Below are 72,089 nucleotides of genomic sequence, written 5' to 3'. Positions count from 1 at the left end.
TACATAGAGATAAAAATCATTCATATGGTGAACACCTGGTAACCGACATTAACAAGATGCATATATAAGAATATCCCTACCATTCCGGGACACCCTTCGAATATGATATAAATTTCGAAGTACTAAAGCATCCGGTACTTTAGATGGGGTTTGTTAGGCCCAATAGATCTATCTTTAGAATTCGCGTCAATTAGGGTGTCTGTTCCCTAATTCTTAGATTACCAGACTTAATAAAAAGGAGCATATTCGATTTCGATAATTCAACCATAGAATGTAGTTTCACGTACTTGTGTCTATTTTGTAAATCATTTATAAAACCTGCATGTATTCTCATCCCAAAAATATTAGATTTTAAAAGTGGGACTATAACTCACTTTCACAGATTTTTACTTCGTCGGGAAGTAAGACTTGGCCACTGGTTGATTCACGAACCTACAACAATATATACATATATATCAAAGTATGTTCAAAATATATTTACAACACTTTTAATATATTTTGATGTTTTAAGTTTATTAAGTCAGCTGTCCTCGTTAGTAACCTACAACTAGTTGTCCACAGTTAGATATACAGAAATAAATCGATAAATATTATCTTGAATCAATCCACGACCCAGTGTATACGTATCTCAGTATTGATCACAACTCAAACTATACATATTTTGGAATCAACCTCAACCCTGTATAGCTAACTCCAACATTCACATATAGAGTGTCTATGGTTGTTCCGAAATATATATAGATGTGTCGACATGATAGGTTGAAACATTGTATACGTGTCTATGGTATCTCAAGATTACATAATATACAATACAAGTTGATTAAGTTATGGTTGGAATAGATTTGTTACCAATTTTCACGTAGCTAAAATGAGAAAAATTATCCAATCTTGTTTTACCCATAACTTCTTCATTTTAAATCCGTTTTGAGTGAATAAAATTGCTATGGTTTCATATTGAACTCTATTTTATGAATCTAAACAGAAAAAGTATAGGTTTATAGTCAGAAAAATAAGCTACAAGTCGTTTTTGTAAAGGTAGTCATTTCAGTCGAAAGAACGACGTCTAGATGACCATTTTAGAAAACATACTTCCACTTTGAGTTTAACCATAATTTTTGGATATAGTTTCATGTTCATAATAAAAATCATTTTCTCAGAATAACAACTTTTAAATCAAAGTTTATCATAGTTTTAAATTAACTAACCCAAAACAGCCCGCGGTGTTACTACGACGGCGTAAATCCGGTTTTACGGTGTTTTTCGTGTTTCCAGGTTTTAAATCATTAAGTTAGCATATCATATAGATATAGAACATGTGTTTAGTTAATTTTAAAAAGTCAAGTTAGAAGGATTAACTTTTGTTTGCGAACAAGTTTAGAATTAACTAAACTATGTTCTAGTGATTACGAGTTTAAACCTTCGAATAAGATAGTTTTATATATATGAATCGAATGATGTTATGAACCTCATTACTACCTCAAGTTTAGTAGGTAAACCTACTGGAAGTGACAATAAATGATCTAGCTTCAAAGGATCTTGGATGGCTTGAAAGTTCTTGAAGTAGGATCATGACACAAAAACAAGTTCAAGTAAGATTTTTACTCGAATTAAGATAGTTTATAGTTATAGAAATTGAATCAAAGTTTGAATATGAATATTACCTTGAATAAGAAAGATAACCTACTGTATATAACAAAGGTTTCTTGATCTTAGATGATTACTTGGAATGGATTAGAAAGCTTGGAAGTAAATTAGTAAACTTGAAGGGATTTTTGAAGTGTTCTTGAAGTGTTCTTCCTATGATGATTATAGCTTGATTCTTGAAGTGATTTTTGATGAATATGATGATTAACTACTGGAAAAATATGTTCATAATAGTGTGTGTGTGTGTGTTGAGAGAGAATTAGAAAGAGAATTGGAAGTGAAATGGAGTGAATGATGAGTGGTAATTGGTGAGTGGTGAGTGGGGTTAAAAGGAGTTCTAGTTAGTTGACTAGCTCATGGTAGAAGTTAAAATTGATTAGTCATACATGACATAATCAAAAGTGAAATCTCATGCTAGTTCCTATTGGTATATACCCATAGTAAGTACGTTTTGAAGCTGTGTATAATACGGGTAAGAATACGACTAGAATTCTTGATGAAAGAAAAGAATGGGAAAGTAACTGTAACCATTTTCGTTAAGTATGAGTGTTTTGATATATGTCTTGAAGTCTTCCAAAAGTATTTTAATACATCTAAATACACTACATGTATATACATTTTAACTGAGTCGTTAAGTCATCGTTAGTCGTTACATGTAAGTGTTGTTTTGAAACCTTTAAGTTAACGATCTCAATTAATGTTGTTAACCCATTGTTTATTATATCTAATGAGATGTTAAATTATTATATTATCATGATATTATGATATATTAATATATCTTAATATGATATATATATATACATTTAAATGTCGTTACAACGATAATCGTTACATATATGTCTCGTTTCGAAATCCTTAAGTTAGTAGTCTTGTTTATATGTATATAACTCATTGTTAATATACTTATGGAGATACTTACTTATCATAATCTCATGTTAACCATATGTATATCCATATATATATCGTCATGTCGTTTTTACAAGTTTTAACGTTCGTGAATCGCCGGTCAACTTGGGTGGTCAATTGTCTATATGAAACATATTTCAATTAATCAAGTCTTAACAAGTTTGATTGCTTAACATGTTGGAAACATTTAATCATGTAAATATCAATCTCAATTAATATATAAAAACGTGGAAAAGTTCGGGTCACTACAGAAAGTGTTATGTACAGCCGCGAGTTGTTGAGGTAGCTCCAGTTGGTAAGCTACTGGTCCGACACGATCTATAATCTTGAATGGTCCAATGTACCTTGGATTTAGTTTCCCCCGTTTACCAAATTGAGCAATGCCTTTCTAAGGTGAAACCTTAAGCATGACCATTTCTCCAATTTCAAACTCTATATCTTTTCTTTTACTGTCCGCGTAGCTCTTTTGTCGACTCTGGGCGGTTTTCAATCTTTGTTGAATTTGGATGATTTTCTCGGTAGTTTCTTGTATTATCTCCGGACCTGTAATCTGTCTATCCCCCACTTCACTAAAACAAATCGGAGACCTGCACTTTCTACCATAAAGTGCTTCAAACGGCGCCATCTCAATGCTTGAATGGTAGCTGTTGTTGTAGGAAAATTCTGCTAACGGTAGATGTCGATCCCAACTGTTTCCGAAATCAATAACACAAGCTCGTAGCATGTCTTCAAGCATTTGTATCGTCCTTTCGCTCTGCCCATCAGTTTGTGGATGATAGGCAGTACTCATGTCTAGACGAGTTCCCAATGCTTGCTGTAATGTCTGCCAGAATCTTGAAATAAATCTGCCATCCCTATCAGAGATAATAGAGATTGGTATTCCATGTCTGGAGACGACTTCCTTCAAATACAGTCATGCTAACTTCTCCATCTTGTCATCTTCTCTTATTGGCAGGAAGTGTGCTGACTTGGTGAGACGATCAACTATTACCCAAATAGTATCATAACCACTTGCAGTCCTTGGCAATTTAGTAATGAAATCCATGGTAATGTTTTCCCATTTCTATTCCGGGATTTCAGGTTGTTGTAGTAGACCTGATGGTTTCTGATGTTCAGCTTTGACCTTAGAACACGTCAAACATTCTCCTACATATTTAGCAATATCGGCTTTCATACCTGTCCACCAAAAATGTTTCTTAAGATCCTTGTACATCTTCCCCGTTCCAGGATGTATTGAGTATCTGGTTTTATGAGCTTCTCTAAGTACCATTTCTCTCATATCTCCAAATTTTGGTACCCAAATTCTTTCACCCCTATACCGGGTTCGGTATTCCCGAATATTAAGATGCTTCTCCGATCCTTTGGGTATTTCATCCTTTAAATTTCCCTCTTTTAAAACTCCTTGTTGCGCTTCCTTTATTTGAGTAGTAAGGTTAGTGTGAATCATTATATTCATAGATTTTACTCGAATGGGTTCTCTGTCCTTTCTGCTCAAGGCGTCGGCTACCACATTTGCCTTCCCCGGGTGGTAACGAATCTCAAAGTCGTAATCATTCAACAATTCAATCCACCTATGCTGCCTCATATTCAGTTGTTTCTGATTAAATATGTGTTGAAGACTTTTGTGGTCTGTATATATAATACTTTTGACCCCATATAAGTAGTGCCTCCAAGTCTTTAATGCAAAAACAACCGCGCCTAATTCCAAATCATGCGTCGTATAATTTTGCTCGTGAATCTTCAATTGTCTAGACGCATAAGCAATCACCTTCGTCCGTTGCATTAATACACAACTGAGACCTTGCTTTGATGCGTCACAATAAATCACAAAATCATCATTCCCTTCAGGCAATGACAATATAGGTGCCGTAGTTAGCTTTTTCTTCAATAATTGAAACGCCTTCTCTTGTTCATCCTTCCATTCAAATTTGTTCCCTTTATGCGTTAATGCAGTCAAGTGTTTTGCTATTTTGGAGAAATCTTGGATGAATCTTCTGTAGTAACCAGCCAATCCTAAAAATTGACGTATATACTTCGGAGTTTTTGGGGTTTCCCACTTTTCAACGGTTTCGATCTTTGCCGGGTCCACCTGGATACCTTCTTTGTTCACTATGTGACCGAGGAATTGAACTTCTTCCAACCAAAATGCACACTTTGAAAACTTAGCGTACAATTCTTCCTTCCTCAATACTTCTAACACCTTTCTCAAATGTTCACCGTGTTCTTGGTCATTCTTTGAGTAAATAAGTATGTCATCAATGAAAACAATGACAAACTTGTCAAGGTATGGTCCACACACTCGGTTCATAAGGTCCATGAACATAGCTGGTGCATTAGTTAAACCAAACGGCATGACCATAAACTCGTAATGACCGTAACGTATTCTGAAAGCAGTCTTTGGAATATCATCTTCTTTCACCCGCATTTGATGATACCCGGAACGTAAGTCAATCTTTGAATAAACAGACGAGCCTTGTAGTTGATCAAATAAGTCTTCGATTCTCAGTAGTGGGTAGCGGTTCTTGATGGTAAGTTTGTTCAACTCTCGGTAGTCGATACACAACCTGAATGTACCATCTTTCTTCTTGACAAACAAAACAGGAGCTCCCCACGGTGATGTGCTTGGTCGAATGAAACCACGCTCTAAAATTTCTTGTAATTGGCTTTGCAGTTCTTTCATCTCGCTGGGTGCGAGTCTATAAGGAGCACGAGCTATTGGTGCAGCTCCTGGTACAAGATCTATTTGAAATTCAACAGATCGATGTGGAGGTAGTCCCGGTAATTCTTTTGAAAATACATCGGGAAATTCTTTTGCGACGGGAACATCATTGATGCTCTTTTCTTCGGTTTGTACTTTCTCGAAGTGTGCTAGAACAGCATAGCAACCTTTTCTTATTAGTTTTTGTGCCTTCAAATTACTAATAAGATGTAGCTTCATGTTGCCCTTTTCTCTGTACACCATTAAGGGTTCTCCTTCTTCTCGTACAATGCGAATTGCATTTTTATAACATACGATCTCTGCTTTCACCTTCTTCAGCCAGTCCATGCCAACTATTACATCAAAACTCCCTAACTCTACTGGTATCAAATCAATCTTAAATATTTCGCTACCCAGTTTAATTTCTCGATTCCGGCATATATTATCTGCTGAAATTAATTTACCGTTTGCTAATTCGAGTAAAAATTTACTATCCAACGGCGTCAATGGACAACTTAATTTAGCACAAAAATATCTACTCATATAGCTTCTATCCGCACCCGAATCAAATAAAACGTAAGCAGATTTATTGTCAATAAGAAACGTACCCGTAACAAGCTCCGGGTCTTCCTGTGCCTCTGCCGCATTAATATTGAAAACTCTTCCGCGGCCTTGTCCATTCGTGTTCTCCTGGTTCGGGCAATTTCTAATAATGTGGCCCAGTTTTCCACATTTATAACACACTACATTGGCATAACTTGCTCCGACACTACTTGCTCCGCCATTACTCGTTCGAACACCATTTGTTCCTTTCGTTCTGTTAACCCCTGGTCCGTAGACCTCACACTTCGCCGCGCTATGACCATTTCTTTTACACTTGTTGCAAAATTTGGTGCAGAACCCCGAGTGATACTTTTCACACCTTTGGCATAGCTGCTTCTGATTGTTGTTGTTGTTGCGATTGTTATTGTTATTGGGATGATTGTTGTAGTTGTTGTTGTTGTTGTTGTTGTTGTTGTTGTTGTTGTTGTTGTTGTTGTTGTTGGGCCGTTAGTTGTAGTTGCGATTGATGTTGCGATTGTTGGGATAATTGTTGCGATTATTATTGTAATTGCTGTTGTTGTTGTATTGGTGATTCTTATCACCGTTTTCCTCCCACTTTCTTTTGACTTGCTTCACATTGGCCTCTTCAGCCGTCTGTTCTTTAATTCTTTCCTCAATCTGGTTCACTAGTTTGTGAGCCATTCTACATGCATGTTGTATGGAGGCGGGCTCATGTGAACTTATATCTTCTTGGATTCTTTCCGGTAATCCTTTCACAAATGCGTCGATCTTCTCTTCCTCATCTTCGAACGCTCCCGAACACAATAGGCACAATTCTGTGAATCGTCTTTCGTACGTGGTAATATCAAATCCTTGGGTTTGTAACCCTCTAAGTTCTGTCTTGAGCTTATTGACCTCGGTTCTGGGACGGTACTTCTCGTTCATCAAGTGCTTGAATGCTGACCACGGTAGTGCGTACGCATCATCTTGTCCCACTTGCTCTAGATAGGTATTCCACCATGTTAACGCAGAACCTGTGAAGGTATGCGTAGCGTACTTCACTTTGTCCTCTTCAGTACACTTACTTATGGAAAACACCGATTCGACCTTCTCGGTCTACCGTTACAATCCGATCGGTCCTTCGGTTCCATCAAATTCCAAAGGTTTGCCGGCAGTGAATTCTTTGTAGGTGCATCCTACACAATTTTCTGTACTGCTAGATCCAAGGTTATTGTTGGTATGTAGCGCAGCCTGTACTGCGGCTATGTTTGAAGCTAGAAAAGTACGGAATTCCTCTTCATTCATATTCACGGTGTGTCGAGTAGTCGGTGCCATTTCCTTCAAAATAGTCAAATGGAACAAGTTAATCATACAGAATATTAAGAGTAGTTAATAGTATTTCGTAGCATAATATGAACTCATTTATAAAATCTTTTTCTTCATATTAGCGTTTTATAAGTTTAAATTTGGGTAGTACCTACCCGTTAAGTTCATACTTAGTAGCTAATATACAATTCAACTACTACAATTCTATATGAAAAACTGATTATAATAATATTTCGCGTTCAAACTTTTACACAATATTTTACAAACTTACAATACCGCTTCTTTTACATATAGCATGAAATATAGCACACAATAAATTTGATACAAGATGGTTGTGAAGATAATTCTAGCTAGTACACAAGTCGTTCAGCAAAGGCAATAAAGACACGTAATTCATACGTCCAGAAACAAGTCATGCATTCTGGTTTTACTAGGATTACTTCCCATCCTTGGTCTTGTGGAACATAACCGTTATGGCCATTGATAAGACAGCGTGTTGTAACGTCGTCAAAGGGACGAGGGTTACGTAATGTCCAACAGTCCCGTAACAATCTAAAAACCTCATTTCTTGCCCCAATTACCGACACCGTCACTTGTGGGAACATTTTGTTTAATAGTTGTAGCCCGATGTTCTTGTTCTCACTTTGGTGAGAAGCGAACATTACTAATCCGTAAGCATAACATGCTTCTTTATGTTGCATGTTAGCCGCTTTTTCTAAATCACGAAGTCCAATATTCGGATATATTGAGTCAAAATAATTTCTTAACCCATTGCGTAAAATAGCATTTGGGTTCCCCGCAATATATGCGTCAAAGTAAACACATCGTAACTTATGGATTTCCCAATGTGATATCCCCCATCTTTCGAACGAAAGCCTTTTATAAACCAAGGCATTCTTGGAACGTTCTTCGAATGTCTTACAAACTGATCTCGCCTTAAATAGTTGTGCCGAAGAATTCTGACCGACTCTAGACAAGATTTCATCAATCATGTCTCCGGGTAGGTCTCTTAAAATATTGGGTTGTCGATCCATTTTGTGTTTTTATACTGTAAAATAGACAAGAGTTAGATTCATAAAAAAAATACTTATTAATACAAGCAATTTTTACATATATCATAAAGCATAAGCACACTGTATTGCATATATTACACCACACGAATACAACTATCTTATTCTGACTCGCTTGTTTCTTCTTCTTCGGTTTTGGTTCGTTTTACCAAGTTTCTAGGGATATATGATGTTCCCCTAATACGAGCCGTCGTTTTCCACATTGGTTTAGAAAAACCTGGTGGTTTAGAGGTTCCCGGGTCATTGTTACAACTTAAGGACTTCGGGGGTTGACGATACATATAAAGTTCATCGGGGTTGGAATTAGATTTCTCTATTTTTATGCCCTTTCCCTTATTATTTTCTTTTGCCTTTTTAAATTCAGTTGGGGTAATTTCTATAACATCATCGGAATTCTCGTCGGAATCCGATTCATCGGAGAATTGATAATCCTCCCAATATTTTGCTTCCTTGGCGGAAACACCATTGACCATAATTAACCTTGGTCGGTTGGTTGAGGATTTTCTTTTACTTAACCGTTTTATTATTTCCCCCACCGGTTCTATTTCTTCATCCGGTTCCGATTCTTCTTCCGGTTTCGATTCTTCTTCCGGTTCCGACTCTTCTTCCGGTTCCTCTTCGGGAACTTGTGAATCAGTCCACGAATCATTCCAATTTACATTTGACTCTTCATTATTATTAGGTGAGTCAATGGGACTTGTTCTAGAGGTAGACATCTATCACATAATATCAAACGCGTTAAGAGATTAATATATCACATAATATTCACATGTTAAAAATATATAGTTTCCAACAAAATTTGTTAAGCAATCATTTTTCAAGTAAACACGGTCGAAGTCCAGACTCTCTAATGCATCCTAACAAACTCGATAAGGTACACTAATGCAAAATTCTGGTTCTCTAAGACTAACGATCGGATACCAACTGAAATGTCCCGTTCTTATTGATTAAAAACGTTCCATATTAATTGATTTCGTTGCGAGGTTTTGACCTCTATATGAGACGTTTTTCAAAGACTGCATTCATTTTAAAACAAACCATAACCTTTATTTCATCAATAAAGGTTTAAAAAGCTTTACGTAGATTATCAAATAATGATAATCTAAAATATCCTGTTTACACACGACCATTACATAATGGTTTACAATACAAATATGTTACAACAAAATAAATTTCTTGAATGCAGTTTTTACACAATATCATATAAGCATGGACTCCAAATCTTGTCCTTATTTAAGTATACGACAGCGGAAGCTCTTAGTAATCACCTGAGAATAAACATGCTTAAAACGTCAACAAAAATGTTGGTGAGTTATAGGTTTAACCTATATATATCAAATCGTAACAATAGACCACAAGATTTCATATTTCAATACACATCCCATACATAGAGATAAAAATCATTCATATGGTGAACACCTGGTAACCGACATTAACAAGATGCATATATAAGAATATCCCCATCATTTCGGGACACCCTTCGGATATGATATAAATTTCGAAGTACTAAAGCATCCGGTACTTTAGATGGGGTTTGTTAGGCCCAATAGATCTATCTTTAGGATTCGCGTCAATTAGGGTGTCTGTTCCCTAATTCTTAGATTACCAGACTTAATAAAAAGGGGCATATTCGATTTCGATAATTCAACCATAGAATGTAGTTTCACGTACTTGTGTCTATTTTGTAAATCATTTATAAACCTGCATGTATTCTCATCCCAAAAATATTAGATTTTAAAAGTGGGACTATAACTCACTTTCACAGATTTTTACTTCGTCGGGAAGTAAGACTTGGCCACTGGTTGATTCACGAACCTATAACAATATATACATATATATCAAAGTATGTTCAAAGTATATTTACAACACTTTTAATATATTTTGATGTTTTAAGTTTATTAAGTCAGCTGTCCTCGTTAGTAACCTACAACTAGTTGTCCACAGTTAGATATACAGAAATAACTCGATAAATATTATCTTGAATCAATCCACGACCCAGTGTATACGTATCTCAGTATTGATCACAACTCAAACTATACATATTTTGGAATCAACCTCAACCCTGTATAGCTAACTCCAACATTCACATATAGAGTGTCTATGGTTGTTCCGAAATATATATAGATGTGTCAACATGATAGGTTGAAACATTGTATACGTGTCTATGGTATCTCAAGATTACATAATATACAATACAAGTTGATTAAGTTATGGTTGGAATAGATTTGTTACCAATTTTCACGTAGCTAAAATGAGAAAAATTATCCAATCTTGTTTTACCCATAACTTCTTCGTTTTAAATCCGTTTTGAGTGAATCAAATTGCTATGGTTTCATATTGAAATATATTTTAGAATCTAAACAGAAAAAGTATAGTTTTATAGTCGGAAAAATAAGTTACAAGTCATTTTTGTAAAGGTAGTCATTTCAGTCGAAAGAACGACGTCTAGATGACCATTTTAGAAAACATACTTCCACTTTGAGTTTAACCATAATTTTTGGATATAGTTTCATGTTCATAATAAAAATCATTTTCTCAGAATAACAACTTTTAAATCAAAGTTTATCATAGTTTTTAATTAACTAACCCAAAACAGCCCGCGGTGTTACTACGACGGCGTAAATCTGGTTTTACGGTGTTTTTCGTGTTTTCAGGTTTTAAATCATTAAGTTTGCATATCATATAGATATAGAACATGTGTTTAGTTGATTTTAAAAGTCAAGTTAGAAGGATTAACTTTTGTTTGCGAACAAGTTTAGAATTAACTAAACTATGTTCTAGTGATTACAAGTTTAAACCTTCGAATAAGATAGCTTTATATGTATGAATCGAATGATGTTATGAACATCATTACTACCTTAAGTTCCTTGGATAAACCTACTGGAAAATAGAAAAATAGATCTAGCTTCAATGGATCCTTGGATGGCTCGAAGTTCTTGAAGCAGAATCATGACACGAAAACAAGTTCAAGTAAGATCATCACTTGAAATAAGATTGTTATAGTTATAGAAATTGAACCAAAATTTGAATATGATTATTACCTTATATTAGAATGATTACCTACTATAAGAAACAAAGATTTCTTGAGGTTGGATGATCACCTTACAAGATTGGAAGTGAGCTAGCAAACTTGAAAGTATTCTTGATTTTATGTAACTAGAACTTGTAGAATATATGAAGAACACTTAGAACATGAAGATAAAACTTGAGAGAGATCAATTAGATGAAGAAAATTGAAGAATGAAGTTGTTTGTAGGTGTTTTTGGTCGTTGGTGTATGGATTAGATATAAAGGATATGTAATTTTGTTTTCATGTAAATAAGTCATGAATGATTACTCATATTTTTGTAATTTTATGAGATATTTCATGCTAGTTGCCAAATGATGGTTCCTACATGTGTTAGGTGACTCACATGGGCTGCTAAGAGCTGATCATTGGAGTGTATATACCAATAGTACATACATCTAAAAGCTGTGTATTGTACGAGTACGAATACGGGTGCATACGAGTAGAATTGTTGATGAAACTGAACGAGGATGTAATTGTAAGCATTTTTGTTAAGTAGAAGTATTTTGATAAGTGTATTGAAGTCTTTCAAAAGTGTATAAATACATATTAAAACACTAAATGTATATACATTTTAACTGAGTCGTTAAGTCATCTTTAGTCGTTACATGTAAGTGTTGTTTTGAAACCTTTAGGTTAACGATCTTGTTAAATGTTATTAACCCAATGTTTATAATATCAAATGAGATTTTAAATTATTATATTATCATGATATTATCATGTATGAATATCTCTTAATGTGATATATATACATTAAATGTCTTTACAACAATAATCGTTACATATATGTCTCGTTTAAAAATCATTAAGTTAGTAGTCTTGTTTTTACATATGTAGTTCATTGTTAATATACTTAATGATATGTTTACTTATCATAGTATCATGTTAACTATATATATATCCATATATATGTCATCATATAGTTTTTATAAATTTTAACGTTCGTGAATCACCGGTCAGTTTGGGTGGTCAATTGTCTATATGAAACATATTTCAATTAATCAAGTCTTAACAAGTTTGATTGCTTAACATGTTGGAAACACTTAATCATGTAAATAACAATTTCATTTAATATATATATAAACATGGAAAAGTTCGGGTCACTACAGTTATAATACTAATCTTAGTGATTTACATAATAACAATACTCGTGATAATACAAATAATAATACTTATGTTAATATTAACAGTTCTATTATTTATAAAAAAAATACTACTACTATTATTTACGAAAATGATAATAATTTGTATTATGAATATATCCATGATAATAATATTATAGTTTTGAATTTAATAATAATATCATAATTAATACTTATATACTTATAATAATAATAATAATAATAAAAATGGATATAATACTTATAATTATAATGTTAACAACAATTATGATACTTATAATAATAATTATAGTACTAATTATAATACTAATTCTAAACAATAATGATAATCTTAATAATTACTAATAATAATAATAATAATAATAATAATAATAATAATAATAATAATAATGATAATAATAATATAATAATAATAATAATAATGATAATAATAATAATAATAATAATAATAATAATAATAATAATAATAATAATAATAATAATAATAATAATAATAATAATAATAATAATAATAATAATAATAATAATAGAAATAATAATAATAATTATAGTACTAATTATAATACTAATTCTAAACAATAATGATAATCTTAATAATTACTAATAATAATAATAATAATAATAATAATAATAATAATAATAATAATAATAATAATAATAATAATAATAATAATAATAATAATAATAATGATAATAATAATAATAATAATAATAATAATAATAATAATAATAATAATAATAATAATAATAATAATAATAATAATAATAATAATAATAATAATAATAGAAATAATAATAATATTAGATTATACCTTTATAGCCTTAAAAAGAGTTAAACTGTCCGAGACGAGACTTGAACCCGCGACCACTCGCTACCCATCAAACACTCAGCACCACTCCTCTAACATTATTTTTCTGAAATTATATTCCTACGTTATTTCTTTATACTGTATTATTTTGTGTTCTTCTACTTCTTCTTCTTCACTTAATTACACGACCAAACTCCATCAACAATTAATCAATCGATTTACCAGCTAACTTTTAAAACTTCGTACCAACACAGAGACGTTTATCTGAGATTAATTGGATTAACAACCATAACAAAAAAAATAAAAAATAAAAACAGCACATCTGCTCGTCGCTGTTTATAATAAAAAAAAATCAAACTTTGAATTTAAGGGCGTTTTAGTTAAAGGTTGTAACACGAAAAAAGTTGTAAATCATTCCAGGAAGTGTTTTGAACCTTTAATTGAATCAGAAACATAACGATAAACTCGAATCTGATTTATGAACACTAGGTTGACTTTTAATTATAAAACTTTGACTATCAAATTAATCTTCAATTTGATAAATTACCAGTTGAATATATGTAGGAAGCTTCATTAGATGATTCATAACAACTCTCCATTATTAGATTTTTGAATAAGATTCGAAATTCTAGCTCAAAAAAATTGAATGACGAACAGAGGAAGAAGAAAGAAAAAAAATGGTTCCAGCCTTTTTAATTTCTTCTGCTTGAATTGCATCAGAGGTTGTATAGAGTGTAAATAATTGAATTGATTTTGTATCAAAAAAAAATATCGATTAAAGTATGTCCTAAAGTGTGATTATAGTCGACAATAGGAATCACGCAGAGGGAAAAAAAATAAACAGAAAAAAATAAAAGACTTTAAACAGATAAGGACTGGATCTGATTCTATATAGCGCGTATTTTACATCCCTTTATTTTATTTATATTTTAATTACTTAATTAATATTGTATTTATATTTATACATCGATATATAGGTATTTATTCATATTTATAACTGAAATTTATATATATAGGTATACGTATTTATATATAAATATGTATCAGTATTTGCATAACTATATATATATATTCAATTTATTATATATATATATATATATATATATATATATATATATATATATATATATATATATATGTATATATATATATAAGGAACATAATAATATTTATATACAAACATTAATGTTAACATTAATAATAATAATGAAACTAATACTAATAAAAATGTGATAATTCTATTATTAATGTTAATAATAATAAAATGTATTATATTCCACTAAATATTAACAATAACACTAATAATAATAATAAGAATAATAGTTATAATAATAACTATAAACTGAAAAATGGTCCTATCATTAAGGGTAATAAAATAATGATTTTTAATGTTCAAGGTAATAATAATATATAATGATAATACAAGTAACATAAAGGATATAGCAAGTTATTTTTATTCAATATCTCATTATATATATATATATATATATATATATATATATATATATATATATATATATATATATATATATATATATATATATATATATATATATGTATATGTATTTTATATTTAGAAAAAATAATGTTAGTAATACAAATATCAATACTATTATTAATATTAGTAATAATAATGAAAGTAATGATGTTAATATTAATATAACAGTTATATTAAGTTTAATGTATTACAATTTTATAAATTTGATCATATTTACTAATTATATATATTATATGATAACTTGTATGAAATATTTAATATTTATAGTTTACAATGTATAATATCACTTATGTTTAGATTTCATATATATATATATATATATATATATATATATATATATATATATATATATATATATATATATATATATTCATTTTAATAGCAACTTAATTATTCTGTATTTTATTTTATATTTAATTCAAATTGATTAAAGTGTATTTCATTATTTCAAAATATTATATATACACTTATATTTATATTTATATCTATATATTTCTATATTTATTTATTTACATATTTATTTACACACAATAGTTCGTGAATCGTTGGAAATGGTCGAAGTCACATGAATCTATGTAAACAGTTCAAAAATTCTTAAGACTCAACTTTTCAAACCTTGATTATCGTGTCAGAATCATAGTAAGATTAAGTTTAAATTTGGTCGAAAATTCCCGGGTCATCACAGTACCTACCCGTTAAAGAAATTTTGTCCCGAAATTTGAGTGAGGTCGTCATGGCTAACAATAAATATGTTTTCCTGACGAATGTGAGATGATAAATAGAGTTTTTATCATTATTGAATAATACAGATAAAATAATTCGATTATTTAAAGAGTACAAATGAAGCTATCACAAAAGAGTGAAATGAATAAATGAAGTTTCGTTTTAACTTTGACGTTGCCTTGGATGAATTCCGGAATTCAAGGAATTTTAAGAAAATTTTCGAAATCTAAAAGATTTGATTCTTCGGCGAATAAGGGAATTAAGATCTCTATAATTAAATACGGTGATCTGCCTCGATTACTCTGTCTGATATTTCCATTATAAATTTACCTTTTCCGTTCCATTAGTTTCCACCACTTCTATATCTTCTTTCTCAGTTCATATATCCAAAAGATTATAATAATGCTTAATTCGGTTCTAATCCTTGTTCTTATTCTGACTATCGCAATGATCGTTCTTCTTTTCCAACTCTCACCGGAAGAATCTGTTTATTTCTACTATGCTCTAGGGATTATTGTATTTATAATCCTCCCGTGTCTTTATATTGCTATACGCACTGATATCCACAGTTTGTAATTTCGGTGTTGTTGTTGGGGTTTATATTTTCCCTTATATATCGGAGCTTCATGCTCTTGTTTTCTCTTCCCGACTTTAAATCAAGCGAATAATGGTCCATAATTCGTAAGTATGAAGTTTCAAATGAACATGACTAATGTTCTAAGAGAGAATTTGTAATAGCACGATCTTAATTGGTTAAATTACCAGAGTTCAAGAGAAAAGATAGAACTATCAAGATAATATGCTCTTGATATGTTCAGAAGTTAAGCAGAATGAAAGAGTTATGTAACATGGCACATGATGACGTTATGGTCTGTGAATCATCACGTTCCATTAGAAACTCAGCATGACTTACTGTAATATAATCACGTTGATCAAGTGTCATTATATTATACTAACTCATGCATCAGTTCCCAACATTACTTCAATAACATTCATATTTTAGACTCGAAAGTTTACAGAATATAGAAACTAATAGTTTCTATATGATGTAACACTGATAACACGAAGAGATTAATGATTTCAGATAAGAATAGTTATGAAAATATTTTCAGATATATGGAGGATATTTATAATGAAAGATACGATGATATCTTGGAATTTCTAATATCGAAGGATGGTGAAGAAAATTTTTCCGCAAGAGTTTGGAGTCAGAAGCAAGGTATTCGTTAAAGGTTTCATCAGAAACAGAATCATTAGGATTCTTAATGTACAAGTTTAGTCCTTGTGATTTGTTCAGAGACTCCTTCATAGTTTGCTCAATCAGTTTTTCAGTTTCAAACTTTTTCTGAACTTTGCCAACATACAATTCTTTATCATCAACTTTTGACTGTTGAGGTCATTTACAGTTTTTGTTGCTTCATTCAACTTTTCAAAATTCAGAGCATTAATTCGCAAACTGGGTGGTTTTCAGAACTTTAGAATGAAAGATCATAATTCTAAGAGATAAAGGTTATATGTATATATATATATAGCTGTTGATATAGAAACGTTATGAGATTCGAAATACTGATTGCTAATTCTCGGTAATTGGTATGGCAATTATCATTACAGAACGCGAATGAGTATATGATAGGGTATTAATGAATAAATATAGTGATTTATCGAAGTGACTTTCTCCAAAGAGTAGTGAAGTTGCTGGTACGTTTACTGTTAATGTGGTGGGATTTAAACAGTTCCCAGGTAACGAAGGTGAAAAGACAACGTATATATCAAGGTTATAATAAGGTTGTTTCGAACAAAAAGTTAAAGTTGACTTGCTGGAGCTGTGACAACACTGACTATTGTGAAAAAGAGTTGCAAAGTTATTTTCGGTAATAACAACGCTAAAGAAGTTAGCACAGATACGTGTTAAACGTTTACTCAAGTTTCAAATGTTTTCAGGTGCATAACTATATGCATCGATCTTTCCTTCCGTAGATGAAGTACGGTTGGTTCATCCTCTCGATTGAGGTGTTTTCAAGAATCATGAAAGGTTTGAACGCAGATTGTAATCGTCAAGATATAAATGAGGTTTAAGATGAGCTCAAGTGGCAAACTTGAAGAAATGTTTAGTTTCATATGCTATAATCAATATTTTAATTTATTTTAATTGTTCAATGTTGGTAGTCCACAGTTAGCAATTCAATAATTCATATATAGTTTAATATATAATATTCGAATTAATTAATAAATATCGTGACCCGTGTACATGTCTCAGACTCAATCACAACTCAAAGTATATATATTATTTAAGAATCAACCTCAACCCTGTATAGAGAACTCGATCATTACTGTATATAGAGTGTCTATGGTGATTCCAAATAATATATATAGATGCGTCGATATGATATGTCAAAACCTTGTATACGTGTCCCGATATTTAAAGTGCGTAAAATAAATACAGAATTTAAATGACGGTAAATAAAATTACGAGAATGTAAATTGCGATAATTAAATAAAAATGCGATAAATAAATTACGATAAATAAATTGTGATAAATAAAATGTAATAAGGAATTAACAGTTAGCTAGGAACAGTTAGCTAGGATCTTGTTAGCGTGATTTCTTAACGAAATTTCATATTGTTAATTAGTCTGTTTCTAATTCAATTTTTATTGTGTCCATTATTTCTTTATTATGCCACTTGTTGGATTCTGATAGGTCAAAATCTAAATATGAAATTGAATTTGAATGAAAATAATTATTCTTTGGTAAACGGATACGTATATCGGTGGTTGTAAATAGGATAGTAAATGACTGTTGAATCAGATTCGAAGGATGTATAGTATAACTTGTTAAAGTGAAATCTAAATATTCCTCGGGTATTACCTACCCGTTAAAATATTTTCACCATTAACAGTTTGTACAAAAGAATTTTTAATTACAATCTTTATGAAAAAAATATATATACATATATATTTTCTTTAGATGTAATCATGGATTTAATGAGTTAACATAATATTAAACTCATTTGAGTTACCGTTAAAACAAGAATATATAATCTCTAAAACATTAGAGATTACATAATTGTCATGTCGAACGAAGATAAATAATGTAGAACGTCATGTAGAACGATGATTATGTTCGAGGTACAAAATGAGATGTTGAGGCGTGTGATGTGGAAACTTGGGTTGTCGGTGGTACTGGTGTTGCCGGTGCTGTTGTTGAAGCTGGTAAGTTTTGCACCACGTTTTCCAATTTGATTACTCGAGAGCGAAGTTCGTTAACTTCTTCCATTATTCCGGGATGATTGTCGGTTCGGACGAGCGGATAAATAAGATCTAGAATTTGAGATAATATATGATCGTGACGAGATACTCTGGAAATGAAAGAGAAAATGGTGTCTCAAACAGGTTCGCCGGTAAACGCTTCAGGTTCATTGTCAAGAGGTGAATTCGGTTGGTGGAAGGGATCGCCTTCTTCGCGTCTCCATTGATTAAGTCAACTACGAACCCATCAAATGAATTGGTTGATTCATTCTGGTGACACTACTTTCGGAGCTTAGGTGAAACTCCATATCGAAATAGCTGTCGGAATTCGAGGAATTCGAACTGGTTGAGGGATTCATCTCGTACGATCAGATGAAGGACTTTTCGATAAGAAATAGATTATAGGATGTAGATTACTACCCTGTAATACATAATTTACATATGCATATATAATACTAAAATCCCATAAGTTACGGAGGAATCTACGGAAGCTGTCAGACAAAGTCTACAGTAACAGATATGCTAAGATATGAATTAGCAGATATGCTAAGATATAAATTTTGTCTATACACTAATCATGCAATTAATGCAATAAGATGTGTCTAGACTAAGGATGAGAAGCAAGTGATTCTCTAAGAATGATAAGCAGGAAATTTTCGACACGAAATGATAAGCAAAACTTTTGACATGCAGACACGGTCAAAGTCCAGACTCACTAATACATCTAAATAACTATCAGTTAGATACACTAATGCAAGACCTGGTTCGCTAAGACCACCGCTCTGATACCAACTGTAATAACAGTGGGGACGCATCCCACTCAGTGCCTTCCCAGCTAACCGCCTGGTGACCACTGAGCGTACCTCAGACACTGATTTTACGGCCCACCTCTCGGCAACGTACAGCCAACCCTAATAGGGACCGCGAGGAGTAAGAGCCAATGCTTCGTCACAGGTAACACTGTGAGAACCCCCTCTACGATTAACCCGCTCAAAAACGGCATTAAACCAGCTCTGATACCAACTGTAAAGACCCATCCTAATCCATCCGGACGAAGTCCACATCGATTATAAACGATTCACAACAGTTGATTACATCGCGAGGTTCTTGACCTCTATATGATACATTTTACAAACATTGCATTCGTTTTTAAAAGACAAACTTTCATTTACATTGAAAGTTGACGACATGCATACCATTTCATAATATATCTAAACTATAAATGACATAATAATAATCTTGATGAACTCGAAGACTCGAATGCAACGTCTTTTGAAATATGTCATGAATGACTCCAAGTAATGTCTCTAAAATGAGCAAATGCAGCGGAATATTTCTTTCATACCTGAGAATAAACATGCTTTCAAGTGTCAACCAAAAGGTTGGTGAGTTCATTAGTTTATCATAAATAATTATTTCATAATTTTAATAGACCACAAGATTTCATATTTCCATTTCTCATAAACATACGTCCCATACATAGAGACAAAAATATCATTCATATGGATTGAACACCTGGTAACCGACATTCACAATATGCATATAAGAATATCCCCATCATTCCGGGATCCTCCTTCGGACATGATATAAATTTCGAAGTACTAAAGCATCCGGTACTTTGGATGGGGCTTGTTGGGCCTGATAGATCTATCTTTAGGGTTCGCGTCAATTAGGGTGTCTGTTCCCTAATTCTTAGATTACCAGACTTAATAAAAAGGGGCATATTCGATTTCGATAATTCAACCATATAATGTAGTTTTGATTACTTGTGTCTATTCCGTAAAACATTTATAAAAGCACATGAATTCTCAGTCCCAAAAATATATACTGCAAAAGTATTTAAAAAGGGAGTAATGAAACTCACAATATTGTATTCTGTAGTAAGAATACATATGATGATACTGAACAATGCAGGGTTGGCCTCGGATTCACGAACCTAAATCATTTGCGTACATATATATTAATACAAATAATCGTAATCGAATAAGTTTATATATATATATATATATATATATATATATATATATATATATATATATATATATATATATATATAACCTATTAATGATATTATTTTTATATTGATAATATATTTATTTTTCATTTATTCTTTTTATATAATAAAATATTTTGTTATGTTATATGTGTTAAATATATATATTTATGTATTTCATTTGTTTATCAAAACGGGAATTCTAAGTATTATAAGTTAATATTAGTAAAAATAATGATAATAACTTTAATGATATACTTATGTTAATAATAATTTTATTAGTGTTAGTAACAATGATATTAATAATAATACTTGTAAAAATATTAATTTTAATATTAACGATAGTTATAATACTAATCTTAGTGATTTACATAATAACAATACTCGTGATAATACAAATAATAATACTTATGTTAATATTAACAGTTCTATTATTTATAAAAAAATACTACTACTATTATTTACGAAAATGATAATAATTTGTATTATGAATATATCCATGATAATAATATTATAGTTTTGAATTTAATAATAATATCATAATTAATACTTATATACTTATAATAATAATAATAATAATAAAAATGGATATAATACTTATAATTATAATGTTAACAACAATTATGATACTTATAATAATAATTATAGTACTAATTATAATACTAATTCTAAACAATAATGATAATTTAATAATTACTAATAATAATAATAATAATAATGATAATAATAATAATAATAATAATAATAATAATAATAATAATAATAATAATAATAATAATAATAATAATAATAATAATAATAATAATAATAATAATAATAATAATAATAATATTAGATTATACCTTTATAGCCTTAAAAAGAGTTAAAATGTCCGAGACGTGACTTGAACCCGCGACCACTCGCTACCCATCAAACACTCAGCACCACTCCTCTAACATTATTTTTCTGAAATTATATTCCTACGTTATTTCTTTATACTGTATTATTTTGTGTTCTTCTACTTCTTCTTCTTCACTTAATTACACGACCAAACTCCATCAACAATTAATCAATCGATTTACCAGCTAACTTTTATAACTTCATACCAACACAGAGACGTTTATCTGAGATTAATTGGATTAACAACCACAACAAATAAAAATAAAAATAAAAACAGCACATCTGCTCGTCGCTGTTTATAATTAAAAAAAATCAAACTTTGAATTTAAGGGCGTTTTAGTTAAAGGTTGTAACACGAAAAAAGTTGTAAATCATTCCAGGAAGTGTTTTGAACCTTTAATTGAATCAGAAACATAACGATAAACTCGAATCTGATTTATGAACACTAGGTTGACTTTTAATTATAAAACTTTGACTATCAAATTAATCTTCAATTTAATAAATTACCAGTTGAATATATGTAGGAAGCTTCATTAGATGATTCATAACAACTCTCCATTATTAGATTTTTGAATAAGATTCGAAATTGTAGCTCAAAAACATTGAATGACGAACAGAGGAAGAAGAAAGAAAAAAAAATGGTTCCAGCCTTTTTAATTTCTTCTTCTTGAATTGCATCAGAGGTTGTATAGAGTGTAAATAATTGAATTGATTTTGTATCAAAAAAAAATATCGATTAAAGTATGTCCTAAAGTGTGATTATAGTCGACAATAGGAATCACGCAGAGGGAAAAAAAACAAACAGAAAAAAATAAAAGACTTTAAACAGATAAGGACTGGATCTGATTCTATATAGAGCGTATTTTACATCCCTTTATTTTATTTATATTTTAATTACTTAATTAATATTGTATTTATATTTATACATCGATATATAGGTATTTATTCATATTTATAACTGAAATTTATATATATAGGCATACGTATTTATATATAAATATGTATCAGTATTTGCATAACTATATATATATATATATATTCAATTTATTATATATATAATATATATATATATATATATATATATATATATATATATATATATATATATATATATATATATATATATATATATATATATATATATATATATATGTATGTATGTATGTATGTATGTATGTTAAATATATAAGGAACATAATAATATTTATATACAAACATTAATGTTAACATTAATAATAATAATGAAACTAATACTAATAAAAATGTGATAATTCTATTATTATTGTTAATAATAATAAAATGTATTATATTCCACTAAATATTAACAATAACACTAATAATAATAATAAGAATAATAGTTATAATAATAACTATAAACTGAAAAATGGTCCTATCATTAAGGGTAATAAAATAATGATTTTTAATGTTCAAGGTAATAATAATATATAATGATAATACAAGTAACATAAAGGATATAGCAAGTTATTTTTATTCAATTTCTCATTATATATATATATACCGCAGTGGCCCTGTGGTTGGGTATTGGTGCAACATTACCTATTGAGTATAAGTTCCTGAGACAAATCTGCTGCTCGAGCTCTTCTACCTGCTCACGAGGGAAGTTGAAACAGAAAGTATCATAGTACGTCGTCCTTCCCTGAAATGGAACTTTCATGCTGGAGCAAGAACTAGCATGAAAGTCGATCTATTACAACCAGCGCGGTTGTTCGTATTTCATTATATATATATATATATATATATATATATATATATATGTATTTAGTAAGACATTGTTATAACGATAATCGTTATATATATCGTTTCGAGTTTCTTAATTCAATAAACTCAATTTTATGTGTATAACTCATTGTTAAAATACCTAATGAGATACTTACTTATCATAATATCATGTTAACTATATATATAATCATATATATGTCATCATATAGTTTTTACAAGTTTTAACGTTCGTGAATCACCGGTCAACTTCGGTGGTCAATTGTCTATATGAAACCTATTTCAATTAATCAAGTCTTAACAAGTTTGATTGCTTAACATGTTGGAAACACTTAAACATGTAAATAACAATTTCATTTAATATATATAAACATGGAAAAGTTTGGGTCACTACAAAATTGAGACTTGGAACGGATTCCTAATGCTCCGAATTTCATTTTTTGTGAAGCAACTAGATCAAAAACATCACGAAAAGCAATGAATCGAGATTAACAAGTCGTTTGAACAAGTCGAGATGAAAAAGTCGATTCAACCTTTTTCGTGATGTTTTGGATCTAATTGCTTCACAAAAAATGAAATTCGGAGCATTAGGAATCTGTTCCAAGTCTCAATTTGAAGTAATTGGCGATTTTTAAAAAATAATTTCGTCTGATATTACCTCAATTTTAAAAATTTTGAACACGCAGTCCTTTTTGCGAGCAAAAATTAAAATTGAGTCCTTTTTGGGCTTACTGAAATTGGGGGTTACCTTGATTGTCAAATTTGACAACATAGGTTACCCTTTCGGGCCATTTGCCCTAAAAAAAATACAGATTACCATACGGTGGCCCGGCATAGGGTGGACAGTTCAACCAGGATCATACAGCTGTGATACCATGTTGACATTCATGCTTTCCATTTGATCCCCCAAGAAATAATACAAGATATATATATATATATATATATATATATATATATATATATATATATATATATATATATATATATATATATATATATATATATATATATATATATATATATATAGTACATGAGAAGGTAAATCAAGAGACAAGCAATAAGTGACAATAAAAGAAAGAACCCTCAAGGGTTGAAACCATCCGTTAACACTAGTATCTACTAAACCATGTTCCCAACGAGTCTGAACCACCAAACAGAGTATTCATAAAATCAGTAGCATACATATGATATGGACATTAACTACATAAAATAAACATTAATGCAGTTTGATCTATGCAAAAACATAAAAACATTACATAAATGCAATTCAACGTATGCAAGCAAATTATCATTTAAAAGATACATTACAATATATGCAAACAAATAAGGTTGACCCATCCAAAAGGCCCATACGCCAACCAAAGATCCAATTTTCCACACACTAGCCACAAACTACTTACTAGATGATCAACTCAATCTAGATAGAATCCAAACATTTATAACACCTTCATCTCATCCATCAAACACACCTTCTTCCCCTTCAGCATCTATTTTCCTCATTGCCATAACCATAACTGAATCAAATTGATGAATATACACACTCTTATAATTCGAACGTTTCAGAAACTCATTAGTCCGATCACAATAGTTCCCTAATGGCATAACCACAATGCCATCAACCTTCACAACTCTATTGATAAACTTCACATTCTCTAAACTCGAAGCAAATACGAAATCAAACACCTCATTTGGTATCACCAATTGTCGATCCAAATCCATATCCATAACAACATCAATTCCCTTATATTGTAAAAACCACAAATTATTAAACAAGTCTCCTACTCCTGAGCTCAAAACAAGACCCTTTTGTCCATCTTTTAAAACACCTTCAACCACTAAATCTTCAAACACCATTGGCAGAAAATTGTCAGTGCTAACTGATTGTTCTACAGAAACATCTCTAACAAATGACCCAATTGAAGGCAATGCTAGAATGATTAGGCCCAAAAACAATGACTTTGAGATGAGGCCCAAGATTCTAGAATCTGGTAGCTTGATCACCAAGACAGAATCTTGGTGACACCCCTTAATCTGTTTCATCTTCTTATAACAATTTGCACGATACCCACGAGCCAAATTCATAATCTAGAATAAAAATTAAAACTTGACGATACCCAGATGAAAAACAAGTGATAAAATCAAGAAAGATCAAATTTTGTTTACCGAGTGCAGAATCTAGAAGCGGTGTGGTTTCCACCCATTAGAAAGAAACGTGCAATTTGTGTATTGCAACAAAGACCCATTACCCACCATGTGATTTCCATGTGTCTCTTATATCTTTTCAAGATTTGGGTGAGTATAAAAGTTTTATATGTATGTATGCATAATGAGGCTTAAAAAGTTGTTTTCTTTCATGGCTGTGAACAAAATGTGAAGGGGGAGTGAAAGAGTCATATGATTAAAATGATAGTTTATGGAGGGGTGTATTATTTGTGTCAAAAATGGTGTGAAAGCATAAGTGAAATGAGATTTATTTAGGGAGGGTGTCACGTGAAGGAGGAGATATGGAAATGGGTTTGTATTATTTTGGTGAAATATGGGTGTGGGGGAGGTCCCTTGCCTTTTTTTTTTCTTTTTTTTTTTTTTTGTAGATAATATCAAATCAATGTGTCTTTGAGTATTTTTTTTTTTTTTTTTTTTTTTTTTTTTTTTTGTATACAAGACAATTTGGGGGGTTGTTGAACAACTTTTTTCGTTGGTCCAATCCAAGGATCAAGCGCATCTAACGCCTTAAACTTGCATTTTTTGATTATTAAAGTAGATGGTTAAAGTGATGTACAAGGATTCACATGTTCAAATTACCTAGAAAATTAGTTTCTTTGACTTGAATTACGAAGTAAAACGGGTACAAACGGTCCTATGACGGTCCCCAACCGACTGGTCATACGATCAACATGCGTAAGAAATAAGTAATTTGTAGTAAAAGGGACATGGGATCGGCTTGAACATGACCTCCTTTGTTAGTTAAATACCATTGCATATGTACACAGATAACTGAATAAACTTGATATTAAAGTTTGAATAAACTAGTTCCCGATAATTTCTGACAAGGTGAGTTTAACAGACAAGGTAAAATGGATTTGACAAAAAAACCCTCACATGTGAATCATGTGGTACCACTTAACGGACTGACATTAGCAGCTGTTAGGCCTAGGGATCAACCACGAAACAAATGCATAGTTGAATGACCAACCGAGTTTAAAAAAAAACATAAATGAGGTGTACAATCTTTTGCAAACATGAGGGACCAAGCAAGTAACTATTTCTTTTGTTCCTTTTTTGTAAATAGATTTTAAATAAGCATTAAAATTTATGCAAGCCCCTTCCTTGATGTTTTTGGAGAGTGGAGACATTGATTTGAACAATAGTACATGCATACAAATACAATACACATTTTGAGGTAATATTTGGAGTACACTTTCCAAGTGATTATAAAGAATTAAAACTCCTAATCAAAATCAAATACTTCGTACTATATTAGAGAATCAGATGAGTGAAGTTAGGATACATACATACATACACCATACAATTGAGTCATAAGCTTTTACAAAATGGGTGATAATATATCCAACAAGGATTTTGATAAATCCACTGAACTTATGCATTGTTTGTTTGTACAGTACAATCTGTCAATGCACAGTACGAGTGGATTTATTAAAATCCTTGTTGGATATATCATTGCCCAAATACAGAACACAAGGTATAAGGAAATTAGAATAAATACCATCAAAAAGCTGTACATAGACTCTTTATTGTAATGTTAGATGAATGCGCCTGTTGCACAGGATTGTTTGTAGGACTGCATATCCTGCTTCGTTTTGGCCCCGAGATTCTTACATGTGAAATCGCAAAAGCAAGTATATCAACCATATAACATTCTTCGTCTTTAGATATATCGTGTGGGAACATTGGAGTAGAGTTCTCACTGAAAGAGATGGAAACGTTATTCTCGGACTCTACTTCTATCATGTCTGTCAGCTGACGAGAAGTTAAGGTAGTAGGATTTTGCATTCTGTAACCAAAAGTTAGAGAATCTAGCGTTGGGTTCGTGTAAAATAAGATCCAAGGATGCCCTAATAAACAAGAAAGAACATCAAGTTGATAGAAAAAAGAAAAAGTATCTATGAACAAAACATTAATCGGGTGTTTGGAAGTCACTTTTTACAGGGCTGATGACCCGTACACCAATAAACATGCATTATAATGTTGTACAACCTTCTAAAGCAGTTACAGTGGTGTATATATAAAATTTAGTGATGTAAAGATCATTGCTCTTTTTAGAGTAACTATGTGACTTTGTAGTTGAAATAATCATATAATCAGTTTTGTAACATGACAAACACCCTTTAAATGGAACCAAATTATTATGAATATTAAAAGAGAGTATCCACAGCTTACGTACGTAGTACTTCCTCAGCCGAATACCTTTGAGATACGTTTTTTGATAGCATATGGGCTATAAGATCTCGAGCAGGTTGCGAAATTGAGTTCCACAATTCACCTTCGAAATTAATGGACAAATTCTTGACAGCCTCAAATACAGTATTTACAGAATCGCCACCGAACGGGAGGAAACCGACCAAAAGCGCATGGAGGACCACACCGGCACTCCATATATCGACTTTTTCCGAATAACCTCCGTTCAGAACTTCAGGGGCAACATATGCAGGACTTCCAACCACACCATATAGACTTTGACCTATCGTGAAAAGTCAAAATGAATACTTATACATGTTCATGATTTGGTACATTCACAGTGGTGGCAATTTTGACCCATACATTAATTCATAACCATATATTAAACCAAATAGGTTAGGAAACAGGTCATATTGATCACACGGGTCGGAAGTAGCACTTGTGCAACATGCAAAACCTTAACTTTTTTATCAAATTAATTTTTTTGAAAAAATATTAAAAACCAAATCGTCATGCAAAAAAGGTTAAGAATGAAAAATAATCTGAATAGAGTTTTCGATCAGCAAAACCCTACACATTTGACCCGAATATGAAAGTACATGTTACCGGAACCCATTTGGGAGCATTGTTCAACCTGCATGCCCCACCCAATTGAGCACCTACGTGCACTTGCATAGAAACAGACACATAAAAAAGGGCCAATTACAGAAATCATTACCATTCGTGATTCTAGCAGCCAAACCAAAATCTGCGAGCTTGATCAAACCAGACGCTGAAAGAAGGATATTTTCAGGCTTTACATCACGATGAATCACGCCCATTTCATGACAATATTTAAGAACCAACATCAACTCCTTAATCAAAATAGCAGCTTTTTGTTCCGAAAACAAACCATCGTTCCTCATTTGATCAAGCAGCCGCCCACCAGAACAAAGCTCCATAACCAAATGAAAACATTCAACATCTTCATAAACCGCCTTTAACGTCACAACACCAGGATGACCTGAAAGATGTTGCATAATCTCAACTTCCTTATGCACGATCTCGTCCCCTTTTGGTAAAATCTTGCAAGCGAATTCTTCTCCACTAACCTTACTCCTACACTTAACCACGGACCCAAATTTCCCTTGACCAATGGTTTGACCCGATTCAAAATCTTGCTCGATTTTCTTCTTCCTACCCATTTTAGTAGCTGAATCAAGACACCCAATTTTCCTCTTAAGACCCCTACCACGAGCGTCGTCAAAACACACATTTACAAAAGGCGGAGCAGTCACAATTCCATTTATGAAATCTTTACGATTTCTATCGCTTTTTACTACTTCTTTCGATTTCTTTGTTCTCCTAGACCGGTCTACTAACGAAACATGAGACCACACCACATTCGACGCTACATTTTGGACCCCCTTTCTCTTTCTCCCAAAACAATCCATTAGTCCCAAACTAATAACTCAACAAAAGTTAAATCTTTCATACAATCTCCCTTTAGTAACTATATTAGTACTACAAATATGCTAGTTAGCTATTTTTTTCAACACTGCATTCTCTAAAAAGTCCCTAATTCTTAATAAATACCAACAATCAAAAGCTAAAACAATATCAACGCAAAGGGATTCCGTACATATGGCTACATTCTGCAATAACAGTAAACACACAAAGAAACAAATATAAGTGAATAAAAAAACTACTTTTTTAGCAAAAGGGTATCAAAGAAAAAAAAATATTCATTTATAAAATGTACAGTAATAGAATTATATAAAGTTGGGAAGAAAAACCTTCGAAAAGGAAAAGCCTTTTGGTCTTCTTCTTCTTCAAACCCATTTCAACAGACGTATGTTCAGTTTCACAAAAAGTTTTGATCTGCATATAATCAGAAGAAAATCAAGGGTTACCCATGAACAAGATCGGTAAAAAATCAAGAAAAAAAGTAACTTTATTATTATATAAAGATTAAAGATAAATATGAATGTAAAGATAGATATTGATGGTATGGATTACCTTCATGGGAGGGTAGAGGTGAATTAAAGATGGGGAAAGTGAAAGAAAAGGGAATATGGAGATGAGGATGGTGATGCACGTGATATTTCTCAGTCTTTACAACAAACAATATAAACAATAGTCGCACTGCCTGCTACCCACCACCCAAACATCGACTTATTTTCTTAGTACGGAGTATGAATTATGAATTTATATATACATATTAATCGTGGGGAATGATGTCAACATTTGATTCGCTAAGGCCAATCGTTAATAGTAACCCCCATTTACACCCGAAACCCCGCCTTGCCCGACCCCATTTTAACCCGACCCGCCAGATTTTTACCCATTCAACAAGGGAGATGATAAATACAACACGATTTTTACTTCTTCCACTTAAATGGTCTAAAATACCCTTAATGATAAATTAATACTCCCTCCGTCCCAGATTAATTGTCCCTAGATAAAAAACACACAGTTTAAGAAATGTCATTATCACATTATATTTTTTCTGTACTTTTTTCTTACTTTACTGTTTTACCCTCAACTAATTAATTAAAAATCCCTCTCAGCTTTGTAATTTAATTAATTCATTAGGGACAATATTGTAAACTTTATCAAATTTACTTTCTATATTTAGAAGTGGACAATTAATCTAGGACGTTCAAAAAAAGAATATTGGACAATTAATCCGAGACGGAGGGAGTATAAAAATTTTAAAACTTTTTGTTGTACTTTATTGAAGGATTTTTTAGGAAAAAGGAATAAAATGATGTTGAAAGAAGTAAAAATCACGTTGGATTTATCATCTCCATTCAGGAACCTTCTAACACCTTCTAAAACCCTACAGATCACATACGAACATCTAGACACCCCTTCTTCAAAAAAGAAACACCCCCAACACTTTGCAACGACAATCGTGTCCTACTCCGGCCGTCTGACACCTTGCTAACGCGAAAACTAAATCCGTCACGAGTTGCTGGACATGGCGGTACAAATTTCGCCCGCTGTTGTCACGGTTTCATTCGCTTACTTCGTAATTCGTCCTAACGATTTGGGATTTGGAAGAGAAATTTGCGCTTCACCTTAAATCGTTGTTGTCACCATCGTACCTGTTATATCTACGGTATTAATTTCGTAAAATTTCTTTCATTGCCTGTTTGTTCATCTGTTTTCACTTAAAAGAAATTACAAACATATACGAAATATATGTGAATAATGTTAATTAGGGTTTAAACATGCATATATTCGATCAATGAATCAGTAAATTGATATAAGAGTTCACTGTCATAAGTGATTTTAAGATGTTTTTTGTTATGTGATTAGGGTTTAAATTAAAAAGAAAAACGACTGTTAGTTCGGGTTAAAATTAATGTAGGCTTTAAATTAATTTTTGTTATGTGATTTCGGTTTTAATTAACATTTGTTACGTTGTAATTGTTAACTGTTATAAGTGTTCTTATTTTTTCCTTTATTTTTAAAGTGTTCACTGTTAAAACTGTTTAGGTTTTAAATTAATCATTTATGTTATAAGTGTTCGTCAACATGGGATACGATTTACGCTATAACTTGACTTGATTTCATATCACTTGATTTGTGTTGGCTAATTTGTGATGATATTTTATTAATGTAGGAATGGTTGATGAAAGTGGGAACCCAATATGGATGAACAGGTTGTGTTTGGAAATATCACTACCCAACTTCTTTAGCAGCCTTATTACCCCCTTCTTTTTCTTATTCCTTCTTGGGTAGTGATATTTCCAAACACAAATTTGATAAATCCACTTCAATGTACTAACATGTCCTTAAATGATAACCTACACAAATTTTATGTTTAAAATTATTTGAGGTTATTTTGGGAAGTTAACATCAAATTGGTGTGGATCTATCAAATATCAATTTGGAAGTATCATCTCCCAAAGAAGTTCAAGTTCCTGTCGACCAACAACAGTACTATTTAGTTTCTTATGAATATACATTGATATTGTTTTTAGCAAAATTAATAATAAATTTGCTAATTAGTAGTACTACATTGTTCAAAATATGTTACCTGAATCTTAGCTGGTATCTGAAACTCTGCATGTCCTACAAACTTGTATTTGATTTTTAGTGAATTTTGTAGTCTTTGACAATATTGTTTTGGTGTCCAGTCATTTTCATTTAATATAGTAATGCTTAACTTATTAAAAAAAAATCTGTCTAAAATAGTATGACTAAAGGAAAAGTATATCATATAATTAAGCTAGCATAATATGGTTTAAAACAATAAAGCATAAGTTGCATGGGTATTTACACAATACTATGTTTTTTTGTTTTTTTATGAATGTGACATGAAATGTTGTTAACAGGTTGGAGGGTATTTGGAGGCATACAAAGGACTGCTTCTGATAACAGTTAGGGGTGCAGGCCATACGGTTCCAAGTTACCAACCAGGACGTGCGTTAACCTTGTTCTCGTCGTTCCTTGGCGGGATACTCCCTCCTAGCTCGTAATGACATTGTTGTTTAACTAATGAACTCGTTTGATGACGCTCAAAAGTCGAATGAGTAACAGCGTCCACTTGACCCAATATGTTCCCTTTTTTTCTATTTCTTTCTTTTTTCTTATTAATGAAAGGCAAGGCCTTAAAGTTATAGACTATTGGAATTAAACTTGGGTCTTCGCTATAGATTCTCAAGCCTCAACCAACAAGCTACCTCTTGGTGTTGACCCAATATGTTTCTTAATAAGCATACGTATTTGTAACTTATGTTAAGAAAAGACTTTATGTTTTTTTACCATCTTGCAAGGATATTACTATATTGACAATCAATAACTACAATTAGGTTAATTACTATATTGATGAAGCTATGGATACATACTCTTCCGTGTACATTGCACCTCAAAAGGGTTTGGCCCAACTCAACAAGATTTTGGGATTGTCGGGCCAACCCGCTGGTGTCACTTCAATCATATGTTACTGTCAATCCAAACTCCAAAGCAGTCAGGGCTTTTTTCTACTATTTCGTTGAGTCTCACACCGATTCATCTACTAAACCATGTTCCCAACGAGTCTGCTTCTAAATTATCCTATGCCTTTCTCACTTGCGTTTCATGTCTGGAAAGGCAACGTATTATTACTTATGAGTTACGCCGAACACAAAATACCTTTTTCACTTTCTGGTTTGGGACCCGGATCTAAATGTGAACCACCAAACAGAGTATTCATAAAATCAGTAGCATACATATGATATGGACATTAACTACATAAAATAAACATTAATGCAGTTTGATCTATGCAAAAACATAAAAACATTACATAAATGCAATTCAACGTATGCAAGCAAATTAACATTTAAAAGATACATTACAATATATGCAAACAAATAAGGTTGACCCATCCAAAAGCCCCATACACCAACCAAAGATCCAATTTTCACACACACTAGCCACAAACTACTTACAAGATGATCAACTCAATCTAAATAGAATCCAAACATTTATAACACCTTCATCTCATCCATCAAACGCACCTTCTTCACCTTCCGCATCTATTTTCCTCATTGCCATAACCATAACTGAATCAAATTGATGAATATACACAATCTTATAATTCGAACGTTTCAGAAACTCATTAGTCCGATCACAATAGTTCCCTAATGGCATAACCACAATGCCATCAACCTTCACAACTCTATTGATAAACTTCACATTCTCTAAACTCGAAGCAAATACGAAATCAAACACCTCATTTGGTATCACCAATTGTCGATCCAAATCCATATCCATAACAACGTCAATTCCCTTATACTCTATAAACCACAAATTATTAAACAAGTCTCCAACTCCCGAGCTCAAAACAAGACCCTTCTGTCCATCTTTTAAAACACCTTCAACCACTAAATCTTCAAACACCATTGGCAGAAAATTGTCAGTGCTAACTGATTGTTCTACAGAAACATCTTTAACAAATGACCCAATTGAAGGCAATGCAAGAATGATTAGGCCCAAAAACAATGACTTTGAGATGAGACCCAAGATTCTATAATCTGGTAGCTTGATCACCAAGACAGAATCTTGATGACACCCCTTAATCTGTTTCATCTTCTTATAGCAATTCGCACGATACCCACGAGCCAAATTCATAATCTAGACTAAAAATTAAAACTTGACGATACCCAGATGAAAAACAAGTGATAAAATCAAGAAAGATCAAATTTTGTTTAGCGAGTGCAGAATCTAGTCTCTAGAAGCGGTGTGGTTTCCACCCATGAGAAATAAACGTGCAATTTGTGTATTGCAACAAAGACCCATTACCCATCATGTGATTTTCATTTTTTTTATCTTTTCAAGATTTTTTGGGTGAGTATAAAAGCTTTATATGTATGTATGCATAATGAGGCTTAAAAAGTTGTTTTCTTTCATGGTTGTGAACAAAATGTGAAGGGGGAGTGAAAGAGTCATGTAATTAAAATGATAGTTTATGGAGGGGTGTATTATTTATGTGACAAAAATGGTGTGGAAGCAAAAGTGAAATGAGATTTATTTAGGGAGGGTGTCACGTGAAGGAGGAGATATAGAAATGGTTTGTTTTTTTTTTTGAAAGGCAGAAAATTTTATTACTAAGATCAGGAAATTACAAACATTACAGGGCATTTTGCATGGAGAGCATGCTAAAAATCATACAGGAAACAAAAACAAACAAGATCAGGGGACCAAGTCAGAAAGTTACAAAACTTTACATGAAGAACAAAGATAATCACGAAGGCACTCCGAGAGCTGTGGTCAGCCATGGTCGTCATAGCTGCACGGGTTTAATAGCCATTGAGTCCACTCGATATTTTTGTTTTTAAAGCGCGAAGCGACCCACATGAAACTCTTCACCTGAATCTCGTTTAACAACATTGGGACACTCCAATCTTTGTTCTTGAAAGTTTTCTCGTTACGGTTTCGCCATATTGAGTAGCCCGCCACCCATTCTATGGCTTGCCAAATCTTCGGAAACGCTGTTGAGTTTGACGAGTGAAGCTTTCCCAGGAACATATCACCGATATCTGAATAAAACATAGTGCCCAAATTTGCCCATTTAAAAACTCGACACCATAGATCTTTTATCTTCGGGCACTTGAGTATCATATGTTCCACCGTTTCCACCTCGTTATTACAAATCGGACAGCAAATCGAGTCTAGATCGATTCCTCGCTTGTCTAACTCTACGCGGACCGGGAGTCTCTTTAACATTGTTCGCCATATAAATAAGCCGACTTTAGAAGGTAGTAATTTGTTGCGCATTGTACCTGATGGTAATGGACCATTCTGGAATAGCAAGTCGTTTATTAAGCCTGTGAGTGCAAAAGAGGTGTACTTGCCATTAGGATGTAACTTCCATGTCCATGCGTCTTCTTGAAGGTTTGCGGGGGAGAATTCAGAAATCATCTCCTGAATTTGTGCAAGTTCGTCCGCCGTTCTGCCCAAAGGATCTCTACACCATTGTCCTACTAAGTTCCACGATGAATCGTCCGATGTTATACGTTCCGAGACTAATGCATTTTGATTCGTATCCAACCTGTATAACCTGTTAAATTTCTCACACAACAACGAGTCACCAAGCCACAAGTCCTTCCAGAATAGCGTGTTTGTACCATTACTGACGCTTTTAACAAATGAGTTTCTGAAGTTGATATCGAACTTTGCAAGGTCTTTATCAATCTGACTAATTGTGCTCCAAACTGACCCCTTGCCTGAAGTGGGATTATCACGACATAGACCCAACCCTCCTTCCCGCCCATATATACTTTTGACAATTTTAACCCAAAATGAGTTGCTTTCTATATGAAAACGCCACCACCACTTTCCCAATAAACCCAAGTTTTTAGCATTAAGAGACCCAATATTTAGCCCTCCCTTATCGTAAGATGAAAGAATGGTATCCCAGCTAACCCACGAAAGTTTATTACTTTCACCCGTCCCGCCCCAAAAGAATTTACGACGCATACCTTCTAGCAAGTTGATGACACCCGACGGAGCACGGAATAGGGAGAAAGCATACAATGGAAGGCTACTAATTACCGATTTTATTAGAGTGAGACGACCCCCAAATGACATCGTTTTTGATCTCCATTCCGACAGTCTACCTCGAACTTTCTCAATATAAGGCTCCCAATCTTTTATTTTGTTCATTCTTTGGCCAATAGGAAGCCCGAGGTACATCATGGGAAATTTTCCGCCCTTGCATCCTAAGATCAGAGCATATTCCTCAATTGTTTCCATTGTGACACCAATACCATATAGACAGCTTTTCGCTAGATTAACTTTGAGGCCCGATATTTTCTCGAAACATTTAAGAATTTTCATAAGATTTCGGATATTCCGCCTACTCCAATCCCCGAAGATAATGGTGTCGTCGGCATATTGGAGGAGTGATACCGTAACCTTTTCTGTTCCAATCTCTACACCCTTATATAAGCCTTTTTCGATGGCCCGTTTCATTAGAGCGTTAATTCCCTCGGCCGCCAAGATAAAAAGATACGGGGACAGAGGGTCCCCTTGTCTTACTCCTCTTTTCATCATAAATTCTTTTGTGGGTGAACCATTTACTAAAACCGAGATTGAGGCCGAATTTAGACACGAGCTAATCCAATCAATCCATCTATTTCCAAACCCCATTAACCTCATGATCGACAATAGGTAGTCCCAGTTGAGACTATCGAACGCTTTCTCAAAATCCGCTTTAAAAACAAGGCTTTTAGTTTTTCTCGCTTTTAGATCGTCGAAAACCTCGTTTGCAACTAAAATACTATCCAGGATGTATCTTCCTTTAGAGAAGGCGCTTTGCTCATAGCCTACGAGTTTCGGAATTACCTTCTTCAGTCTGATAGAAAGAATCTTCGCGATAATCTTATACACACTACCAATTAAGCTGATGGGCCTATAGTCGCCTAAACCCATCGGACATTTTTTCTTGGGGATTAAAGATAGGAAAGAGGCGTTGCATCCTTTAGAAATCGTTTTAGTTTCCCAAAACCAGTCGATGACGTTCTTAAGATCATCTTTAACAAGCAACCAAAATTTTTTGAAAAAACTAATACCGAACCCATCCGGTCCCGGGGCCTTTGAATCGCCACAATCTTTAATGGCGGACCAAATTTCCGCTTCTGAGAATGGAAGTTCTAGACCTGTTACATCTTCAGAACTGAGTGTGTTAAAGCCTAAGTCTCGAAATCTATCAGCATGTATCTGACCGGAGTTGGTATTTGCGAACAGAGACTTGTAGAATTTGTAGACTTCATCTTTTATGGTCTCCGGATGTTCCCTCCAAATACCATCGACATAAAGTCCTCGAATTTTCGATTTATTGAATCGTCTTCTAATGGTAGAGTGGAAGAAACTAGTGTTGTCATCGCCTTCGGCCGCCCATTTTGTTCTCGCCTTTTGTTGAAGCATTTGGGCTTTGACACGATCCTTCTGTAGCCAAAGTTTTCTTGCATTTAGCCAAGCCTCGCGTTCTGAATCTGCTAGCACACTGTTTTCAGCTTTTTTTTCCCATTCTATAGCTTCGTTCCTGGCTTTTTCTACTCCGAATTTAGAAATGGTTTGTATGGGTGTGGGGGAGGTCCCTTGGCCTTTTTTTTTTTTTAGATAATGTCAATGTCAATGTGTCTTTCAGTATTTTTTTGTATAAAAGACAATTTGGGGGGTTGTTGAACAACTTTTTTCATTGGTCTAATCCAAGGGTCAAGCGCATCTAACGCCTTAAACTTGCATTTTTTGATTATTAAAGTAAATGGGCAAAGTGATAAACGCACAAGGTCTTACATGTTCAAATTACCTAGAAAATTAGTTTCTTTCTTTGACTTGAATGTAGTTTCTTTCTTTGACTTGAATGTACAAAATATAAAAACGGGTACAAACGGTCCTATGACGGTTCTCAACCGACTGGTCACACGATCAACATGTGTAAGAAATAAGTAATTCGTAGTAAAAGGGACATGGGATCAGCTTGAACCCATGACCTCCTTTGTATGTTGTATATCCTTCCAGTTAAATACCATTGCATATGTACACAGATAACTGAATAAACTTGATATTAAAGTTTTAATAAACTAGTTCCTGACAATTTCTGACAAGGTGAGTTTAATAGACGAGGTAAAATGGATTTGACAAAAATACCCTCACATGTGACTCATGTGGTACCAGTACCACTTAACGGACTGACACTAGCAGCTATTAGATCTAGCCAGGGATCAACCACGAAACAAATGCATAGTTGAATGACCAACCGAGTTTTAAAAAAAAACATAAATGAAGTGTACAATCTTTTGCAAACATGAGGGACCAAGCAAGTAACTATTTCTTTTGTTCCTTTTTATTTTTTGTAAATAGATTTTAAATAAGCATTAAAATTTATGCAAGCCCCTTGATGTTTTTGGAGAGTGGAGACATTGATTTGAACAATAGTACATGCATACAAATACAATACACATTTTGAGGGAATATTTGGAGTACACTTTCCAGGTGATGATAAAGAATTAAAACTCCTAATCAAAATCAAATACTATATTAGAGAATCAGATGAGTGAAGTTAGGATACATACATATATACAACATACAATTGAGTCATAAGCTTTTACAAAATACAGAACACAAGGTACAAGGAAATTAGAATAAATACCATCAAAATGCTGTACATAGACTCTTTATTGTAATGTTAGATGAATGCGCCTGTTGCACAGGATTGGTTGTAGGACTGCATATTCTGCTTTGTTTTGGCCCCGAGATTCTTACATGTGAAATCGCAAAAGCAAGTATATCAACCATATAACATTCTTCGTCTTTAGATATATCGTGTGGGAACATTGGAGTAGAGTTCTCACTGAAAGAGATGGAAACGTTATTCTCGGACTCTACTTCTATCATGTCTGTCAGCTGACGAGAAGTTAAGGTAGTAGGATTTTGCATTCTGTAACCAAAAGTTAGAGAATCTAGCGTTGGGTTCGTGTAAAATAAGATCCAGGGATGCCCTAATAAACAAGAAAGAACATAATCAAGTTGATAGGCATAAGAAAAAGTATTCATGAACAAAACAATAATCGGGTGTTTGGAAGTCCCTGCAAAACTCAGAATTACCGAGTACTCGGTTATTGCAACTTGGGTAATACTTGGTAAAACTCAGTCAAAACTCGGAATTACTAGGAAAATGGGTCAAAATTTGGTCAAAACTCAGCCAAAACTCAGGATTACTAGAAAAATCGGTCAAAGCTCGGTCAGTCAAAGTCAAAGTCAAAGTTGGTCAATATCCGAGTACTCCCCGAATTGCCGAGCACTCCCTAAAAAGTCCCGACCGAGTATTCGTAGAGTAGCAATTTTTGCAACCTTGGAGTGATTATGCGACTTTGTAGTAAGAATAATCAGATTCGTAAGTCGTTAATCCAAATCCAAACACTCTTTAAATGGAACCAAATTATGAATATTAAAGAAGAGTATCCACAGCTTACGTAGTACTTCCTCAGCAGAATACCTCTGAGATACGTTTTTTGATAGCATATGGGCTATAAGATCTCGAGCGGGTTGCGAAATTGAGTTCCATAATTCATCTTGGAAATTAATGGACACATTTTTGACAGCCTCAAATACAGTATTTACAGAATCGCCACCGAACGGGAGGAAACCGACCAAAAGTGCATGAAGAACCACACCAGCACTCCATACATCGACTTTTTCCGAATAACCTCCGTTCAGAACTTCAGGGGCGACATATGCAGGACTTCCAACCACACCATATAGACTTTGACCTGCGGTGAAAAGTCAAAATGAATACTTATAAATGTTCATGATTCTGTACATTAACAGTGGTGGCAATTTTGACCCAGACTTTAATTCTAAAACATATATTAAGTAGTGTGTAAATTAAAATACCAAATAGGTTAGGAAACAGGCCATATTGATCACACGGGTCAGAAGTAGCACTTGTGCAACATGTATGTTCAACGTGTAAAACCTCAACTTTTTTATCAAATTAATTTTATCGGAAAAATATTAAAAACCAATCGTGATGCAAAAAGGTTAAGAATGAAAAAAAATCTGAATACAGTTTTTGATCAGCAAAACCCGACACATTTGACCCGAATAAGAGAGTACATGTTACCGGAACCCATTTGGAAGCATTGTTCAACCTGTATGCCCCGCCCAATTGACCACCTACGTGCAGTTGCATAGAAACAGACAAATAAATAAGGGTCAAATACAGAAATCATTACCATTTGTGATTCTAGCAGCCAAACCAAAATCTGCAAGCTTAATCAAACCAGAAGCTGAAAGAAGGATATTTTCAGGCTTTACATCACGATGAATCACGCCCATTTCATGACAATATTTAAGAACCAACATTAATTCCTTTATCAAATTAGCAGCTTTTTGTTCCGAAAACAAACCATCGTTCCTCATCTGATCAAGCAGCCGCCCACCAGAACAAAGCTCCATAACCAAATGAAAACATTCAACATCTTCATAAACCGCTTTTAACGTAACAACACCAGGATGACCCGAAAGATGTTGCATAATCTCAACTTCTTTATGCACGATCTCGTCCCCTTTTGGTAAAATCTTGCAAGCGAATTCTTCTCCACTAACCTTACTCCTACACTTAACCACTGACCCAAATTTCCCTTGACCAATGGTTTGACCCGATTCAAAATCTTGCTCGATTTTCTTCTTCCTACCCATTTTAGTAGCTGAATCAAGACACCCAATTTTCCTCTTAAGACCCCTACCACGAGCGTCGTCGAAACACACATTTACAAAAGGCGGAGCAGTCACAATTCCATTTATGAAATCTTTACGATTTCTATCGCTTTTTACTACTTCTTTCGATTTCTTTGTTCTCCTAGACCGGTCTACTAACGAAACATGAGACCACACCAGATTCGACGCTACATTTTCGACCCCCTTTCTCTTTCTCCCAAAACAATCCATTAGTCCCAAACTAATAACTCAACAAAAGTTAAATCTTTCATACAATCTCCCTATATTAACTATATTAGTACTACAAATATGCTAGTTAGCTATTTTTTTCAACACTGCATTCTCTAAAAAGTCCCTAATTCTTAATAAATAGTTAAATACCAACAATCAAAAGCTAAAACAATATCAACGCAACGGGATTCCGTACATATGGCTACATTCTGCAATAACAGTAAACATACAAAGAAACAAATATAAGTGAATGAAAAGTACTTTTTTAGCAAAAGGGTATCAATGAAAAAAATATATTCATTTATAAAATGTACAGTAATAGAATTATATAAAGTTGGGAAGAAAAACCTTCGAAAAGGAAAAGCCTTTTGGTCTTCTTCTTCTTCAAACCCATTTCAACAGAAGTATGTTCAGTTTCACAAAAAGTTTTGATCTGCATATAATCAGAAGAAAATCAAGGGTTACCCATGAACAAGATCGGTAAAAAATCAAGAAAAAAGTAACTTTTTTGTATAAAGATTAAAGATAAATATGAAAGTAAAGATAGATATTGATGGTATGGATTACCTTCATGGGAGGGTAGAGGTGAATTAAAGATGGGGAAAGTGAAAGAAAAGGGAATATGGAGATGAGGATGGTGATGCACGTGATATTTCTTAGTCTTTAGTCGCACTGCCTGCTACCCACCACCCAAACATTGACTTATTTTCTTAGTACGGAGTATGAAATTTTATTTGATGTCTTGATTCACGCTATCTGCCCTGCACTCAACTCTTCACTCTTTTTTTTTTTTTTTTACTCCACGCTAATCTACAGTTATGTTTTTTAATCAAATGGTTAAAAATAAATTCACCATATTTTTTTAATTTTTATTTGTATTCTGAAAAACGAATGATGTAAAACAAAAGTTTAATTTATCAAAGGGAGATGATAATTCCAACACCAATATTAATTCTTCCTAGGGATGGCACCCGCGGGTAACGGGCACGGGTTCTATATACCCGCGACCCGTCCATCGGGTTTCTTTTTTGCACGTTGAAACCCGTTACCCGCTCACGGGTAAAAACATTTTGCCCATGCCCGTGACCCGCGGGTACCCGTGACCCGCGGGTAACCCGCGGGTAATAATAATATACAATTTTTTATTAGAAAATACAAATAATTTTATTAATTATAAAATCATATGTAGAAACTATATGTATAATGACGTGAAAATTAAGTTTTTTACATGTATATAATATTATATTTTTAATAATTATTTAAATACTAGTAAAATAGCTTTTAAATTTAATAATTGTAAGTATTTATTCGTGGGTAAATTAAGAAAAGTCTCATGTATTCACGGGTCGGGTTTTACCCGCGACGGGTAGTACATACCCCCGACCCGCCCGCGACCCGTCGACGGGTATAAATTTTTACCCGTACCCGTGCCCGCGGGTAAGATTTAATGATTTTACCCGCCCATCGCGGATCGGGTACCCACGGGTCACGGGTTTTTTCTCGCCCATTGCCATCCCTAATTCTTCCACCATGATTTCAAGTCTTTTGCCCAATATATCCCTTAATAAATTAGAACAAAAAGTTTTAAAAATTTTGTGTAAGCCTTTCATTAATGGTACTATAGGAATTTTAGGTGGAACAAGTAATTTCCATGTTGGAAATATCAATTCCCTTTATCAAAGGATGAATGAACCGAACAAAAATACATTAGGATAACGGAAAACTCGAAACTAGAATACTAAAACCTAACTGAAATCTACGACCGAGCTCACCGTAAAAATAAACAAAGCAACACAAGCAAATAACCAACTAAATCAAACACTAAACTAAACTAAACTAAACTAACAGCTAAGAGTTCGCCATAATCTCACCCTCAATGTTTTTATTCGGACGCGGTTTGAAATACTTTGTCAAGACTTCAAAAAATTCTTTGTAACTCCGGCTTTCATTTCTCGATAGTTTCAAATCTATAAGTTTACTTTTAATCATTTTAGGCGCCGAAAAATTGTGAGACTCCGTCAGAGCAACCGCCACACACTTTAATGAAGACGTTTATCTACTTTGATAAAGACGTTATATTTTTTAATAATTTCATCATAGACATACATTAATGACTTATACGGAGTATAAGAATTTATTAATGCATGTATGTAACGGATTTATCAGAAAGTTTGATGGAAATATCTACTACCTCTTTGATCAAATATGGAGCGATGAGTCTTAGGCAACACAATTACTTGTATTTATTGTAAGCTTGGCACAATTGAAATTTCAATTAAATTATATCTATGGGTGTGTTAGGTTAACATAGTTTATAAAATTTAAGCTTATTCTTTTTATAACGACAAAGTTATAAAAGAAAATTACTCCGTATAAGCTTATGAAATGATAAACTACATAAATTTACCTCTATATATTATTTATACGCTTATAAGCTCCAAATAATTTACCAAACTCTTATAATATATAATTCTAGATTAACTTGAAATATCATTGATAATTATTAGCTTACAACTTCAAGTTTTTCAAAACGACATTTAGATATGCGATGTCAGAATTCACCCACCCGATTATTTCCTTGGTACGAACATTACAGATTTACAGTCCTACTGTCCCTCATGAGAAAACTCCCACGGCGAATTCATACGGGCATCGCGTGTGGTAAAACACTATTGGGTGAGGATCGTGGCTAACAACAAAGACAAGATAATCGCTAAACCTTCACGGTTTACCTGAAGAACCTTATCGGTTCAAGATAACAAAAAACCTTCTCGGTTTAAACTTTATTAACTCAAAATAAAAATAACCAACTAAAACGTTCTGAAACTACCTAAACTTAAATAGTAGACTAGCTAACTAATTGATAAAGATGAAATATAAAATTTTTAAAAAATAACATATTCTATTGAATCTAACAAGTTTTTTGGTCAACCGCGCTCCGCTGTGGTCGAAGTGCGGTTGACCATGTAAGAACTCGCTGATTTTTGTAAAGAAAAAAAAAAGGCTCTAATGGCTCGAACCCACAACCATCTGGTACCGATGTAAGGCACCTAACCATCCATCCATCCATTGATTTTTTGGTTTTTAAATACAACATTATTCATTTAGGATTTAAACAAATCAAAATAATTTTTTTTTAAAAGGCCGCATGATTTTGAAACACGATCATTAAGATAATAAACACCCCATGATCACAATTGGTTGTCGAGTTTTGAACCCACAACCTTTAATTTAGAAAAGAACACCAAGAACGCTCAACCAATCACCTTTTTTTTTTATTAGAGTATTTATTAAGTTGAAATAAAAATAAAAGAGGATGATTCTCACACACATTTTTTTGATCTTCACACACCTATTTTAACCTTTTACTCTTCTAATAATACTCAATTGGTGTGTGAGGATCAAAAAAGTGTGTGTGAGAATCATCCCCCAAAAATAAATTGAGTTTGAAAATATAAAAATAGTTGCCATGGGATTCGATCCCGCTACGTACAGTTTAGCAAACATTACCAACGCCACGCCGCCAGCTTCGCTTTTGTTTTAGAATTACAATTCTTTAAACTTATGCTTAAGAGAAAAAGTCAAATAAAACACACGTTTAGCAAACATTTCCTTAGACTTATTCCTTATTATTCTTCAATTTGTTGACTAGTTGTTATCCTCATCCTTGCCCACATTTTACTTTCTTGCTCCCATTTTTCATGTTTAAGAAAAAGTCTTCACATATCATGGGCCGAATGATGGTCTGGCCCAAACCCGCATCATTATGAACCATGTATTTCTTGAACGCGACATCATCCTCTCCTTCTTCAGAAAGACTCGTCCTCGAGTCTACAACATCAAAGACTGAAATTAGCGGGCTTTGGCGGCCTTCTGTGACTGCCATGAATGAATAATCGTGAAAGTTGATTTTTATATCAACATCTTCACAAGTGAAAGTATGAATATCTTCATTGTAAATGTTCGTGTCGAATTCATCTATTTTAGCACCCGCTGCAAACTTACACTCAGAATCCTCTTCTTCCTCAAAAATACTCATCCTCAAGTCTATCTCACCGATGATTAGTAATCCCGAAGGCGACCAGGTGAGATTCACTCCGTCCTTTTATACCTACTCTTCATCGGTATCATAGATAGGTTCAGAATCTTCATTTACAGGAGACTTTTTTGCTCAGTTGGTCCCTCTATTATACCCCAAATCGCTGGTTTGGTCCCTCAGTTTTTAATTTGGCAATCAGAGTCCCTTTATTATTTTAATTTTGCAATTGGAGTCTTCCGTCTAACGGACATCCAAATCGAACGTTAACTCCCATCACGTGAGTTACACGTGATGGGTAATATCGGAATTAATTTTAATTCTTGGTACTGAATAAACCCAAACGGGTATGGTCCCCCACTTTTATCCACCGATTTTCACACTCATCCCTCCAAATAGTGTTAACCACGAAGTAAAACCTAAAAGCAAAATTGATTATCAATGGATGATTCAATGGATGATTCATGGACTATTCGTACATCAGAAACTGATCAAAAGGCTATCGACCAATTATACGGTATGTTTTATGCACCCAAAGCTCATAATTCTGTGGAACCCTAAATATTATTAGGTAATTGTTTTGTTAACTTTAATTTTTTACACATTTTTCAGATGTATACCCTGATTTGTTCACGATTGTGTTACATCATGGTGGATATTTTAGAATGGGTAGTGAAGTTGTGTACACAGAAGGTAAAATTGATTACATTGATTGTTTTGACATTGAAAAGTTTTGTTTAGGACAACTGGATTCAGTCATGCAAGAATTAGGTTATGATCCCACCAGGTCTGTGGTATATCGTTTTCTTAAACCCAATACAAATATGGATACTGGGTTAAATCTTTTAAATGATAATGAACATAGGGACTATTTGCTTAGTTGTCTAGAAGATGGTGATGTGATTTATAGGCAAATTGATGTGTATGCTGAACATGAGGATATTAAAGGGAAGAGGTTATGGTCAGAACAAATTAATAATGATAACTTAGTAGTTGGTGGTGTTCACAGTGATGGGAGCTTAGTAGAGGGTGATAACAGTGAAGGTAGTGACTCTGAGGATAGTGATTACATTGTTGATGATGAAAATGAGATTTTGGATGTTCATGTAGAGATGAAAGATTTTAATTTTAACATTGATAAGAATGTAGAGTTTATGGGAAATGGCTGTAACTCATTTGAAGATGATGAGGTCAATATTGAGGGTACAGAATTGGAAGTGTTGAACAATGATGGTTTTGAAAGCTATGATTCTCAAAGTGATGAAGAAGGGGTAAGGAAGAAGAGAATTCGTAATCATAAAAAGGAGGTTGAAGGTAGTGTTCAAGTGGGTTTAATACAAGCTGTTAATGGTTAGTTACTTTAACTTTTATTGTTTTATGCTGTTAGGGTTTAATACAAGCTGTTACAAATGTGTTTCCTTGTGCTGAGCATAGACATTGCCTTAGACATATTCATGGGAATATGAAAGGGGATTTCAGGGGTGTTGCTTATAAGAATCACTTGTGGAGATGTGCTAGTGTAACAACAGTTCCTGAGTTTGAGCAGGCTATGCAACAATTGAAGGAGTTTGATAATGAAGCTTTTGTTTGGTTAGCTAAAATTCCTGCCCATCAGTGGGCAAGGAGTCATTTTACAGGAAGGGCTGTATCAGATGTGTTGCTCAGTAACATGTGTGAGTGTTTCAACAGATGGTTAGTTGATGCACGTGACAAACCCATAGTTACAGCTTTAGAATACATCCGAGAGTATTGCATGAAGAGAATTGTTAATGTAAAGAAAAACATTTCCAAGACTAATGGCCCTTTAACACCTGCAGCCACCAAATTGTTTGAGAAAATCAAATCTGAGGCTCACCAGTGTACTGTCTTATGGGGTGGAGATCAAAGGTACCAAGTGAGTGGAAAAGTTAATCAATATGTTGTGGATATGGAGACTAGATCATGTGCTTGTAGAAAGTGGGAACTAACAGGGATACCTTGTAAGCATGCAATTGCAGTGTTTTATAACATGAGTGAAAATGGTTTGGAAACTGGTGAACCAGAAACATGGGTTCATCCAGTGTATTTGTTAGATACATGGATCAAAACTTACCAATACACCATTGAGCCATTGAATGGGAGAAGCTTATGGCCAAAGGCAGAAGGCATGTTCACTCTGGTATCACCAAAGACTATTTCCACACCTGGTCGTCCAAAAAAGAAAAGAAGGTTGTCCAAAAATGAAGTTGATGTCATTGGTGATAGTGGTAAACTTAGCTCAAAAGGTATGCTCATTTTATTTATTAATTACATCTAGTACCATTTCAATTAATATGGTATTTATTTTGTTAATATTTATAGGCAAGCTAAAGAAGTGTGGCACATGTGGTACTTATGGACACAATAAGAGTACTTGTACAGGTGAGAAGAAAAGAAGTGGGAATGTGGATAACAAGTGGACAAAAAAGACAGTGAAAGTTAAGCTATCTTCAAAGAAGACAATGGTAGTTGGAAAAGGGAAGAAGAAGAAGTGAATGTTGGTGGTGGTTTGTGTTTTAATCATGTGTTTTATGTCTACTTAAAACTTGTTATGTGACTTGGTACAATGTTTGTATTTTATTAAGGTGTGTTGTTGTCTTTTGGTAAGTTTAAGCACATTTGGTAACTGGTACTACGTACTTATGTTGACTTTTGGAATCTATGACATTTGGTAATGCTTGTATGTTTGTCATTTCACTTTAGTTACAATGTATTGTCTGTATGTTTGTCATTTCACTTTAGTTACAATGTATTGTCTTGTGTTTTTGGTTACACTGTATGACTTTGGTTACAATTTATTGTCTACACTTGGAGTCATTGTCTTGTGTTGTAAGGTTACTGATACAGATATAAAACAGATGCAAAATTTAACAAAACAAGCTTCATTCCATTACCATTACCATTTTACAAAGTACATCATACATACACCACAATTTCAATGACTAAAAAAATAAATACCAAACACAATCCAGCTAAATATACACATCATCTTCCAATTCGTCTCTCTTTTTTCTGCATCTTTGAGCTTTTCATCCACTTCCATTTTGGCATTCATAAGTGTAGCTAGGGCATTGATTGTATTTGGAGGATCATACCAAGCAAAGAAGTCGCACCTAGTGATCTGAGCAACAACATAAACAGGAAATGCTAACATCTTGTTAATTATTTCATAAAATTCGAAACAACATAAACAATCTTACCTTTTTTTCACATGTATAGAATCGACGTCCAGGGTTAGATTCAGTGCCAGATATTCGAATTACACAAGGTCGACCACACCAGCATTCCATTGTTATCGATTTGTAGCTCCAATTTCTGATTAATACGTTATGTAAATGAATTAGGGTTTCAAGTGAGAAGAGAGTGAAAAGCGGAGGATGAAAGTGGGGACCTTACCCGTTGGCGTTATTAAATACCAAAAAAAAAAAATTTAATTCCGATAATACCCATCACGTGTAACTCACATGATGAGAGTTAACGTTCGATTTGGATGTCCAGTTGACGGAGGGACTCCAATTGCAAAATTAAAATAATAAAGGGACTCTGATTGCCAAATTAAAAACTGAGGGACCAAACCAGCGATTTGGGGTATAATAGAGGGACCAACTGAGCAAAAAAGTCTTTACAGGAGGTTCGGGAACGGATTCCAGATTAAAATGTGGCTCTGACTTGTTAAAGGAATTCCAACTCTTCTTCATCTATACCACATAATGCAGATCAAGGATCGTGGCTAACAACAAAGACAAAATAATCGCTAACTCTTTACGGTTTAACCTGAAGAACCTTCTTGGTTCAAGATAACAAAAAACCTTCTCGTTTAAACTTTATTGACTCAAAATAAAAATAATCAACTAAAAACTTTTGGAAACTACCTAAGAATTAAATAGTAGACTAGCTAACAAATTGATAAAGATGAAATATAAAATTTTAAAAAATAATATATCCTGTTGAATTCAATTTCCATTTACTGAGTTATTCTTTATTTCCTTAGGCTTATTCCTTATTATTCTCAAATTTGTTGACTAGTTGTTATTCTCATCTTGCCCACATTTTACTTTCTTGTTCCCATTTTTCATGCTTAAGAAAAAGTCTTCACATATTATGGGCCAAATGATGGCCTGGCCCAAACCCACATCATCTATGACCCATGTATTTCTTGAACCCGGATCTACATAAGAAATAATTTGCAACTCATGGAGATCGAACTCCCACCTTTGTTATCACCAATACACCAATACACCAACATCTTGAAGTTAGCTTACAACTTCACCTACCACTAGTTTTAGAAAAGACTAAGAATAAGTTGACCACCGGTCACCTTTTGGTCATACCAAGATATTTATGTACAATTTACTTTAATTTAGTTGCCTTTGAAAATTGTGATTCACAATGTTCAAGTTGCAAATACCAAATGGAGACATGAAGTGTCAAATGAGTTTCCAAACATAAACGATTATCACCACCGTTGGTCATTGGTTCAACGGCGAGTATGATCAGGGACAGAGCTACCTAACCATAGTTAAGAGTAATTGTGATTATGTGTTAATTTGGTTCGCGTAGTGTAATGAATCTCGAAACTAATTTTGTTCGGTGTAAAGGCGACTGATTAAGTATATATTCGATACCTGTCAATTATACCGATCACGGATTTACCAACGGTATCCATTCTATGACGGTATCTGTGTTGACACACTATAGAGTGACCAGATATAACATTATAACTCAACTGTATTTATCATTTCAACTTTTAACAAGTGACTAAGATTGTTCAGTTTAGTGTGTCTGACAATTAGATTTTCAAACAAATACATCAAAACCCAATGCAAAAACTGATGTAAAAACTAAGCCGGCCTCGGCCAAAATTGTTCACAATTGACAGGCCACATACAGTTTTAGGAATTTTAAAGCTACAACAGACAGTGTGATGACCCGGAAATTTCGACTAAATTTAAACTTAATCTTAAATGATTAATGACTTCGACACGATAAGCAAAGCCTATGAAGTTGAATCTCAAAATTTTGAACTATTCAATTACCCTTCGGTTGTTCTCAACGATTCGCGAACCATTATATGTAAATAGATACATATATATACTATAACTTGAAAACGTAACAAAGTTTTAATTACATGATACCGTACATTAAACTTATTAGTTTATATATCTATTTGAATATATATGATTTCAAGTTATTTAGTAAACGATAGTAACATTCGATTATTGATTCGATTGATATTTAGATAAGTTAACTAAAGCGTTTAAGATGAACCAGTTAAACACTAATTTGTTACAGTGTTTTCAAATTGCCACATTACTCAAAATGCTACAGTGTTTTTGAAAATCACTATTTACTACAGTGAAATTGACTTTGCTACAGTGAATTGCTACAGTGAATTGCTACAGTAAAAATTGACTTTGCTACAGTAACTTTGCTACAGTGGTATATTTTATGGATGATTTAAGACTATATTTTGACAAAGGTACGATTCACGAAACGTAAAGTACAAGTTTTCTCAGCGTACGAAAGGGCGTTCGAAAAACCGGAACCGGGACATAAGTCGAGTGACAACGTACGACTTATCGGAACAAAAATTACAAGTCAACTATGCACGTGAATTTAATATAATATATAATTAATTAATTTAAATTATATATATTATATTTATATTTTATTATGTCGACAAATGTTAGGACAAAAACAATGTGAGCTGTCCCTGGTCCTCATGCGAGTCGCATGGCCAGAAGGCCATTTCCATGCGAGTCGCATGACTCCAGATTTCAGGCCAGGTTCTATAAATTGCAACATTTTCTGCCGAGTAAAGAAAGAAAAAAAACACACACATACATATTACTCCGTATTTATTTTATTTATTATTTATATTATTATTATTATTATTATTATTAATAAGATTATTATTAATCTTATTATTTTTTTTATTATTAGTGTTATTATTTTTGCGATACAAAAATAATAATGTACATCAAATATTACGACGGAGTGCTGTCCAAGTAATTTTCAAAATGAGTTTTCGAGCAAGCTAGAGCTAAGGAAATTATGGGTTATTGCCAAGGAGGTTATGGGTAATGTTCGGGGGTATTTTTTGTGAATCAAACCTCGTGTTTATCATCTCAGATGCGTCTACGTGCTTTCCTGCAATATTGTATATCAATATTAAACAGTGAGTTTCATATGATCCCTTTTACTCAATATATTTTTGGGCTGAGAATACATGCGCAGTTTTATAAATTGTTTTACTAAATGGATACAAATACTAAAACTGATTTTGTGTGAGTTTCATATGATCCCTTTTACTCAATATATTTTTGGGCTGAGAATACATGCGCAGTTTTATAAATTGTTTTACTAAATGGATACAAATACTAAAACTGATTTTGTGTGAGTTTCATATGATCCCTTTTACTCAATATATTTTTGGGCTGAGAATACATGCGCAGTTTTATAAATTGTTTTACTAAATGGATACAAATACTAAAACTGATTTTGTGTGAGTTTCATATGATCCCTTTTACTCAATATATTTTTGGGCTGAGAATACATGCGACTGTTTATAAATACTGAAAATACCAGATTTATATGCGTGAGTTTCATATGATCCCTTTTACTCTCTACATTTTTGGGCTGAGAATACATGCAAATGCTTTATTAACCGATATACAATATTTATATGCGTGAGTTTCATTTGCTCCCTTTTTAATTGCTTTTGCAATCTATATTTTTGGGCTGAGAATACATGCACTTTATTTTAAACGCAATGGATACAAGTACATACTAAATTCTACACCGAGTTTGAACCGAAAATCCCTTAGCTTTGGTAACTAGTAACCGCCGGTTATAAGAACTGGTGGGCGCGAGTAGTTATATATGGATCCATAGGGCTTGATATCCCCGTCCGAGCTAGAGCACTAGCCTTTTAACGGACGTATGCTATTTGAGAAGCGTACACGTTGATTTGCGTGTATTATTAAGATGATTATACAAAGGGTACAAATTATATATACGTTAAGTTTAGTTACCAGGGTGCTCAATTTCGTAGAATATTTTGATAAACGTTTCTGGATGAAACAACTGAAATCTTGTGATCCACCTTTATATGCAGATTATACGAAACATTAAAACTATGAACTCACCAACCTTTGTGTTGACACTTTTTAGCATGTTTATTCTCAGGTTTCCTAGAAGTCTTCCGCTGTTTGCTTAGATGTTAGACAAGCTATGTGCATGGAGTTTTACATGACATATTTTTCAAGGAAACGTTGCATTCACCAAATCATCACCATGTATCTTATTTTGACTGCATTATCAACGGAAGTACTATTGTAAACTATTATTTATGGTGATTGTCTATATGTAGAAATCATCAGATGTCGAAAACCTTTGATTTAAATATTCATTTATGGTATGCCTTTTCAAAAGAATGCAATGTTTATAAAACGTATCATATAGAGGTCAAATACCTCGCAATGAAATCAATGAATGACGTGTTCGTCCATATGGATTTGGAGCGATCGTCACAGTTGGTATCAGAGCGTTGGTCTTAGCGAACCAGAATTTGCATTAGTGTGTCTAACCGGTTATTGTTAGGATACATTAGTGAGTCTGGACTTCGACCATGTCTGCATGATAAAAGTTGTTGCTTATAATTTTTTTGTTAGAAATTACCTGCTTATCATTCCTTGTGTGGAAAATTACCTGCTTATCATTTGTAGTCTAGACACACCTTATTGCATGGATTGCATGACTAGTGTATAGACAAAATGAATATCTTAGCGTATCTGTTACTGTTACCTTTACTTGACAGTTTCCGAAAGTTTCTCCATAATTTACGGATCCTTTGTACTATATAAAGGTATTCTATGTAATTAAAATATCATCCGATATTCGAAAATCATTTCACATCGAAAATTATTTATCTAACCGTGTAAGATGAATTCTGCAAGTAATTCGAGTTCTTCGGATTCCGATATGAATTTCCACCTGAGTTCCGAAAGCAGTGTAACCGGAATGAATCAACCAATCAGTCATCACCAATTCTGGATGAATTGGGGATGGGTTCGTAATCAACTTAATCAATGGAGACAAGAGGAAGGCGATCCTTTCCACCAACCGAATTCACCTCTTGGTGAGGAACCTGAGGCACTTACCGGCGAACCCGTTCGAAACACTATCTTTACCCTAATTTCCAGGATATTTCGCAACGATTATATGATAACTAGAATTTTAAACTTTATTCATCCTCTCGTACCAACCGCCAATCATCCCGGAATAATAGAAGAAGTTAACGAGCTTCGCGCTCGAGTTGTGGCTTTGGAGAATATGATGCACAATTTGCAGGCATCACAGGCAGCACCGGTAGCACCACCAGAACCAGCAGCACAACCAACAACGGTACCAGTACCGACAACAACAACATCCGCACCATAAACCTTAACCTCACAATCTGTCCCACGAGTATCAACCTCATACGCACCGTAGACACCGAAGAATACTAATAACCATAAACGATGAAGTATTAATTCATAACTTCATTGGAGAAATATCCTGCGACGATTATGTAATCTTTAATATAGAAGAGATTATTCGTTTCTAGTTCCAACCGAAAATCAAATGAGTTTAATAACTCATTAAATCTATATTACATCTGAAGGAAATATACATACATATATTTTCATAAAGATTGTAATTGAAAATCCTTTTGTACAAACTGTTAATGATGAGAATATTTTAACGGGTAGGTAATACCCTAGAAATATATAAATTCCACATTAATATATTACACTATACATTCTTCAATTCTGATTCAGCAATCATTAACTATACTGCTCAAACCTATAGATATACGTATCTGTTCATCGCAGAATAACCATTTTCATTCAATTTCATATTCTGATTTCGATAGATCAGAATCCAAGTCAAGATTAAACGAAAAACATCACTCTTAGATTCCTACATCTTTCAAAACCATGCTTCGAAACCCATGCTTTGAATTCAGAACAGTACTAGAACATCATATGATTATATTTTGCGTTCAAACCCATCGAAATTCTTGGAAACACTTCAACTAATGAACAAACGAGAAGACAAACCAACTACACGAAATCTACGAGAAGAAAGATTTGTACTTATAATCATATATCTGGAAAGCTCTCGAAACCTAAGTAAAACTTTAACACGTATCTGTGATAAATCCTTCGGCATTATTATTACTGAAAGTAACCTTGCAATTCCTTTTTAAAAGTATCCAGTATTATCACCCATTCAACTAGTCAACGACGACCTTTCAGACTTATAACTTTGGCATATACGTTTTTGTTACTGGGGAACCCTTTTATGTTCCACCATATTAGCAGTAAATGTACCAGCGACTCCGTCACTCTGCTATTTGAAACTCTCCGGAAATCACTATATATACATTGAAACCCTATCATGTACTCATCCACATCTTGTAACAATAGTTGCCATTCCAACTATCGGGAATTTGCAATCAGTATTTTGAAATCTTGCAGCACGTCTACGCCAACAGTTATATGTGTACATATAACGTCTACCTCCTCGAATTACATACTTCGAATGTGAAGTTTTTGAAAAACACCCCAAACTATGAAACTAGTTCTCTGAAATTGGAACAATGCTGATGAAGCAGCAAAAACTGTAAACGACCTTAACAGTCAAAAGTTTGATGATAAAGAATAATATGGTGGTAAAGCTGAGAAAAAGAGAAGGTTTGAAACTGGAAAACGGATTGAGCAAAGTATGAAGGAGGGTTGTGGATAAATCACAAAGACTAAACCTGCCTTCAAAGAATACAAATGATTCAGTATCTGCTGAAGTCATTAACGAATACCTTGCTCCTGATACTAAACCCCTACGGACAATATTCTTCATCATCCTTCGATATTAGAAATTCTAAGATATTATCATATCTTTCATTATAAATATCTTCGATATTTCTGAAGATATCTTCATAACTATTATCATCCGAAATTATTTATCTCTTCACGCTATATGTGTTACATCATAAAAGAAACTATTTTAGTTTCTAATTTCTAAAAATTTTGAAAAATGGATGTTTTTGAAGTAGTGTTGGGAACTGAAGCATGAGTTAGTATAATATAATGACACTTGATCAACGTGATTATATTACAGTAAGTCATGCTGAGTTTCTAATGGAACGTGATAAAGGTTCACAGATCCCACCCTCATCATGAACCATGTTACATAACTCTTTTAACCTCTAAACATATCAAGAAAATATTTTTTGATGATTCGGTCTTTTTCGGATATTTTGGTAATTTAACAAATCAAGATCGTGCCATTATGATTACTTTCTCAGAACAATAACTATGTTCATCCAAAACTCTATACCTACGAATTCTGGACCATTACAAGAGATGCCTAATCGCAAGAAGAAGAAACGAAGGGACAAAGCTCCGAAATAGAAATTGGAGTATAAATCGCAGCAAATAGGAGGGAGTATTAAACTGTGAATGACAATGATTATAGAAGACAGGAGTAGGGACATTAAAATATAAGGGGAGATATAAAGCCCGATAACAAACCTGAAATTACAAACCGTGTATATCAATGCGTATAGCAATATAAAGACACGGGAGAATGATAAATACAACAATCCCTAGAGCATAATAGAAATAAACAGATTCTTCTGGTGGGAGCTGGAAAAGAAGGATGATTGTGGCAAACGTCAATATTAGGTCAAGAACCAGAACTGGATTGAGCATTTTCACAATTTTTTTTTAATGTATTAATTGGGGAAGAAAGTTTTAAGGGTGGTGAATATTATGAAACGGAAGAAGTCAATTTATAATGGAAATACCGGACAAAGTAGCCAGGGCAGGTTACCACATTTAATTAAAGTGGATCCTAATTTCCTTAAATCCCGGTGAATCAAATCCTGTATATATTTCAAAGATTTTCTTTTAATTCTGGAAATCAAACGTTACTACGTCAAGAGATAAGACGAATCTCTATTCTCCATTTCACTCTATTACGATAACTTCTCTCATACGCTTCGAGTAATTGGATTGTTTTATCCATATTATTCAACGGTGATAAAAATTCTATTTATCAACACATATTCGTCATGAAAACATTTTTATTGTTAGCCATGACGACCTCACTCAAATTTCGGGACGAAATTTCTTTAACGGGTAGGTACTGTGATGACCCGGAAATTTCGACTAAATTTAAACTTAATCTTAAATGATTAATGACTTCGACACGATAAGCAAAGCCTATGAAGTTGAATCTCAAAATTTTGAACTATTCAATTACCCTTCGGTTGTTCTCAACGATTCGCGAACCATTATATGTAAATAGATACATATATATACTATAACTTGAAAACGTAACAAAGTTTTAATTACATGATACCGTACATTAAACTTATTAGTTTATATATCTATTTGAATATATATGATTTCAAGTTATTTAGTAAACGATAGTAACATTCGATTATTGATTCGATTGATATTTAGATAAGTTAACTAAAGCGTTTAAGATGAACCAGTTAAACACTAATTTGTTACAGTGTTTTCAAATTGCCACATTACTCAAAATGCTACAGTGTTTTTGAAAATCACTATTTACTACAGTGAAATTGACTTTGCTACAGTGAATTGCTACAGTGAATTGCTACAGTAAAAATTGACTTTGCTACAGTAACTTTGCTACAGTGGTATATTTTATGGATGATTTAAGACTATATTTTGACAAAGGTACGATTCACGAAACGTAAAGTACAAGTTTTCTCAGCGTACGAAAGGGCGTTCGAAAAACCGGAACCGGGACATAAGTCGAGTGACAACGTACGACTTATCGGAACAAAAATTACAAGTCAACTATGCACGTGAATTTAATATAATATATAATTAATTAATTTAAATTATATATATTATATTTATATTTTATTATGTCGACAAATGTTAGGACAAAAACAATGTGAGCTGTCCCTGGTCCTCATGCGAGTCGCATGGCCAGAAGGCCATTTCCATGCGAGTCGCATGACTCCAGATTTCAGGCCAGGTTCTATAAATTGCAACATTTTCTGCCGAGTAAAGAAAGAAAAAAAACACACACATACATATTACTCCGTATTTATTTTATTTATTATTTATATTATTATTATTATTATTATTATTAATAAGATTATTATTAATCTTATTATTTTTTTTATTATTAGTGTTATTATTTTTGCGATACAAAAATAATAATGTACATCAAATATTACGACGGAGTGCTGTCCAAGTAATTTTCAAAATGAGTTTTCGAGCAAGCTAGAGCTAAGGAAATTATGGGTTATTGCCAAGGAGGTTATGGGTAATGTTCGGGGGTATTTTTTGTGAATCAAACCTCGTGTTTATCATCTCAGATGCGTCTACGTGCTTTCCTGCAATATTGTATATCAATATTAAACAGTGAGTTTCATATGATCCCTTTTACTCAATATATTTTTGGGCTGAGAATACATGCGCAGTTTTATAAATTGTTTTACTAAATGGATACAAATACTAAAACTGATTTTGTGTGAGTTTCATATGATCCCTTTTACTCAATATATTTTTGGGCTGAGAATACATGCGCAGTTTTATAAATTGTTTTACTAAATGGATACAAATACTAAAACTGATTTTGTGTGAGTTTCATATGATCCCTTTTACTCAATATATTTTTGGGCTGAGAATACATGCGCAGTTTTATAAATTGTTTTACTAAATGGATACAAATACTAAAACTGATTTTGTGTGAGTTTCATATGATCCCTTTTACTCAATATATTTTTGGGCTGAGAATACATGCGACTGTTTATAAATACTGAAAATACCAGATTTATATGCGTGAGTTTCATATGATCCCTTTTACTCTCTACATTTTTGGGCTGAGAATACATGCAAATGCTTTATTAACCGATATACAATATTTATATGCGTGAGTTTCATTTGCTCCCTTTTTAATTGCTTTTGCAATCTATATTTTTGGGCTGAGAATACATGCACTTTATTTTAAACGCAATGGATACAAGTACATACTAAATTCTACACCGAGTTTGAACCGAAAATCCCTTAGCTTTGGTAACTAGTAACCGCCGGTTATAAGAACTGGTGGGCGCGAGTAGTTATATATGGATCCATAGGGCTTGATATCCCCGTCCGAGCTAGAGCACTAGCCTTTTAACGGACGTATGCTATTTGAGAAGCGTACACGTTGATTTGCGTGTATTATTAAGATGATTATACAAAGGGTACAAATTATATATACGTTAAGTTTAGTTACCAGGGTACTCAATTTCGTAGAATATTTTGATAAACGTTTCTGGATGAAACAACTGAAATCTTGTGATCCACCTTTATATGCAGATTATACGAAACATTAAAACTATGAACTCACCAACCTTTGTGTTGACACTTTTTAGCATGTTTATTCTCAGGTTTCCTAGAAGTCTTCCGCTGTTTGCTTAGATGTTAGACAAGCTATGTGCATGGAGTTTTACATGACATATTTTTCAAGGAAACGTTGCATTCACCAAATCATCACCATGTATCTTATTTTGACTGCATTATCAACGGAAGTACTATTGTAAACTATTATTTATGGTGATTGTCTATATGTAGAAATCATCAGATGTCGAAAACCTTTGATTTAAATATTCATTTATGGTATGCCTTTTCAAAAGAATGCAATGTTTATAAAACGTATCATATAGAGGTCAAATACCTCGCAATGAAATCAATGAATGACGTGTTCGTCCATATGGATTTGGAGCGATCGTCACAGACAGAGTGTTTGATATCATATAAATTCATGAATAAAGACCAAGTAAATAAGAAGTGTGACAGAGTACATCTTCGCCCTTACTCATTTCAACCCAACCAACTGATTTGCCACTTGAAAATGAAACCTTTATTTGTAAAATAACGAATTTACCAGATATTAACCTTATTCTGCTCGAATTCATTGTGGGTCGCACTTCTCTGGTAGCAGCATACGGAAAGCTTCTGCCTTTTCAATCAACTCAACTTCTTGAAAGGCTTTAACAAGCCTATCACACACAGAGACATCAAAGTCAGTTGTAGCAGACTTCTTCCATTGATCAATCACTTCTTCAACCTCATTAAAATGGCCAAGTATCACATATGCAGATAATATGCAAGCATAGTTTCTGCTAATCATTTTTTGATTTGTCATTTTTAGTGATTTCCATATTTGATCAAGTGTATCCTTATTTCCCAACGCACAGTGAAGCATAATAAGAAAATCGTAACTTATCCATTCTCTTTGTGTGATACCCTTCTCACTTTCAACCACAGAGTTAAGCCCTGAATTGACTAGTTGACCCGATGTAAGATAGATTTTTACAAGATTCACATATTTTGCCCAAATCTCATTTGCACCATGTTCACAAGTATTCATTTCATCAAGAATACTTCTAACTTCATCAATCTTTAAAGCAGAAGCACATGAACTTATCCAAAGGTTGTAAGTGTAAATATCAGGGGACACCTTTTGGCTTTTAAGTTCTTTAACAACAGACGAGACCTTTTCCACTTGCCCAACTGACATGTACAATGTCATTAATTCATTGTATGTTAATGCACTAAATGAAAGGTTAGATATTTTCATCTTTTCATAAAGATCCTCTGCCTTAGATGTTAGTTTTGATGCCGCATAAGAGTGGAGAAGTGCAGTGTAAGATTCAGTTGTTTTAGCAGTGGGGGGTAAACTTTCAAAATATCGCTCGGCAGCATCTATACCAAAAACTTTTGTCATTAAGTCGATGCGGAATGCATAATCGGAGTCAGATAATTCAAATTCTCCACGTGAAACCATCCACTCTGATAACTGCAAATGCATATATTTTTACTCATTATTTAATCGATGCTAACGAGAACAATCACAGAAATGTACAGATGATCCAAAATCATTAATTATAAGAAGTTGTACACTTGTCCTCGTAAAAGAAATAGCATACTCTCATTGCTGATACTCGGATAAGTTATTATGACAGTATCATCATAGAATCACCAATTTTTTCAACAAATAGCTTTAACATTTCATCTAAAGTAGACAAAAATATTCGTTCTCCATATACAAAGAGCTTCACAAAAGCCTAGATTTTCGAATTAGCATGCAGAAATAGTATTGCAACAAGTGTACCAACTAACCAAATGATGACATTTTTCAGTGTTCATACTAAAGCATATTATTTTATTACCACCTAAATGCTTCTGTAATTTATTCGCGACCTGCATAGTCCTTAGTTATCATAACATTGTGTATATGTAACTTCACATTGTATTGTACATACTGTTTATAATATATAAATATACTTGTTTGCTTTAAAAAAATAATAATAAATAAATATACGTGCTTAGTGGTCGGGGTCTTGATAACTAGCAACATATCTTGGGGTCGGAAACGGTCACGGGATGCTCGGTTAGGTCGCGTACATTCACCTTTCCTGGGTAGCCTGTACATGAAAACCTTATCCGTTTACCCGTATACTGAACCATATTACATGAAAATTCTCATGAAGAATGCAGTCTCATTATACATATACATAGCCAGTTAATAAAATATTCATGCCAGAAACCTGGAAGCGAAAAAGTGATCACGGAGAGCTGATATAACCCCCAAAAAAAAAAAAAAATATTATCGTCTTCTAAGTAATTCCTGTATTACGTGTTTGAATATCGAACTTTCGATAACCGACTCTAGAACTAAAGCCAAGGTGTTCAATATCTAGTCAATTTCTTGGTTGAATAACATAATCATAATGTACTAATAACTCAGTGAGTCAGGCCTTCATATCTAACCACACCATAAGCACAAAACTGGTCACATTATAATAATAAAGTAACATGAAGATATCAAAAACAGTTAAATAATCTAACCTCCAGAGCATGTTTATAGCGATTAGCTTTACGAAGATCTTTCGAAATGCGACGGAGATCATGAATCGTAATCTGATGTCCTTCGTTAATCCATTTCTCAATCACATTAGTCGCACTACGTTTCGGTAATCTCAACCGGAAAATTCTGCTCTTCAAATCATCACCTGAATCAGATTCAGGTAGTTCCGGAACTGAAATCGGTGATTCATCGTACACGATATCCGTTTTTGAAGAAATTGAAGACGATGATGAAGATAAGAACCTCCATAAACCATTGGTTTGTGTATGGTTTCTAGGGTTTAGAAAACATGTAAAAGTTAGGGTTTAAGAAAATCATCAGAAATTAAAAGGAGCTGCAAGTTAGTTAATTACCTTATGATTCCACTGAATAGTGATCGAGCAGCCGCCATGTTCTAACACACCGATTCACCATCAGATTGATAATTTCAGGCTATCTGCAGATAAATAGCAGATGCAAAAATAAAAATATAAAAAAAATATAAAAAAAAGGTAAAAAATAATGTAATATATTGTCAGAAGTGGGATTTGAACCCACGCCCTCTTTCGAAGACCAGAACTTGAGTCTGGCGCCTTAGACCACTCGGCCATCCTGACTTTATGTTATGTGATATTGTACTAATTCATAATATGTAAAGTTAGTAGCTTTATGCAACTCATATTTAGTCATATCAAGATCTTGTTTGTGAGTATTTTTTTTTAGAAAAAAAACATAAATTAAATTAAATTAAATTATATCCTAAGATTTAGCTGAGATACATATTGACATAGATTATATTGAATCTCATTAACAAAATCCAATTATTTAATTGATACAAGTAATTGATCACGATCTTAACAACATTGCACTTAAGTTAAAGACAAACAAACCAATACTTATGACAATGACATAAACAACTATACTCGTATCTTCTTGCACCTCAAAAATTCATGAAAAAGTAGAACGCCTACTTTTAATTGTTGGCGTCGTCCGGTGACAATCTAATGAGAACGGATCAAAGAAAGACGAATGAAGTAGTTCATGCACAATCGAAAAAATGAGCCATCTTAAAAATCTTGATTCACTTTGCACTGTCAAAAATGATAAAGACAAAAAGCCAACATTTTCTTCATGATTCAAATTCATAATCTATATAATGTTTCACGTTACAATGACGATTGACGAACATAAGATGCAACATTTTAAGCAACTTTCATATTGATATATAATTTAAAACGCATTGGGTTGATGAATTGAATTCATGTTCGTCATTCATAACAAAGTGCTTTGTTTTTGCTTTGGTTCTATGGGTTCCCTCATATCGAATATATATATATATATATATATATATATATATATATATATATATATATATATATATATATATATATATATATATATATATATATATATATATATATATATATAGTGGTTGGATCAAGGGGGAATTAACCAATCGGGGGGAAGCAAAATGTGTTTTTTTCATTTTTTGAAAAAACTTTGTTCACGAACATTATACATTGGATGAAAATATGAATATTTAATAAAGACACTTTGTGATAATGTTTTTATTTTGGCGGGAAAACGCTCGAAGAATTAATATATAACAATTATCGTGTTTTCGAGCGTATGTTGAAAGGTTTTAGATATTAGGGTTTAGATATTAGGGTTTATAGGGTTTAGACATTAAGGTTTAGAAATTTAGGGTTTAGGGTTTAGATTTAGGATTTAGATTGAGTTTTTAACACGAACGGTTTAGAGTTTAGGGTTTAGGGTTTTGGATTTTGGGATTAAACCCAAAACACTAAACCCTAAACCCTAACCCTAAACTCTAAATAGGGCTAAATTTTACTTCACAAAATATGAAAGAAAAAAAAAACGTTAACATTCTTCACGATCAATATTATCTTGAATGTTATTTTTGTCGATCGTTTTTCAGCCAAAATAATAACATTCATCACGAAGTGTCTTTTTTAAATCTTCATATTTTCGTGTGATCTTGATGCCTGAAAAAAAATTCATAAAAAAACGATTTTTTTTTTGCTTCCCCCCGATTGGTTACTTCCCCATTGATTCTGCTCCTATATATATATATATATATATATATATATATATATATATATATATATATATATATATATATAGAGAGAGAGAGAGAGAGAGAGAACAGTTCAAATGAGAGTCACAAAAATGTACAAAACTGCAAAAACTAAAATACATGAGGATAATTTTGTATATTACATATTTATATTTTATTTTTGGTTTATTTTTTAAATCACCAGATTTAATTTGTGATGATCGGTTACAATCTGATTCAGGATTTTGGTAACCACTCTACAATATCGCCACCATCATCTGCAATTTCTTATTGTATGTATCCAACTTTCATATCTTCTATTGTATGCATTCAACTATTAAATCTCTACTATTGTATGCATTGAATTACTTATAGCTCAGGTAGCATGTCAATATGTAGAAAAATTACATGGTTGGTCCCTCAATTTAACGTTCGTTAATTTTTTCCATTAAGTTCCATTTTGAAATTCATTGAAAAAAATTAAAACCCCATTTTATCATCATACCTCATCTCCTCTTCATTTCTTTTTCTTCAATTGATGAAATTAAATCTTCATTTCCTTTCCTGCAACAACAATTCGTCAAAAATTGCTATGAACATCAAATCTTCAATTGATGAAATTAATCTTGAAAATTAATTCCTCAAGCCTTCATAGTCAGCGATAAACACTTTTTGATGAGGATTCACAAATAAAATAACAATAAAATTTGGAAATCGAAGAAGAACACTAGCTACTTCTGCATATGGACATTGAAGATCAAAGTTGAATTTTAGAGATTTTCAGATAACATAAACTGAATTAAAGTAGCTTGTTATCATCTTGTAAACACTCAAAACTAAATCATTACATCTAAAACTCAGCAATCCACTCGAATTAAATTGTTGACCGAAGAACAATAAACTTTGACTTCTAGATATGAAACAACTTTGGAGTTGTTAAATCAATCTGATGGTTGAAGAAGGTGCGTTTTAGCTTTAGGAACTCAGACCTTAATCTCAGATTATTGATATAACTTCAAAATCAAAAACACCTAAATCTGTTAATGATGATGAACGACGAAGATGATGATGAACAATTTCTGAATCTGCTTCGTTCTAGTGTTGAAGATGAATGATGATGAAGTAGAAATCTGATTTGGATATGTGATGTATGTTTTCGATGGATTTATGCCCGTAAACTCAGATCTGTTGGATTTATAAAAGTGAATTTGGGTGGAATTATACAAGTGTATACGAATATGAATTATAATTTATAATGTTGAGTTAAAGAATTTACAAATAAATGTATACTAAATAATGATGAATGGATGAAGATGTACGAAAGGTTAAAGAAATTAGGGTAATAAGTTACATGAAGGACTAATGAAATTAAGGTTTACAAACATGAGGGACTAATAATGTAAATGTTTGGAAAGGTGACCTAGAAGGTTACCTATTATAAAAGGTTAAATGCCTACAATAGTAGAGATTTCAAAGTTGAATGCATACAATAGGAGATTTGAAAGTTGGATGCATATAATAGGAATTTGGTGAAAGTTCCACGCATTTTCAAACAATTTTCCCATCTTATAAACATCTATTTCAAGTTCTAATCTTTTTACTAAACACACGATTTCTTTAACACTATTTTTTTTATTACTTATATGTTGAGTCCCCAAAATAATTAAGGATTTAATTATGACAAAACTGTAATTTATTTGCACTAAAATGTTATGTGCATCCAGCACAAGTTTGTTTATGTATAGACAATAAATATTACTGTGTCGAGTGTTTTGTTTGCTGCTTAGTCTACCAGCACAAGGTAGACAGTATTCTTCAATTAGCACAGGATGTGTACCCAGCAATTCAAGAATATCAAGTAACTCAGCAATGAAGAACCAGCATAGCTGGAATGCAGCTTACTACACAAGACAGCTATGCTCCATTATAAGCATAGTGGTTTCCTGAGTGATCTACATCAATCGTACTATTCAACAGAAGTCAAAGACAAAGTTGAACAGAAAAGGACACGTGTCAGCGGCTGACAAGTGACCTTACAAGACCACGTAGGAATGTAGAAGTTTAACGCATGTGCAGACATGTGTTATACTTTGTCAATGCCTATGGAACACAACATTCTATTTGTTTAAACAAATAGTGGTATCAAATCGAATTGGGGTGTTCCTGCAAATAGCTACCAAAGAGGAAAGAGGAGAGCACGCTCTCTGATGCAGTTGTCCCCATAAGTACAGACATCCTATGTACCAGTAGACAACTGAACAATTACACGGATAATAGTACTAGTATAAATTGATGTATCCACTATTGTAACAACTAGTGGTGTGGGTTTGTTTATTTAGAGTCCAAAACGTGTAATAGCTTAGAACACACTCTGTAGCTATACTTAGGTAAATCTGTATCAACCAACAATCATTCCATCAAGGATAGTTGTAATTCTTTTTGATTTAATCAATAAAGAATAACCGTTAAAAAATTACCTTTGACTCTATTTAATTTACTTGCTTGAATACTAAATTTTGTTTAACTGTTAAATTAATTAAAAGAATTGTATTCACCCCCCACCCCCCCTCTACAATACTCCTGTTGTTTATCAAGGGACCAAAAACTGGTATCAGAGCTTCAGTCTTGATATTTTAATATCTTGGATCTGAATTATCTCATAGCTGCATATTCAAATATAGCTTACCGTGAAAATGGCTCATCCAATAGACCACCCAAATTTGATGAAGATGAGTATGAAACTTGGAAGGCAAGGTTCATGCTTCACCTGGAGTTTATTGACCCACTCATGTCTGGTATTGCCACAGATGGTCCATTTGTCCTAACTGAGACTATTGATAGCATTCCAGCTACTACTGACACTCCTGCCATTCATGGCAGAGAGGTTGTTCTCACTCTAGCCAAATGGGATGCTGAGGACAAACGTAGTGTTGGACTTGACCCTAAGATAAGAACTCTGTTAGTTATAACTTTACCTAACCACCTGTTCAAACTGATTAAGGGAAAACTGAATGCCAAGCTTATGTTAGACTATCTAGATGTTACTTATGAAGGCATGGATGAGGTTTGGCAGAACAAGATTATTGCTTTGAAAAGAGAGTATGAAATGTTCTTTGCCTATAAGAATGAGACCCTTAAGCAAACCTTCATTAGGTTTAACTCCTTAGTTACTGACCTGCTTACTTTGAAAATCAAATATACCGATTTTGAACAAGTAAACAAATTCATTGACTCACTGTCAGCTAAATGGAAACCTGTGACTGACCCTCTAAGAATCACCCAGACTTTAAAGAACTTTAACATGTCTTCTCTCTATGGTACACTTTAGAACCACGAGAAGGCAGAAGCCAAACTTGAACTAAATTTAAAAGAAAACTTTAAGTCTGCCCCCACCACTTCAAAATCTTCTAAAACAGATGATACTGCTCTTATTGCTGCTGCTAAAAAGAAAGCTCAAAAGGCTTTACTGGTTCAAAAGTTGACAGCAGAAGAAGAGTCAGCTGAAGATGATGTGGAGAGTGGTACTGGGTCTGAGGAGAGTAGTGATGATGAAAATGATGTGGAAGGGTTGCTGAAGGTATGGCTTTACTGGCTAGGCAGTTTAAAAGGTTCAATCTTAATAGAACCATCAAGTCATACAAAGGGAGTAAGAAGCCGAGTGCTAGGTATAATAGCAAATCAGTCAAAGGCCCTAAATCTGAGTGTTACAATTGTGGGAAGGTTGGACATTTTGCTGCTGAATGCATGTCCAGGAAACCTTCAATCTCACATGCTAACTCTTTCTCAAAAGCTGATAAGTACAAAAACAAGTACAAAGCTATGAAAGCTCAGATGAAGGAGAATGCAAAGACTGATAAGAAGGGAAAGAAGCCAGAAAAGGTTCTAGTTACTGAGCATCATGACTGGGATGAAACCAGTTCTTCTTCATCTTCTGACAGTGATACTGATGATGATGGTACTGGTTATGCTTCTGGTAAAAAGCTATGTTTGATGGCCAAGGAGGTCGAGGAGTCTGATGAGGATGATAATGGTAGCACATTTGTGTCTGATATGAGGGAAGCTGACCTGAAAAAGGATTCACCTCAATGGAAAACTGAAATGCTGTATAAGGTTGATAATTTTCGAACTTATACTGATGATGAAAAAGCTGAAATGTTTGACTACCTAAGATTTGATCTATGTAGAGGCAGTAAGCGTGAAGAAGTTTTGAAAAATGATAACAAATCTTTAAATGATAAACTTAAAAGCAAAATTGATGAAATTAAGATCTTGAAGGATGAAATTTCAAATCTTGAAAAACAAAATTTTGCTCTAAAGTCTCTTCACGTTGAGGCAGCAGATGTTAAGAACCAGCTAAACGACCTCAAGAAGGTTGTTGCTTCATGGTGTACGTCCGCTCAACGCACAGCTAAGTGTGTAAATGAGCAGGTGCCTGTCCAAGTTGATGCCTTCTTTGCTGGTGACTATGCTGCTGCTGCTGCTCTTGCAGAAGTTACTTTTATGGACCCCATTCTTGAAATTGATCCTGAAGCTGTCTTGCCAAATACTTTTGCTAAGATAGTTAAGGGTAAAAAGGTCTTAACAAATAAGTTTGTCAGACCTACAGAGACCCCACCACCGTCCATGAAAGAAATTTTGGAGGATGAAGTAAAAGCCAAGGAAACCAGTACTTCAATTGATAAAACTACCGATCCCTCAATCATTTACTATATGACTCCAAAAGAAAGACGCATTAAAAGGAAAATCACTGAAAGCAATCAAAGAAAGTCAAAAACAATTGATTCCCCTTCGTGTTCAAATTCCACCAATGCAGAGCCAGTTGATGAAAATTGTACTGGTCAACCAGTAGCTGCTGACAAGCCAGCAAAACGCAATACTGGCAAGTCAAAGGTAGCAATCAAGATTCACACGAATCGACCGGTATCAGCTGACAGGTCAGTAACTTCCCACACCGGCTCGTCAAATAACAAAGACAAAGCAGTATACCATGATTATGGTACTGGTTCTAAAAAGAAAGTTGCCCTTAAGGGAAAAGCTAATGTGAACCAAATTGTGGAATCATGTGCTGAGTCATCTATCACTGAGATAATGTATGTCAAGCTTGACCAGCTCATAGCTGCCATATCTGAAAGCAGACCTGATCTTAATGCACCCATTTACTCAGTGTATGACCAGTCACCGATATCAAATGTGAGAAAATGCTACAAGTGTGGCAGCAAGTTTCACTTAGCTAACCGGTGTACTCTAACCCCTGCCCCATCTGCTGCTGCCTCTTCAAGCAAACCAGCAGACAGGAAGAGATCATCAAAGATGACTCTTTCAGAACCCATCCTTGGATGGGTTCCCAAAAAGAACTAATCTCTTAGCTACTGTGGAGGACATTCAAAACAAGCAAATTTGGTATCTCGATAGTGGATATTCGAGACATATGACCGGAAGTAAGTCCCTACTAATGGACTCTCAAGAAAAGGATGGTCCAGTTGTTTCATATGGAGATAATTCGTTGGGTTACACAAAGGGTTTTGGTACTTTAACAAATGGGAATGTTACATTTTTAGATGTAGCATATGTCGTTGGGCTTAAACGCAACTTATTCAGCATAAGCCAACTGACAAGCAAAAATAAGATAGTTCAATTCAGAAGGAAAATTGGCACTCTTTTTGATAAGACAGGGAAGCCACTGCTGACAGCCAAAAGACATGAGAACATGTATCAAATTGACATGAACACAGCAGTCACAACAACTGATACTTGCTTTTATTCAAAGGCAGCAGACAACCTCAAATGGTTATGGCACAAGAGACTCTCACATCTCAACTTTAAAGATATTCACAAATTATCTAGTAAAAGTTTGGTGTTTGGGCTACCCACAATGTCTTATGTGAAGGACAGATTGTGTCCTGGATGTGAAAAAGGGAAGCATCACCATGCCTCATTCAAGTCAAAGCAGATTTCATCTGTTGAGAAGCCATTTCACTTACTTTATATAGATCTTTTTGGTCCTGTTAATATAGCCAACTATAGTAGGAAGAAGTATACACTGGTGATTGTTGATGAATATTCCAGATACACTTGAGTATTCTTTCTGAAACAAAAGAGTGAAGCTGCTGACGAAATTATCAATTTTATCAAAAGAATGGAACTACTGAATGGGCAACTGGTGAAGCAGCTTAGAAGTGATCATGGTACAGAATTCAGAAATGCTACATTGGAAGAATTTTGTGTTGAAAAAGGTATTTTACAGAACTTTTCTGCTGTGAGAACACCTCAACAGAATGGTGTTGCAGAAAGAAGAAACAGAACTCTCATTGAAGCAGCAAGATCTATGTTGGCTGAGTCTGGGCTGAAAAATTCATACTGGGTAGAAGCTGTGAACACTACTTGGTTTTATCCAGAATAGATCTTTAATAGTGAAAAGACATCATAAAACTGCTTATGAAGTTCTCAAAGGCAGAAGACCCTCAATTTCATTTCTTCATGTATTTGGCACTCCATGTTTCATTCTAAACAATAGGGATCAACTAGGCAAGTTTGAAGCTAAGGCTGATGAAGGTATATTTCTTGGATATTCCAACATGTCAAAGGCATATATGGTTTTCAATAAAAGAAGGGGTTTGTTTTGAAGAATCTATTAATGTTACATTTGATGAAACTGCCCCTACTTCATCTTCTGGTCAAGATGATGAGGAGTTACTATTTGAAGAGCCAACTCAGCAAGCTCTAGATGATGAAGAAGAACCAGCAGCAAATCCCTCACCAATTCATGTTACTGGGTTCTCTGATGATGAGATGGAACACTCTGTTCCATCAGTGTCTAAACCAGGTGGACCTATTGGCTCTACTGAAGTTTTACAACTTGAGCATAGGTCTACTGGTTCCGAAGGATCTCAAGCTGGTACTGGTTACACTCAAAATGAACAGCTGTCTCCCACTGCTGCTTATTCCTCTAAGCCAGCTGATGATCAAGATGCTGTGTGTTCCAGAACAAGCTCACCTGTTCATAATACTAGATGAACAAAGGAGCATCTAATTGAATAAGTTATTGGTAATCTGGCCAGTGGTGTTAAAACAAGAAGACATGCAACCAGCAATTTTTGTATGCATGTAAATTTTGTATCTACCATTGAACCTACATGTCCTGAAGAAGCAATCAAAGATCCAAGCTGGGCAAGAGCTATGCAAGAAGCGATCTCTCAGTTTGATAGAAATAAGGTTTGGACATTGGTACCTCAACCTGATGATGAAACTAAGAAGATCATTGGTACCAAGTGGTTTTTCAAAAATAATATGGATGAAGATGGGATTGTGATCAGAAACAAAGCTAGACTGGTAGCTCAAGGTTTCAAACAGGAAGAAGGATTGGATTATGGAGAGACATATGCTCCAGTGGCTAGGATGGAAGCTATCAGATTGTTCTTGGCATATGCTGCTAAAATGAACTTTAGGGTATTCCAGATGGATGTTAAGTCTGCATTTCTAAATGGGAAGCTGCAAGAAGAAGTTTATGTCAAACAGCCTCCTGGTTTTGTAAGCAGTAAATATCCAGACCATGTCTACAAGTTAGACAAAGCTCTTTATGACCTCAAACAGGCACCAAGAGCATGGTATGAGACACTTCATATGTATCTCACTGATATAGGTTTTAAAGTTAGAACAATTGATACCACTACATTCTCAAAAGAGATAGATGGTGATCTCTTGCTGGTACAGATTTATGTGAATGATATTATTTATGGATCTAAAAATGAGAAACATTGTCAAGATTTTTCAAAACTTATGTCAAAGACATATGAAATGAGCTTACAAAGAGATTTGCAATACTTTTTAGGATTGTAAATTAAACAACTTGATGATGGAATTTTTATAAGTCAAGATAAATATATCAAAGATATGTTAAAGAAATTTGGTCTGACCTATTTAAAAGATATAGGGACTCCAATGGCAGCATCTATCAAAATTGATACTGATCCCAATGGTGAACCAGTCAATATCAATGAATATAGAGGTATGATTGGGTCCCTACTTTATCTCACAGCTAGCATACCAGATATTATGTTTGCCACTTGTCTCTATGCCAGATATCAAACTGATCCTAAAGAGTCACATTTGCTAGCAGTAAAAAGGATATTTAGGTATCTGAAAGGTACTGCTAAACAAGGTCTTTGGTATCCCAAAGACCAGGATTTTGAGCTAATAAGGTATTCAGATGCTGATTTTGCAGGGTGTAAAATAGACAGGAAAAGTACTACTGGTGGTTGCCAGTTACTGGGTGGTAGGCTAGTCAGCTGAACGAGCAAAAAGCAAAATACTGTGTCCACATCTATTGCCGAGGCACAATATGTTTTTGCTGGTAGTTGTACTGCTCAAGTACTATGGATGCAAAGCCAGATGAAGGACTATGGTGTTCATGTTACAAAAACTCCAATCTACTGTGACAACACAAGTGCAATTACTATTACCAACAATCCTGTGATGCATTCAAGGACAAAGCACATTGACGTTCGATATCATTTCATAAAGGATCATGTTCAAAAAAGAGATGTGGAGCTACATTTTGTTTCAACAGACCATCAGTTAGCAGATCTATTCACAAAGCCCTTAGATGAAAAACGTTTTAACTATTTCATCTCTGAGCTGGGTATGCTTGAACTTTAAAATAAAAGGCAATTTTGTTGGTGTGCTGGTTCAATAACATGTAGGACAAACCAGTAAGTCACAAATTCTTTGCTTACTGCCCACATGTCAAACAATCAGCATAACAAGGTCTTTTATATCATGGTTATTCAATGTCTAAAAAGAAATAATAAATAGCTCACAATATTAAATGATACTTAACACAGAAACTCATTTACTCCCAATGATTTAAAACTAAATTCATGACATCTTAAATGTAACAAAGAATTTTTGTATTTAATACAAACTTTATTCTATGGTCTTTAACTTCATTTTGAATTAAAACTGCTGCATTTAATGCTTAATGGGAGGTATGAGTGTTCAAGCCAATTATACGTCATGTCAACAGTCTGTGTCCCCTCGAAAATGTGCCAGTCTGTCACATCTGCCCACGCGCCTGCAGATGACAGTTGCCATTTTTCTCTTTCCTGCACTTTTTCCACCAATCCGAAAGGTTAAATAAGGCAATCCATTTCTCATAATAACCTTCAGTTATTAACTTTTCAATTTACCTTTTAAGAACACACACTCTTCTCTCTAAATCCCCAAATCTTCAAATCTTTCATACATTCATCTTCAACAAAATTATCAATGGCAGACCAACAACAATCACCACCCATCAAGAACCAACCAGAGGAACAATAACAACAGCAACAACAACCAGAATAGCAACCTCCTCCAGTCATAGAGGAACATGTTGAACAAGGCCCATTGTTCAATCTTCATCCAAGCCTTGTTAAGGCTTCTAACGCACCTG

The 72,089-nt window shown here is 33.6% G+C and overlaps 5 protein-coding genes, 1 long non-coding RNA gene and 1 other non-coding gene across 8 annotated transcripts; 1 reads left to right on the top strand and 6 right to left on the bottom strand.

Moving 5' to 3' along the window:
• Positions 1-24,713: 24,713 nt before the first annotated feature.
• Positions 24,714-25,343, bottom strand: LOC139887871 (uncharacterized). Its single transcript, XM_071870920.1, has one exon. It carries the CDS (start codon positions 25,341-25,343, stop codon positions 24,714-24,716), a length of 630 nt encoding a protein of 209 aa, XP_071727021.1.
• A 1,414-nt stretch (positions 25,344-26,757) lies between these two features.
• LOC139890872 (serine/threonine-protein kinase PEPKR2-like) lies at positions 26,758-29,815 on the bottom strand. 2 transcript variants are annotated; one of them, XM_071873800.1, is made up of 5 exons: positions 29,676-29,815; positions 29,453-29,537; positions 28,396-29,311; positions 27,664-27,960; positions 26,758-27,334 (listed from the first exon to the last, which is right to left on the bottom strand). In XM_071873800.1, exons 3-5 carry the CDS (start codon positions 29,108-29,110, stop codon positions 26,988-26,990), a joined length of 1,359 nt encoding a protein of 452 aa, XP_071729901.1. In that variant the 5' UTR covers positions 29,111-29,311; positions 29,453-29,537; positions 29,676-29,815; the 3' UTR covers positions 26,758-26,987. The 2 variants fall into 2 exon arrangements, with proteins under 2 accessions (XP_071729901.1, XP_071729902.1); XM_071873801.1 differs by having other exon boundaries at positions 27,069-27,334; positions 27,687-27,960.
• An 8,386-nt stretch (positions 29,816-38,201) lies between these two features.
• Positions 38,202-40,604, bottom strand: LOC139890871 (serine/threonine-protein kinase PEPKR2-like). The gene is made up of 3 exons (XM_071873799.1): positions 39,890-40,604; positions 39,128-39,424; positions 38,202-38,653 (listed from the first exon to the last, which is right to left on the bottom strand). Exons 1-3 carry the CDS (start codon positions 40,602-40,604, stop codon positions 38,307-38,309), a joined length of 1,359 nt encoding a protein of 452 aa, XP_071729900.1. The 3' UTR covers positions 38,202-38,306.
• A 143-nt stretch (positions 40,605-40,747) lies between these two features.
• On the bottom strand, positions 40,748-41,295 carry LOC139891737 (uncharacterized). Its single transcript, XR_011773817.1, has 3 exons — positions 41,172-41,295; positions 40,953-41,037; positions 40,748-40,813 (listed from the first exon to the last, which is right to left on the bottom strand). It is a non-coding gene; the product is annotated as an uncharacterized lncRNA (long non-coding RNA).
• A 3,483-nt stretch (positions 41,296-44,778) lies between these two features.
• LOC139887869 (uncharacterized) lies at positions 44,779-47,344 on the top strand. Its single transcript, XM_071870919.1, has 4 exons — positions 44,779-45,157; positions 45,253-45,911; positions 46,028-46,904; positions 46,981-47,344. Exons 1-4 carry the CDS (start codon positions 45,082-45,084, stop codon positions 47,151-47,153), a joined length of 1,785 nt encoding a protein of 594 aa, XP_071727020.1. The 5' UTR covers positions 44,779-45,081; the 3' UTR covers positions 47,154-47,344.
• An 11,125-nt stretch (positions 47,345-58,469) lies between these two features.
• On the bottom strand, positions 58,470-61,039 carry LOC139890870 (pentatricopeptide repeat-containing protein At5g09450, mitochondrial). The gene is made up of 3 exons (XM_071873798.1): positions 60,957-61,039; positions 60,585-60,876; positions 58,470-59,532 (listed from the first exon to the last, which is right to left on the bottom strand). Exons 1-3 carry the CDS (start codon positions 60,992-60,994, stop codon positions 58,645-58,647), a joined length of 1,218 nt encoding a protein of 405 aa, XP_071729899.1. The 5' UTR covers positions 60,995-61,039; the 3' UTR covers positions 58,470-58,644.
• A 76-nt stretch (positions 61,040-61,115) lies between these two features.
• On the bottom strand, positions 61,116-61,199 carry TRNAL-CAA (transfer RNA leucine (anticodon CAA)). The gene has a single exon. It is a non-coding gene; the product is annotated as a tRNA-Leu (tRNA).
• Between the last annotated feature and the right edge of the window lie 10,890 nt (positions 61,200-72,089).

This window comes from Rutidosis leptorrhynchoides, chromosome 2 (assembly GCF_046630445.1).
Source record: "Rutidosis leptorrhynchoides isolate AG116_Rl617_1_P2 chromosome 2, CSIRO_AGI_Rlap_v1, whole genome shotgun sequence".
Classification (NCBI taxonomy): domain Eukaryota; kingdom Viridiplantae; phylum Streptophyta; class Magnoliopsida; order Asterales; family Asteraceae; genus Rutidosis; species Rutidosis leptorrhynchoides.
The sequence above is the reverse complement of the archived record's forward strand: the minus strand, read 5'-3'. Positions and strand labels throughout refer to the sequence as shown.

What these genes read in the sequence shown, in the direction of transcription:
- LOC139890870 (XM_071873798.1), bottom strand. Translation starts at nt 60,994, where the DNA reads ATGGCGGCTGCTCGATCACTATTCAGTGGAATCATAAG. An exon ending in CTATTCAGTGGAATCATAAG is followed by an intron (nt 60,877 to 60,956) that starts GTAATTAACTAA and finishes TCTAAACCCTAG; the next exon opens with AAACCATACACAAACCAATG. An exon ending in GCTATAAACATGCTCTGGAG is followed by an intron (nt 59,533 to 60,584) that starts GTTAGATTATTT and finishes ATGCATTTGCAG; the next exon opens with TTATCAGAGTGGATGGTTTC.
- LOC139890871 (XM_071873799.1), bottom strand. Translation starts at nt 40,604, where the DNA reads ATGGATTGTTTTGGGAGAAAGAGAAAGGGGGTCGAAAATGTAGCGTCG. An exon ending in GGCTGCTAGAATCACAAATG is followed by an intron (nt 39,425 to 39,889) that starts GTAATGATTTCT and finishes TTTTCACCGCAG; the next exon opens with GTCAAAGTCTATATGGTGTG. An exon ending in TTCTGCTGAGGAAGTACTAC is followed by an intron (nt 38,654 to 39,127) that starts GTAAGCTGTGGA and finishes CTTGTTTATTAG; the next exon opens with GGCATCCCTGGATCTTATTT.
- LOC139887871 (XM_071870920.1), bottom strand. Translation starts at nt 25,343, where the DNA reads ATGAATTTGGCTCGTGGGTATCGTGCAAATTGTTATAAGAAGATGAAA.
- LOC139890872 (XM_071873800.1), bottom strand. Translation starts at nt 29,110, where the DNA reads ATGGATTGTTTTGGGAGAAAGAGAAAGGGGGTCCAAAATGTAGCGTCG. An exon ending in GGCTGCTAGAATCACGAATG is followed by an intron (nt 27,961 to 28,395) that starts GTAATGATTTCT and finishes TTTTCACGATAG; the next exon opens with GTCAAAGTCTATATGGTGTG. An exon ending in TTCGGCTGAGGAAGTACTAC is followed by an intron (nt 27,335 to 27,663) that starts GTACGTAAGCTG and finishes CTTGTTTATTAG; the next exon opens with GGCATCCTTGGATCTTATTT.
- LOC139887869 (XM_071870919.1), top strand. Translation starts at nt 45,082, where the DNA reads ATGGATGATTCAATGGATGATTCATGGACTATTCGTACATCAGAAACT. An exon ending in GGCTATCGACCAATTATACG is followed by an intron (nt 45,158 to 45,252) that starts GTATGTTTTATG and finishes CACATTTTTCAG; the next exon opens with ATGTATACCCTGATTTGTTC. An exon ending in CTCAAAGTGATGAAGAAGGG is followed by an intron (nt 45,912 to 46,027) that starts GTAAGGAAGAAG and finishes TTATGCTGTTAG; the next exon opens with GGTTTAATACAAGCTGTTAC.